Consider the following 72,089-nt stretch of genomic DNA (forward strand, 5'->3'; position numbering starts at 1 on the left):
TCTCTTCGGTAGACTACGAGACCGACGCTGCTGCTGCCCAGTTCGACTACGGAGTTGACGACCCCTCTCTCTTGCCAGAGCAACCAGGCAAGCCCCCCCCCTTGATCACCAGATATCGCCTATTCTACTCTATACTACTTGCATTAGAGTAGTGTAGCATGTTACTGCTTTCGTTAATCCTATTCTGATGCATAGCCTGACATTGTCGCTACATCTGTTGATACCTTACCTGCAATCCTATATGCTTAGTATAGGATGCTAGTTTATCATCATTGGCCCTACATTCTTGTCAGTCTGCCTTGCTATACTATCGGGCCGTGATCACTTGGGAGGTGATCACGGGTATATACTATACATACATACATACTATACAGATGGTGACTAAAGTCGGGTCAGCTCATTGAGTACCCGCAAGTGATTCTGACAAGGGGGCTGAAAGGATAGGTGGCTCCATCCCGGTAGAGGTGGGCCTGGGTTCCCGACGGCCCTCGACTGTTACTTTGTGGCGGAGCGGCAGGGCAGGTTGAGACCACCTAGGAGACAGGTGGGCCTGGCCCTATTCGGCGTTCGCGGATACTTAACACGCTTAACGAGATCTTGGTATTTGATCTGAGTCGGCTACGAGCCTATACGCACTAACCATCTACGTGGGAGTAGTTATGGGTATCCCGACGTCGTGGTATCAGCCGAAGCACTTCAGACGTCAGCGACGGAGCGGCGCGCGCCGAATTGGACTGGAACGCCACTAGGCTAGGTCTGCTTTCGGCCGCCCACGCAACGTGCAGGTGTGCTCAGGGCGATGGGCCCAGACCCCTGCGCGCTTAGGTTTAGACCGGCGTGCTGGCCTCTCTGTTTTGCCTAGGTGGGGCTGCGACGTGTTGATCTTCCGAGGCCGGGCATGACCCAGGAAAGTGTGTCCGGCCAAATGGGATCAAGCGTGTTGGGCTATGTGGTGCACCCCTGCAGGGAAGTTAATCTATTCGAATAGCCGTGATCTTCGGTAACAGGACGACTTGGAGTTGTACCTTGACCTTATGACAACTAGAACCGGATACTTAATAAAACACACCCTTCCAAGTGCCAGATACAACCGGTGGTCGCTCTACCTCAGGGATATGAGGAGGGGATCGCCGGGTAGGATTATGCTATGAGATGCTATTTGGAGATGTTACTTGGAGATGCTACTTGGAGGACTTCAATCTACTCTCTTCTGCTTGATGCAAGACGGTGGTTGCGAGAAGCGTAGTCTTCGACAGGATTAGCTATCCCCCTCTTATTCTGGCATTCTGCAGTTCAGTCCACTGATATGGCCCTTTACACATATACCCATGCATATGTAGTGTAGTTCCTTGCTTGCGAGTACTTTGGATGAGTACTCACGGTTGCTTTCTCCCCCCTTTTTCCCCCTTTCCTTTCTTTCTGGTTGTCGCAACCAGATGCTGGAGTCCAGGAGCCAGACGCCACCGTCGACGATGACCCCTACTACATCGGAGGTGCCTACTACTACGTGCTGCCCGCTGACGACGACCTGGAGTAGTTTAGGAGGATCCCAGGCAGGAGGCCTGCGCCTCTTTCGATCTGTATCCCAGTTTGTGCTAGCCTTCTTAAGGCAGACTTGTTTAACTTATGTCTGTACTCAGATATTGTTACTTCTGCTGACTCGTCTATGATCGAGCACTTGTATTCGAGCCCTCGAGGCCCCTGGCTTGTATTATGATGCTTGTATGACTTATTTTATTTGTAGAGTTGTGTTGTGATATCTTCCCGTGAGTCCCTGATCTTGATCGTACACATTTGCGTGCATGATTAGTGTACGATTGAAACGGGGGCGTCACAGAAATCCACTTACTGGGTATCCTTATCTTTTCCAGGGGTCAACAGTTCTTACAGGGTACTGCCACCCTTAAAATGTTCCAGTATTCCATAGACCATATTTCTCATATCCTCGGAATTGGTCAACATCTTTCCTCATAGGGTAACTCATAAAATCCAAAGTAGTACCAACACTTCTAGCTTTATTCATTCTCAAATGATTACAATCTCTTGCCCTTCCGTTACATGTCTCAACTCAACACCTTAATATAAAAGAAAGTGTTCTCACTTCTACTACTACATTACTTCTGTTGCAAACTCAACTATCTAGCACAAGTTTCCTTCTCCTTGGGACATTCTCTGGCAAAGTGCCCTGCTCCATTACAACTAAAACATATTACTTCGGACAAGTATCGAGGTTTCCTTTTTGGGCAACTATTGAGGTAGTGCCCTGACTTTTTGCACCTGAAACATGTGATATGACTTAGGTTTTTCTTTGTGGAAATTGGGTTGTTCCTGGAATCCAACCTACTTCTCTTTCTGGACTTTTCCATTCCAATCAGGGCTTCTATTTCCAGTGGATCATACTCTACTTCCTCTGTCGGGAATTCTACTAGATCTCCATTCAGACAATCTTGGGAGATGTGTCCTTCTTCTCCACATGAATGCATGACTTGGTGCAGGCTTTGATTTTGTTTCCTTTGTGTGTGTCCTCAACATCTTCCTTCGTCACAGGTTCTTCTAACATCTTCATGAGGGCTCCTTTCATTTCTGCTTCTTTCTTCTGCTGGATGGTTCTCTATACCATAGTGTAAATGTGACACTGAGCAGGGTAGTGGGTAGTTCCTTCACACAAGAAACAAGTAATCTGTCTAGTTGGGCATTCTTCAGTTGGGTGACTTCCTTCACAATTAGGGCATTCATCCTTGTGTTCCTTATGGGTGTGTCCGATTTCTCCACAAATCTTGCATGCACAAGGTTTCTTCATATCCTTTCCATAAGGCTTCAACTTCTGGGACACAAACTGAGACTTTAGCTAAGTCAAATTAAATTCTTTCCAAGTGGTTACTCCTTGCCATCCATTGATGGTTTGATACATCCTCCACCAAGTAGCAGCACCTCTTTCAAAGCATTGAAGAGCATGCTGGGCCATATCCTTTCCGACTATACGGTTGTTCTTCATATGATCCTCCATGTTCCGAATCCATCGGTCTGTCTCCAACTAACCCATCAGTCCAGAAAATACAAGCTCATCTCCATTCATCCGCTATTGGGTCCATGTGGGTTTGGGGTAAGATAAGAGAGAGGGAGAGGAATACACACAATACAAACAAAAATTTTGAAAAGACAGATTTTTGTTGTGGCTGTCGAAAAACATCAAACAAATGACAGCTCACAATCGTCGCATCTAACGTAGGTGTATAACAGGGGTTTTGTCTTCTAAGGTCAACGTCGCCAAACTCTTCAAGTCTTGTTCATGCCTCCAATGGCTTCTTCAAATCATGCTTGTCCTTCTCAAGTTCTTTTGCCAGATCATCTCTGTTGACGTGAAATCTCTCGTGACATCCTTTAATATTCCGGAGTTGCATTTCAAACTTCTGGTTTCAACATTGGCATGAACCATGATCATATTGTCCTTCAGTTCCTGACAAATCTCCGGTATCTCGAGGTTGTAGCTCCTCCATCTTGGCTACTTTCAGCTTTTGGTTCATGAGTTCCTCATGAAATACTTCCTTGTCTAATACGACTTCCTGGAGCTCCATCTTAAACTTCTTGATGTACTACTCCAGATCTTGGTGATACACCAGCTAAGTTTAAAACTGCATCCTTTGCTGATAGATGCTCCATCAGCCTTCTACCATCCAATCCTTTTGAAGGAATGCATGCTTAGCTCAGCTCGGTGACCACAATATCAATGGTGATGACATCACGGATAACCGTGTTTCTGCCCTTGTCATTTCCATGCGCTATCATTCCATAGTTGATATCTCCTGCCTCAAAACTTCAAGTTCTCATGCTCCTTGTGTTAGTCTTTCTCCGATACACCGTGATCTCGGGTATTGACAACTTCCATAATCTGTCAAGTTCCATAAGGGTAGCCTTCCTAGGTCATACAAATCTGGGATACTTCAGAGCCTTCAAATTCTCCTAGTCTTCAGAGTCTTCAACAGCTGTAGTTTTCCATTATCATAATGTATGGTAAAATCCTCTTCATTCCGAATGGTCTTACTGGTCTGATATCCTGTACTTCTTGGAGTGGTCTCATCAGTCGAATCTTCGAGTGGTCAAAAGGGGAAAGGGGTATGGTCTCACTAAAGGGAATTTTTGAATAAGCTCAGAAGAGAGGAGAGAGGTAAAAGATCTTTTTGAAAGGGAAAGTTGTAGAGAAAAAATCTTTGCTATGGGCTTGTCAGTTTCTAGGGTCACGTCCTACAGTCAACATGTGCTCTGATACCATCTTGTAGCGACCCGACCCGAATGGATCAAGTCTCTGTGCTTATGTGTCATCCCGGGATCAGTATGCTGACACACATAGTACTCAAAGGATTTATAACAGAGGTAAATCACATGTATAAAGTAACGTAAGTACTATTACCTCAATCCTTATAGCAGAAGCAATAAGGTTGTGGATTCCCATCAACACCAACGGCAAAGTTGAGTGTAGAAATCGTAACCCTAACGTATCACTTACTCGTCGTAAGACATCCTGCAACATGAGACGTTGCAGCCCGAAACGGGTCAGTACATTGAATGTACTGGCAAATTCACACCATAGAGAAAATGATGAACAATGGCTATCACTATATGCATATATGGCTGGTGGAAAAGCTCTATGGTTATAAGGTTTTTGCGTAAAGCCAATTTTTCCCTACTGCAAAGGAATAAATTTATTTAACTATCATGGTGGTTGTGAAACATTGAGAATGGTTGACAGCATTCTCAATCCTAATTAAAAGTACTCATTAAAACCCAACAACATTAATTAGAAGTAACATGTTGAGATTCACATGATATTCAAGTACTAGATACTCAAGTTGTCCATAATCGGGGACACGGCTAATCATGATTAGTTTGTACACTCTGCAGAGGTTTGCGCACTTTTCCCCACAAGACTCGATCGCCTCCGTTTGGTTTCTCGCACTACATGGTGTTTGAGAAACGGATGACCGAGACACATTCTTTCAGAAGCGCTAGCACCTTACATGTGGGTAGACCTGTACACCTACATCCCCTACATCTGCTAGCCTACCCGTAAGAGTTCGCACAACTTACTCCACTATGCCAGAGCCCATAATGGCTTGTGGCTGCACACGTAAGTTACTAGTATAAATTATCTTATGATCCCTTTGAGTCTGGGTGGCGGTCCAAAATAAAACAGGCAAGTCCTGATAGACATCAGGTGCCTCAGTCCACCCAGATGTGTGTTTAAGTTGCCACCTTAGATAAACCATTAAAATTATCAACTCACATCTGTCATGGATATTCACTCACCCAATCCACGTCTACTAGCATAGCATGGCATAATAAGCAAACGTAGAAGTAACTCCCAAAGGTTTCATAAGTAATACAGGTAATAGGTACTACCTCATCTACTTCCCATCCCACAATTTAATTAGATCCTAATCATGCAATGTGTGAGGATTGATCTAATGCAATAAAACTGGGTTGTAGAAAAGGTATGATCAAAGTGTTACTTGCCTGCAAATTTGATGAAGATGATTCACACTCAAAACTCTTGATAGTTCTACTCGTCACACTCCGGTAAATCTATCGTAAGCAATCAACAGTAACCACACAATAAGTACTCATCTAAAACACAAGTAAAACTCGAATAAGAGAACGAACCAGATAGTTCAACTTAAGAACTCCGGTTGCAAAGAAAGAACGAACCGAACAAAGAAACAGAAAACAAACGGCGGAAGAAAACAACTCGGTTCTAGCAAGTGGAACTAGGACAAATTTTACCGGGGCAAAAGCTTGTTTAAGTTGATTAGACGGAACGGCGGTTTCGAAACGAAACTCCAGGCGCTTGAATCACCTGATTCCGATAAACGAGCGAGAAGATAAACTAGAACGAAGATCGGATCTGAGATCGCGATCGCGGAATAAATCCGACGAAAAAGAAAAAGAAGAACGGTTAAACGAACGGGCGTTCGTGAACCTAGAAGAATCCGGTGATCACGTTCGTTGGGACGAACGGTCCGGCGAACGGTCCAAAGGCAACTAAATCGGAAAAGAAAACGAATCCGATCTAGGGTTTCGGAGAAGAAAACCGAAACGAAAAACCGATCTAGAAAACGAATTAGAAGAGAAGAAAAGAATCGGAACGATTAGAAGAAAACGATCCGAGGAAAAGAGACGCGGGGCAACCTTGGCGAGGGGCTCCGGCGACGGCGGCGTTGGGCGGCGGCGGCGGTGCTAAGGCGGCGGCGAACGGTGGCGACGGCGGCGGCGGCGCGGGTGAGGCGGCAGCGCTAGGGCACAAGGGCGGCGGTGCGGGTGTGGGGTGGCGGCGCAGGGTGGGGCGGCGGCGCGGTGTGGTGCGGAGGAGAGGAGAGGAGAGGTGTTGGTTTGATGTGTTAGAGGGGGATGCTTGTGTATTTATATTGGGGAGGAGAGCATTTTGCTTGGGGTAGGGGACAAGAAATAGATTAGGATTAGGAAACAAGAGGAAAAGATCTAGAAATAGATACGGAATAAATGAATATAGGACAAGAGTCCTACTAGGACTAGAAAAGAAAGGAAGCGGCGGCTCCCTGGTGCGCGCGCGCTACGGCGATGGCCTAGGCCTTGGCTGGCCGGCTGGCGGCTTGGGCCTTTGGCCCAAGGCGCTGAGGGTTTTTTTTTAAATGGTCTCGCGCGCAGAAAAATAAATAAAAAGAGATCTAAACGAACTTTTCTTCGGACCTAAAAATGAGCCGTACAAAATCTAAAGTAAATTTTTCTCCGGACCTAAAAATGAGCCGTACAAAAGAGATCTAAAAACCTAAAGTAAAATTTTCCCGACTCCTAAAAATGAGCCGTACAAAATGAACTTTTCTCCGGACCTAAAAAGCAATTTTTGAAAACACGCATTTTTTTTTCTATCCAAATAAAATGCGAATAAAATTCCGGCAAACAAAATTTGATCTATTTATTAAATCTTCATTTTCCTAAATTTGGGAAAGTCATATTATTCCCTCTCTTATATTTTTGATAACGGAAAAATAATTGAAGACGAAATAAATAAATCAAATGATCCTCTTTTCAATTCGAGAAAACTCTCAAATATAAAAATAACGAAATCTCCAACTCTCTCCAAGGGTCCTTGAGTTGCGTGAAATTTCTAGGATCGACCAAAATGCAAGATAATAAAATATGCATGATGATCTATTCCAAATTGAAAATAAATTCAAAGGGGGCTTTGAATTTAATTCTTTGAAACTCCCAACTCATATTTCATATAATTTGAAGAAGTCATTTTATCTTCTCCGGACCTAAAAATGAGCCGTACAAAAGAGATCTAAAAACCTAAAGTAAATTTTTCCCGACTCCTAAAAATGAGCCGTACAAATGAACTTTTCTCCGGACCTAAAAAGCAATTTTTGAAAACACGCATTTTTTTTCTATCCAAATAAAATGCGAATAAAATTCCGGCAAACAAAATTTGATCTATTTATTAAATCTTCATTTTCCTAAATTTGGGAAAGTCATATTATTCCCTCTCTTATATTTTTGATAACGGAAAAATAATTGAAGACGAAATAAATAAATCAAATGATCCTCTTTTCAATTCGAGAAAACTCTCAAATATAAAAATAACGAAATCTCCAACTCTCTCCAAGGGTCCTTGAGTTGCGTGAAATTTCTAGGATCGACCAAAATGCAAGATAATAAAATATGCATGATGATCTATTCCAAATTGAAAATAAATTCAAAGGGGGCTTTGAATTTAATTCTTTGAAACTCCCAACTCATATTTCATATAATTTGAAGAAGTCATTTTATCTTCTCTCGTGAAAATCATTGAGTTGCATAAAGTTTTAGAATTGGAATATTTTCCAAATGAAATTTAAATATTTTTCAAACACCCTTTTCATTTTAAATGGAAGAAGTCATGTCATCTTCTCTCTAGGGTTTTGTGTTTGAAAAGCATTTAAATTCACGGAGAGCATAAAATGCAAAAATGAAAGTTTGGGAAAGTCCTTTTATTCCCTCTCATTTAACTTTCAAAAAGGTTTCGAATTCACTCACTTTCAGACAATCAATCAAACAATCAGTCAAATCTATCTATTTATTATAACATTCCAAAATTTAGAATTTTGGGACGTTACATAATATCTGTAAACAACATGGTAACATATGTAGCTCAGGCGTGATACCTTACTTAGCCCAGAAGTAGTAACTTTTGATCCGAAATAAAAATTATCTGAACAAATCAACATAATATCTAGTTTTGATGCTTTCTTCATGAATCTTTTCGATCGGACCAACGGTTTGAGCTACAAAACATTTTGAAGTTTTGAAATAAAGGGGAATCAAGGATGACATCAACTTTTTGGTATTCTAATTCATTTGCATGTGGGGAGAATTTGAGGACCACTTTTATGCCCCGGTGATTTCTATATAAATAAGATGGTAACTTACGTATCATGCATAGACGTGATAACTTACTTAGCCTGGGCCTGATAACTTTTGACCCCGAAAAAAAATCGTCGAAACATACCAACATGGGATCTAGATTCGAAGATCTCGTCGAGACGAATCTTTTATGTGAAAACAGTTTTTCAATCATAGCTATGATTTGTGCTACAAAATGTTTTAAAGTTTGCATTTCAAAGAAATCTTTGATGACATCAGCAGTTTTGTTTTTATATGCATGCATATTTAACAATGCAGCTGCAAGCTATGGCGCGCATGCAAAGTCGTCATCGCTCATCCTGCATGCATGCATATTTGCGGCGATTGTTCGTGCCTGTAGCTAAAATCCTGCCGTCCGGTCGTTAGCACAGTCTATTATAGATACCACTTTTTGAAACCACTGATTTTCTTGAAATTAGTGAAATCCGTTTCCTAAAATGAGTGATTTTTTTTCATGAGTGAATTTTATTTTTGAAATGACTGAAGTATGTTTTTTATATAATGAGTGAAATTTGCATTTTATAAGTGAATGCTTCGCCGTTAGGTAAAAGCAACGGTGGATGCTTCGCCGTTAGGTAGCAGCACGGCAAGATTTACTATTTTGTGGAGTCTTTGGATGCTTTGGATCGAAGGATCCTTCCCGCAGCCGAGTTCCTTGCCCAGCTGTATTAGCTCTTCCAAGTTCCAAGTCCAACCCCACTTCTCCCCTTTCCCTCCCCGCTTCTTCTTAAAGCTTCGAGTCAGAATCAATCTCCTCCCCCAACGCAAGGCAGACTTCTTCTTCCCTCATTCGTCGTCCTCCCAATCACCGGATACCGGAATCAACCAGGACGAGGACCCCTCGGTACGTGAGCTCGGTTGTTCTCCCCTTGTCAACTCGTAATCTGCTATAATCCAGCGGAAGGTATGCGCATGCTTCCAGGAGTTTTTCGAAATCGTGAAAAAGGCGTTAGGTTTTGAAGTTAGGCTGATGAACCTGTGGGGATCGACGGGGGAGTATAATTTGGTGGGATTAGGGTTCTGAAGGCACTCTGAATATTTCGATGGTGTTGTAGAAGGATTGCGATTTTCTTTTGGGTCTGCATTTAAGGGGCACTTTAAGTTCGTCTCTTTCTTTTTCCTTTTTTACTTTAGAGAACCTGCATTTTACAAGTGAATTGTTCCAGATAATACTTTGTGTGCTGTATGAATATATTCGTGCTTCAGTGCACAACTAAGATGTTGATTTTGTTTCTGTCTTTCTTGTTGTTCTGACTCTTTTTCTGGCATAGTACATCATGTCAGCGAGCAATCTGAGGCGGCGGCTCCATCACGCAGATGTTGATGGAAGGAAGAATGAACATGTTGACATATCCCATGTAGATTCCCTGGATGAACCTCTACTAGGGAAATCTAGTTATGACGGTGGCGGATCGGAAGTTAGTAATTTTCTAGACATAATTTCGTAAGTTCTTCCAACCTTGAGGTCAATGCAGACTATTGACAAATTTCCTTACCTCCTGAAGGTATATGACCCCAGAAGGCAAGACTTGTGGGATGATGATGATAGGAAAAAGGAACAATTACACTGGTCATTTCTTTTCTCAAATTTGATTGCGCAGTGGGCACAGTGGTTAGGTACTGCTCCACGCATTTGTCTATACACTTTGTAATGCTTGACATTAACGGACTGTTATATCATCTTCTAGTTTGATGATTTTCTAGCACTTGGTATGCGAATTTAACTATTATTCATCTTTGCCAAATATAGATTCACTGATTACTTTGTGTAAATGGGCAGGCCGGTAGCTATCATGAAAATTAGAAGTAATATTTCTGATTTTCAAATCCATGACATATCTTTGATTGTATCAAGTCATGTAAACAATATACTGATATAGCAATGCTCTATCTTGGAAGTCGTTGAGCTTTTGTTCTAGATGAATTTCTCGTGGCTATTGATGTACTGCCTTCCTAGCCATGATCTTAATTCTGTGATAATATTGATATTCTTCTGTCCTTTTTGCTATTTGTTGCAGCAAATATTATTGTAAGCTCCGGGTCAATTTTTGGTAGGTTGTTTCCCTTTTCTTCGGATAACGAAACCAGCAATCCAGTATATCTTAGTCCTTTGCAGGTAACATGTGGACGAAAGTTGGATAAAACAGGCCCTTAGAATTATTTAAGTTCTGAACTTCTGTTTTACAGGAAGAAAGATTGGACAATTTAAGACGCAGATTGAAAATCCCTTTTGATGGTTCCCGTATTGAGCACCAAGTACGTACAATCCGTTTGGAAAGCTCGGACATGCCTCTCTATTATTATTATTATTGTTTTCCCACTGGGCATGCTCTCATGGAAGCAAAGCAACTGATCGGCATTATTCTTTTTAGGACGCCTTGAAACAACTGTGGAAGTTAGCTTACCCAAGTCGCGAGATTCCTCCTCTAAAATCAGAATCGTGGAAGGAGATGGGTTGGCAAGGCACTGATCCATCAACAGATTTCAGGTCTCCTTTGAATAGTCTTGACTCTTATGTACCAGGCTGCGCTTCTGGTGTTGTTTACTCAATTGATAAAGCCATCTAATACAAATAGTCTCCATGCAGGGGTGGTGGATACATATCATTGGAGAACCTCATCTTTTTCGCTAGGAACTACCCAGTAAAGACCTAGTTAAAACTGCTGGTCATATCTCTGTTATTAGAGTAAATTACATCTATGGTACCTGTACTTGATCCTAGGGTTCACTTTTGTCACTGTATTCAGGAAAGGTCAAAATACGGTCACTGAGGTTGCCAGGACGTGCCACTCTACGGTCACCAGTACCGTATCCACTGTATCTCACTGAGTGGCAAATACACCTCTCTCTACTAGCACTCCTCTCTGAAATTACGTCGAACATCTTATCCGCATTCGCTGTTGCACCTCAAGCCCAGCTCCCACCCCTGCCATAGCTCCCCAGCGCCGCGTTCTAGAGCTCCCGAAGCCTCATGTTGTCCATGAACGATACTAAGCTGGTTTCCTAGACCATTACACACGGAATCCCACCCTCCTGTGCCACACCCAACTTGAAGTTCATCAGCATCGTTGGCCGACTGTCGGCGCCATGTTTGCAAGTGCACGGGACGGGTGCGTGCGTGGCCAATCGGCCGAAGAAGGCGGCAGCGGCGGCGAAGCAAGCCCTGGTGGCGGACGTGCCTGTGTGGACCGTGTGTGTGCGTGAGTCAGCCGTGTGCGCGCGCGCGTGTGGGTTCAGGGGAGTGGACCGCGTCGGGCGCGCGGAGTGGCCGCGGCGATCGCGTGTGTGCGCGATGGGCGTACGCGAGCCGAAGCGCGCGGGACGTGGCGAGTGGGAGAGTGGGTACCTTTGGGCGCGGCCTGGCGTGTCAGAGCCCGCGGGTATAAGACCCTCTCCCCCCTGTGTAATCGCTGCCCAGATCGAGTCCGTGCTCGATGTGAAAAATAGAAAAGCCGTTCGTGCGGCGGGGGTGTTTGAGCGGCCGGAAAACTTTTGTGTCCTTCTTCCTCCTCTCCGGCCGTGTCTACGGTGATCGCCGTCGTGCACTAGGGCTAGCTGCGCCAACACACGCGAGGGGAACCGGGCTTTCCAGGAGGCGGCTGAGGTGCGATCCGACCTCGTAGTCATCTCGGAGCATGTCGAAGAAAGCGAGCTCGTCCGGGTGCAGCGCGCCACCGTATTGTTCGACGAAGAGCGGGGCGTCGCACGAGAGGAGCTCAAGTAGGGCAGTCTTCTGCCTTCACAGGGACGGCGCGGCACGAAGAAAGGCGGTCTCGAAGTAGAGGTTGTTGACAGAAGAGAGCCAAGCAGCCATGTGGTACATCTCGCGGTAGCCAGTGCTCAGGTTCATTCATCGGATGCGAAAAAGGCATGAGAAGGATGAGCTTGCCACGTAAGCAAGTCAACCGTTAGGACAGTTCAACATATACCACATCAGTGAAATACGTTGCATACGGTAGCGGTGACCGTAGAGTGACACATTTACGCAATCTCAGTGACCGTATTCTGGCACTTCGTGAATACAGTGATGAAAGTGAACCCTAGTGTCAAGTTTGAGTACTATAGATGCAATTTACTTCGTGAATACAGTGATGAAAGTGAACCCTAGTGTCAAGTTTGAACCATTACATACTCCTAGTTTTGTCTGATCATTACATCTGTTCTGTATCAGGCATCCTTTCAAATGCTTCTGAACAAAGTGCAAGGTCAAAGAGCAGATTGGGAGTACCCTTTTGCAGTTGCTGGTATCAACATTTCATTCATGCTGATCCAGATGTTGGATCTGCAATCAAGTAAGAGCATGTGCAATTTCATTGGTTCTAAGAAAATTGCTAGAACTCGGTCCAAAGAAAACTAAAATTTCTCTGGTGTTAACTTTTTCGTAGCACCTACTTTTGGGCCCACATGTCAGATATTATATTCTTTTATCATCTACCATCCTCTCAATATTGAGCCAACTTGGGCCCCACATAGTCAACTCACTTAGAACCTGATTCTAGTACTAGAGTCGATGCTAAGATTTCCTAGAACCAGTGAAATTGCCAACATTGGCAATGCTCTGTAATGGTATTGTTCCTAATCCCTGGTTTTTGCGCTTCTCACTTTTTCTCAGCTGTTCCATCTTCAAAGTCAGGAATTCGTTTCCTGGAACTACTCGGACGAGATGAACATGCGTTTGATCACCTCTATTGTGTAGCCTTTCGGATGCTTGATGCCCAGTGGCTCGTGAAACGTGCTTCATATATGGAGTTCAATGTAAGCTTTTTTTGCATTCCATGTAGGCTAATCCTGATTTTAATTGTACCATTAAATCTGTAATCAGCTGCATTACTGTTTGGTTGCGCCAGGAGGTGATGAAATCCACGAGAACTCAGTTGGAGCGTGAACTGGTTTTAGAGGATGTATTGGCGGTCAAGGACCTACCGTCTTACACAATGCTGGACAAATAATAGAGCTTTTGCATTTGATTTGCCGTGAGATATAACTGACTCTGCTATGGGGGAATGGGGGCTCAGACTGAAGGGTTACTTACTTATGATGTGTCAGTGTCTGATGATAGATGATAAATTGTGTATGGCCCCTTGTTGTGGCTATATATTGTTGCATGCAGTACATATTGAACTTGATCATGGCTAGGAAGACAGTACATCACACAGACATCCAAAAATTTGAGGAGTTGTAAATGTCTGTACCTAATAATAAAGGGACTATTGCTTTTGGCGGTACATCACGAAAATTACCTTTTAAAGGTCCACAAATTACCCATTATGCCACTTATAAGTGAGTGAAAAACGATTCGTAAGTTTATGGACTGTACTTTAGTTTATTACCAGGCGACCCGCTTATTTAGCACAAGCATGTAAATAGTCCATTGGCTTGAGCCGCACGCCTCCACTTGAGAGATCCAGGTTTGATCCCAGCTCGGCCTATTTTTCTTTTCTTTTTATTTAATTTTTTATTGGGTATATTCAAATACTTTTTAGAACATTCATATCTTTCAAGTCCAACTTAAAATATAACATACTATATATGAAAATTCCTTAGAGAAACGTGTAGATTTCAAATATGCTATTATCGTGCATGCTAATGATTTCTAAAATTAGGGTATTTTAAAAATGCCTATTATATATGTCCTACACCATTTAAATTATGTGTAGATTTTAAATATACTATTATCATGCATGTTAATCATTTATAAAATTAGGTTTACAATGCAACCTTAATTAATACCTTTTTAATTTTGAAAATACCTATTATATATGTTTCGACACCATTTAAATTGAGTACATATGATAGTTACAGACAAAAATAATGCTCTTATGCACAAGTTATCGTTGTGTACTAAAACGTACTTCGCTATTTTCATCATAATGCAATATTTGTTGAGCATCACTAAAGAGGAACGACAACAAAAGTGTAAACAGATACCAATAACTAGGTAGATATTTTTGTTTAATAAATTAGAAACACCTTGAGTGCACTTCAAAAATCATCCCACCTTTATGGTTTTGCGCAACACTACTTATCATGTTGCTTGTCGCTTGTCGTGCAGAATCATGAAAGATTTTAAGGGATTTGCTCATGTCGTCGGATGTGTGTATGAGGGATGTTTTTTTTCCCGGTGCAACGTACGGGCATATTTGCTAGTATATATGTAAGCATGTTATGCATGAGTCTCTGCAGCTTTCAGACTCACCATGACAACAAAATAAAGGAGGTAAATAAATTGGGAGTACCTAAACTTGTACTCGATGGTCACTTTGGTAGCTTACGTTACAGAATGCTAGTTTCTGTTGCTTGAACTTGCCTCAACGTGCAAATATGATGCCTCCTCCGGTATGCGCTGCCTACACTGTTTGGGAGGACATGCAGGCCCTGCTTGTCAACATAATAGAAATAAACCTCTCTACGAGGTGTGGGTCCTCATAAGTGAGGTATGCACTAGCAGCCTTGGTTAAAGGTGGGATGGGCTTCAAAGATTTACGGTTGCCGGCCTTGGTTAGAGGTCGGATGGGTTGTTTGGGAGGACATGTAGGCCCTGCTTGTCAGCATATTAGAGAAATAAACCTCTCTATGAGGTGTGGGTCCTGATAAGTGAGGTATGCACTGGCAGCCTTGGTTAGAGGTGGGATGGACTTCAAAGATTTACGGTTGGCAGCCTTGGTTAGAGGTTGGAGTTTGGGAGGACATGTAGGCCTTGCTTGTCAGCATAATAGAGAAATAAACCTTTCTATGAGGTGTGGGCCCTGATAAGTGAGGTATGCACTAGCAACCTTGGTTAGAGCTGGGATGGGTTTCAAAGATTTACGGTTGGCAGCCTTGGTTAGAGGTCGGATGGGTTTCAAAGATTTATAGTTGTTCAATGACGCTATGTTAGCAAAGCGGGCTTGGAGATTGGACAAGCCAGAGAGTTTATGTGCTAGAGGCCTTCGAGGACAATACTTTTCGGCTGGGAACAATTTACAGGCTCGCTGCCCTGCGGGTGCTTTGACGACGTGGAGAGACATTTTGTTAGGGGAGGAAAGTTTTGAAGTAGGACACATTATTAATTTTTTAAATGGAGGCAAAAGATTTGACTCGCCCATTAATTAAGCAGAAGAGAGTTGCCTAGTTAATTAACGAAAAACCGGGCGAAAACCATCACAAACTGCTGAGCGGCACACACATAATACTCCACACACACCTCACATAGAGGGTCTCGTTAAGATCGCACACCGGCTTCATCGTCATCGCTTCTCCCCAACATGCATCATCACCTTCCCTAATCTCCGAGAAAGCGACTCCGACTTCGTTGAAGATGAACATCGACCCTCACCGTAGAGTTTATGCAGCAATAAAAGAAGGCTCGTGCCAAACTCAGCCACCCACGCTGAGGGTAGCGCAACTCCGACTCTGGACACTAGCTCTAAAGGAGAACTATGCAAGGTTGGCGTCATGAAAGACCACCGAACAGACCAGCTGCAGCATGTCATCGTTGCCAACGAGGCCCCGCCATCGCAGCCCAGACTTCACCGCAACAAAACAACTCGAGGTAATCCCACGAACACGCCGGAGAAGAGCCGACTATCGCAACCATTGCCGTGTCTCCGACATCGCGCACTCCCATCATCGTTGCCACAGAAGCCATGATGCCAACACCGCCATCTTCCATCGGCCCCGCTTGCCGATGCCTAGGTCCAAAGATGAAGCCCCCGAGAAGGGATATGATGCCAAAGCATTGTCACCATCCAGTCACATGGGTCTAGGGTTTCACGTGAAGCTGCAAAGGTTGGGGCGATGAGTACCTCGGCAATGCCACCAAGATGGAAACGGTGCTCGAAAACGTCGACATTGCTAGCTCCGGACAAGCCGAGACAAGCTTTCGCCCGGGTCAACCTCACGAGCCCCGCGTAGCATGCATCAGCAAGTCCTCTGCCGAGCCACCACGGCCAAATCCGGATGGATCTGAGCACCTTCTCTCTAGGTCGCTGCACTGGCCACCTCAACCAGTCCTTAGCAGAGCCCACAAGCCACAGAAGCTTGCCCACGACCGTTGCCTCCCGCTGCCGCTGGCAGACATCAAAGACGAAACATTCAACGTTCGCCGATGAGCGCCAACACAACTGGGCTAGTCCGTGCGTCATCCTTCTTGGCGACTTCACCTTCGCACCAGCGCTCGCCCTCTCGTTGCACACCTAACCACCGACCACCACCACATCGCACACTTCCCCTCCAGATCCACGGCACACCTGCACACCAAGGCCATAGAGCGCACCACCAACTTCCAAAGGGACATCACTGATCACGCCCGCGAGCAATCGAGTCCCCCCTAGTCTGCGTCGAGGCCCAAGCAGTAGACCCGCGTGGCGGCGGTGAACGCGCACATCCGCACCAGATTCGTGCACCACCCAGCTCGCCAGCTGAGTCATAGGAAAGCCGTACTATTAAGAGGGGGTCTGCTTCGGAAAGGTTAGGGTGGAATCATCACGTACACGTCTGTTCCTTTGCACCACCTTTCCCTTGCCGCTTTGGAGCACCGATCTATTATCTGTGTATTTGCAAAACAAACGACTCCAAGTGGTAGTGTGATGTGGCGTGCGGTAGTACTGCTCAAGGGAGCAGTAGTACCACAGAGCCTCACGGTAGTACCACACCACCTTGCGGTAGTATCGCTCCTAGGACGCGGTAGTACCGTGACTTCTGGTCCAGCATTGCTACTCGCACGGAAGTAGGGGCAGATGTAATTTTTTACATCCGCGCCCTATGCGGTAGTACCGCTCCCTGGATGCGGTAGTACCGTGTCGGATTTTTGCACCGATCTAAACTTAGCGGAAGTAGTCACCGATGTAATTTTATTCATCCGTGCCTTCCCAGCCCAGTTGAACCCTGCCTTGCGATAGTACCGCAAGGGCGCACGGTAGTACCGCTCCGGCGGTTCTACCGCTCGTAGCGTCAACACAAAAGGGCTTCTTCTGGTATCTGCCATGGGTGCGGTAGTACCACACCTCCTAGCGGTAATACCGCTTGTCTGTTGCGGTAGTACCGCATGTCGTGGGCTGGTTAAGTGGATAATGGTTGGATTTGTCCCTTCACTATAAAAGGGGAGTTTTCTTCTCCGAGTTGACTACCTCTTCCATCCCCAAGCTCCATTGATCCTCTAAGATCCATTTTCGCCCAATCTCTCTCCCTAGCCAATCAAACTTGTTGATTCTCTAGGGATTGGTTGAGAAGGCCTCGATCTACACTTCCACCAAGAGAAATTTGATTCCCCCACTAATCCCTTGCGAATCTTGTTACTCTTGGGTGTTTGAGCATCCTAGACGGTTGAGGTCACCGCGGAGCCATAGTCCATTGTGGTGAAGCTTCGTGGGGTCGTTGGGAGCCTCCAATTAAGCTGTGGAGAATGCCCCAACCTTGTTTGTAAAGGTTCGGTCGCCGCCTCCAACGGCACCAATAGTGGAATCACGACATCTTGCATTGTGTGAGGGAGTGAGGAGAATACTGTGGCCCTAGTGGCTTCTTGGGGGGCATTGTGCCTCCACACCGCTCCAATGGAGATGTACTTCCCCTCAAAGGGAAGGAACTTCGGTAACACATCCTCGTCTCCATCGGTCCACTTTTGGTTATCTCTCACCTTTGCTTGTGCAAGCTATATTGTGTTATATCCTTTGCTTGCTTGTGTGCTTGTTGTTGTTGCATCATATTGGTTGCTCACCTAGTTGCATATCTAGACAACCTACTTTGATGCAAAGTTTTAATTTGGTAAACTAAAAATTGTTAGCTGCCTATTCTCTCCCCCTCTAGTCAACTATATCAGTCCTTTCAATTGGTATCAGAGCCTCGTCTCTTTATTAAGGACTTTACCGTCCAAAGAGTATGGTTGACACCATATACGGTGAGGAGGAGCACCCTGGTGTGATTCCATCTTCGTCTACGGCCGATGGGGGATCCCCGGTCTCATGTGAGGAATTCAATGTGGCTTTGGACACATTGAAAACCTCCATGAGGATCGAGGTCAAAGGCATGTTCAAGGAGTTTCTTGATGGTCTTAAGTTATCCACCGCACCGTTGGAAGTGGTCGCTCCCACTAACAAGGTGGCGGATACTAAGTCCGATAAGGGGGAAGCTTCTTGTGATAAAGTTCCTTTATCTAGTGGTAGAAATGGTAGCAGCATCTTTTCCCATGTTGAACCTCCACCTACTTATGGAGGACCGGTTCCCTCCACTCATTTGAATCATGTTGGTCCTCCTCCTAAGATTGTGAAAAATGAGGATTTTGACTCTTGGGTCTATCGCTTTAAACGTCATTTAAATCATGTTAATACTAATCTTTGGAGAATCATTGAGCAAGGTTTCTATCCGCATGACCCAAGCAACTTCACCCCTAGAGAAGTCGCGGACCATCAATTCAACGAGAATGCTCTCTTCATCATCCAAGATGCAATTCCATCCGAAGATATTGCGCATCTCCGACCATTCACCGTGGCCAAGGAAGCATGGCACCATGTTGTTTCCATTTACAAGGGAAGCGCAAGCATTCAACGCTCCAACAATGAAGTGGTGCAAGATGAAACCGATGAGTTTGCAATGAATGAAGATGAAGAACCTCACGAGCTTTACCGGAGATTAACCACTCTCGCGGTCTCACTCCAAGATCATGGGAGCAAGGATACATATGACAATTGGATCAAGCGCAAGTTTCTCAAGGCCATGATGCCTTACCACAAGGCCATGTCCTCCGTCCTCCGTCAAAGGCCAGACTTCCACACCTTGACCTCAAGTGAAGTGTTGGATGAGTTTGTGGCGATGAGGATCTTGGACAAGACCGCCGACAATGTGGTGTTGCATTCTCAAAGAGCAAAGAAGCCCAACCTTGCCTTGAAGGCCAAGGCTAGTGTCGAAGAAGAGTATGAAGAGGAAGATGAGGAGAGCAACCCCGAAGAAATGAAATATGATTATCATGAGCACATGGCTCTCACTTCAAGGCAATTTTGGAGCAAGAAGAATTCAAGGCCCAATTTCAACAAGAACAACTCTATTGGCATCAAGCGCAAGCAACATGTAAGGACATGTTACAATTGTGGCAATGTGAGCCACTTTGTTGCGGAGTGCCCTTGCGAGAAGCGGGAAGACAATGGGGCAAGCTCATCTGAAAAGACAAAGCCAAGTCCTTCCCCAACAAGAACAACTTTACCAAGAAGACTCCAACCAAAGGGTTGGTGGCATAAGAAGAGTACAATGAGGATGATGATGATGAAGATGGTGAAGCCATGGCCATGGCCTCGTTGCCATTGCCACAACTCCATGGGTGTCCCTCTTTGATTCACCCAACGAGAACATCACCGCCAAGTGCCTCATGGCCAAAGCCACCAACAAGGTAACCCCCAACATCAAAACTACCATCATTACTAATCCTTCCTTGATAGATTGCATTGATGAAAGTGAGGGGTCTAATGAGGAAGTAAGTGAATTTGAGTCTTTTATGAGTAAGCTCAAGGGCAAATCCAAGAAGCATTTTGTTGCTCTCTTGGAACAACTTGGTGAAGCTAATGACATGATCGAGGCTCATGAAGAAACCATCTCTAAGATGGAAGGTCATAGTCATGACTATGCCGATGAGATATCGGATCTCTCTAATGCGCTTGAGGAAGAGTGTGTTCATCGTTTGGCTATTGAAGAGTCACACAACGATAACCATGTTAAATTAAAGAAAGATCTTGATCATGCTCTTGTCGTATCTCGTGTGCTCAATTCCGAGAAGGCGAAACTTGGGGTTGACCATGCTAGACTCAAGGATCTTTGCAAAGTCTTCTCAAGGGGGACCATGTCCGTGGACTAACAAATGTTAGTTTTGCCAAAGATCGTGCTTGCAGTGCTTGTATCGAAGGAAAGTTACATGAGAAGGCTCACCCTCCCATGACTATCATCTACTCGAAGAGACCCTTGGAGCTCCTTCAGATGGATCTCTTTGGGCCTCCATCCTTTGATAGTCTTGGGGGTAGAAAGTATTGCTTGGTGATTGTCGATGATTATTCAAGATACACTTGGGTATATTTCTTCAAGAGGAAGAGCGAAACTTAACAAACCGTCATCGACTTTGCAAATGAAGCTCAACGTCAACACAATGCAAAGATCTTGACAATAAGAAGTGACAATGGCATCGAGTTCAAGAACTATACCTTGGATGAGTTCCTTGGTGATGAGGGGATCAAGCATCAATATTCAACACCTTACACCCCTCAACAAAATGGTGTAGCAGAGAGGAAGAACCAGACGTTGATGGACGCGACAAGGACCATGATGGTGGAGTTCAAATCTCCCTACAACTTTTGGGCCGAAGCCGTCAATACCGCTTGCCATGCATCCAATTGGCTCTATCTCCGCAAGGGCTTGAACAAGACTCCATATGAGATACTTACTGGTAACAAGCCCAATGATACGTCTCCGTCGTATCTATAGTTTTTGATTGTTCCATGCCAATATTATTCAACTTTTATATACTTTTGACAACTTTTTATACTATTTTTTGGGACTAACATATTGATCCAGTGCCCAGTGCCAGTTCCTGTCTGTTGCATGTTTTTTGTTCCGCAGAAACCCAATATCAAACGGAGTCCAAACGGGATAAAAATGGACGGAGATTTTTTTTGGAATATTTATGATTTTTGGGAAGTGAAATCAACGCGAAACGGTGTCCGGGGTGGCCACGAGACAGGGGGCGCGCCCTCCACCCTAGGCGCAGCCTGGGCTCTCGTGGGCCACTCGTAAGGCGGTTGACGCTCCTCTTTTGGTGCAAGAAAGCTAATTTTATGAGAAAGATCTAGGCAAAAGATTCACCCCAATCGGAGTTACGGATCTTCGGATATTTAAGAAACGGTGAAGGGGTAAAATCTGAGAACGCAGAAACAGAGAGATAGATCCGATCTCGGAGGGGCTCTCGCCCCTCCCAAGCCATGGGAGCCAAGGACCAGAGGGTAAACCCTTCTCCCATCTAGGGAGGAGGTCAAGGAAAAATAAGAAGAAGGGGGGCTCTCTCCCCCTTGCTTCCGGTGGCGCCGGAGCACTGCCGGGGGCCATCATCATCACCACGATCTTCACCAACAACTTCACCGCCTTCATCACCAACTCTTCCCCCCTCTATGCAGCAGTGTAACCTCTCTCTTACCCACTGTAATCTCTACTTAAACATGGTGCTCAAAGCTATATATTATTCCCCAATGATGTATGTCTATCTTATGATGTTTGAGTAGATCCGTTTTGTCCTATGGGTTAATTGATGATCGTGATTGGTTTGAGTTGCATGTTTTATTATTGGTGCTGTCCTATTGTGCCCTCCATGTCGTGCAAGCGTGAGGGATTCCCGCTGTACGGTTTGCAATATGTTTATGATTTGCTTATGGTGGGTTGCGTGAGTGACTGAAACACAAATCCGAGTAAGTAGGTTGTTTGCGTATGGGATAAAAGGGGACTTGATACTTTAATGCTATGGTTGGGTTTTACCTTAATGAATCTTTAGTAGTTGCGGACGCTTGCTAGAGTTCCAATCATAAGTGCATATAATCCAAGTAGAGAAAGTATGTTAGCTTATGCCTCTCCCTCAAATAGAATTGCGATGATGATTACCGGTCTAGTTATCGATTGCCTTGGACAAAGAACTTTCTCGTATCAAAAAGCTCTCTACTAATATTTACTTTATTGCATCTTTATCTAAACAGCCCCTAGTTTATGTTTACGTGCTTTTTATTATCTTGCAAACCTATCCTATCACACCTACAAAGTACTTCTTGTTTCATACTTGTTCTAGGTAAAGCGAATGTCAACCGTGCGTAGAGTCGTATCAGTGGCCGATAGGACTTGAGAGAGTATTTGTTCTACCTTTAGCTCCTCGTTGGGTTCGACACTCTTACTTATCGAAAGAGGCTACAACTATCCCGTATACTTGCGGGTCATCAAGACCTTTTTCTGGCGCCGTTGCCGGGGAGTCATAGCGTGGGGTGAATATTCTCGTGTGTGCTTGTTTGCTTTATCACTAAGTAATTTTTATTTGTTGTTCTAAGTTGTTCTCTATCTTTAGTTATGGATATGGAACGCGAAATACCAAAAAAAATTAGGTGTACTTGCTACTCATGGAGATGGGGAACCTCCTAAAACCCTCGATGCTCGTTATGTTCAAGATATTATGTACTACTTTGATAATCCTGAGAAAACCCAACTCAATTATGTTATGGGAGTAACGTTGGATCAACGTGAATACTTTAGGGATTATCGCTTGACACAAAAAGGGAAACTATTATGGGATCAAATTCAACTATTGAAGTGGTATGCTAGGCAACTATGCTTGATGCATGATAATACTTGCTGCTCTAGGATGAAGTCTCCACACCTTCCCTTTTCATGCAAATTTAATGATAATTAAACCTTAGCTTCTTATGCTAATGGTATCTTTGATTACTATGATGTGGAACAAATAGAAGAATTTGTTGCTTTTATGGGTGCTTATGAGGTTGAATCTATGTTTAAAGCGTTTGATGATTTTGATGATTCAATTTCTAGACCAGAAAATCTTGCTATACTTAGATATTGCTATGAAAATTATGAATACAATTACAATATTAATGCATTTATTGAGAAATTCTCTGCTGTCCAAGAAGAGACTAATATTTTGCAGGAAGCTATGGAAGAAGAAATTGATGAAACTGTGAGCTCATTGGATGAAAAAGATGATGAGGAGAGCGAAGAACAAAAGGAGGAAGAGCGGATTAGCTACCCGTGCCCACCTTCTAATGAGAGTAACCCTCCAATTCATACATTATTTAATTCCCCTTCGTGCTTACCGAAGGATGATTGCTATGATCCCTTGAATTTGTTTGAAATACCCCTTTTTGATGATGCTTGCTATGCTTGTGGCCAAGATGCCAATATGAATTATGCTTATGGAGATGAACTTGCTATAGTTCCTTATGTTAAACATGAAATTGTTGCTATTGCACCCACGCATAATAGTCCTATTATCTTTTTGAATTCTCCCGACTACACTATATCGGAGAAGTTTGTGCTTAGTAAGGATTATATTGTTGGGTTGCCTTTTACCGTTGCACATGATGATTTTGATATTTATAATATGCATGTGCTTGCTGCTCCTACTTGCAATTATTATGAGAGAGGAACTATTTCTCCGCCTCTTTATGTTTCCAACACGATAGAATTGCAAGAAACTGCTTATACTATGCATTGGCCTTTACTATGTGTGCATGAATTGTTCTTTATGACATGCCGATGCATAGGGAGAGAGTTAGACTTCGTTGTTGCATGATTTATGTTACTTTGTGCTCACTACTAAATTACAAATCATTGTTAATTAAAATTGGCTTTGATATACCTTGGGATCTAGGTGGATCCATTACTTAAGCACTAAATGCCTAGCTTAATGGCTTTAAAGAAAGCGCTGCCAGGAGACAACCCGGAAGTTTTAGAGAGTCATTTATTTCTGTTGAGTGCTTTTATATAGTTTAAAAACAAAAAAATAAAGAGGGGAACCCAAAAACTTTTCAAAAAGGAAAGTGAAAGTGAGAAAGACAAGCATTGTTGAAGTGGGAGCTAGCCTTGAACTTTGTTCATGCTCACGAAAACTTTGTGAATCTTGACTACATAAACTTTTCAACAAAAGTAATTATACCCTTGTATAATTCCTTTGTTTTATAAAAATAATGTGCTAAGGTTTGCCTTTAGGATGTTTACGATGCTTGTTGGTTTGTACGGTGCAGGACAGAAACTTTGGCTGTAGTGAGCGATTTTACATTTTTATCTGGAACGTCAATTGGTTCTGATTCCTTTTGCACTGTCTTTATATACAACTTGTTTATTTTTCCTAATTTATGTAGAAATTTTGGGGTACCAGAAGTATGGTGGATGTTCAGATTGCTACAGACTGTTCTGTTTTTGTCAGATTCTGTTTTTGATGCATAGTTTGCTTGTTTTGATGAATCTATCAATTTATATTAGTGGATTAAGCCATGGAAAAGTTATATTACAGTAGACACAATGCAAAAACAAAATTTGAATTGGTTTTCAACAGTACTTATAGTGGTGATTTTCTTTATTATACTAACGGATCTTACCGAGTTTTTTGTTGAAGTTTTGTGTGGATGTAGTGTCTAATCGAGGATGTCTCGATATGAGGAAAAGGAAGAGAGGCAAGAGCTAAAGATTGGGGATGCCCGAGGCACTCCAAGTAAATATTCAAGGATACTCAAGCGTCTAATCTTGGGGATGCCCTGGAAGGCATCCTCTCTTTCTTCAACAAGTATCGGTATGTTTTCGAATTCGTTTCGTTCATGCATTATGTGCAAGTCTTGGAGCGTCTTTTGCATTTAGTTTTCACTTTTCTTTTATGCACCATGATGGTATGAGATAGTCCTTGGTTGATTTATAGAATGCTCATTGCACTTCACTTATATCTTTTGAGTATGGCTTTATAGAATGCTTCATGTGCTTCACTTATATCTTTTGAAGTTTGGATTGCCTGTTTCTCTTTGCATAGAAAACCGCCATTTGTAGAATACTCTTTTGCTTCACTTATACTTGTTAGAGCGTGGGCATATCTTTTGTAGAAAGAATTAAACTCTCTTGCTTCACTTATATCTTTTTAGAGAGATGACAAGAATTGGTCATTCACAAGGTTAGTCATAAAATCCTACATAAACTTGTAGATCGCTGAATATGATATGTTTGATTCCTTGCAATAGTTTTGCGATATAAAGATGGTGATGTTAGAGTCATGCTAGTGGGTGATTGTGGATTGTAGAGACACTTGTGTTGAGGTTTGTGGTTCCTGTAGCATGCACGTATGGTGAACCGCTTTGTGATGAAGTTGGATCACAATTTTATTTATTGATTGTCTTCCTTATGAGTGGCGGTCGGGGACGAGCGATGGTCTTTTCCTACCAATCTATCCCCCTAGGAGCATGCGCGTAGTACTTTGTTTTCAATGGCTTGTAGATTTTTGCAATAAGTATATGAGTTCTTTATGACTAATGTTGAGTCCATGGATTATACGCACTCTCACCCTTCCATCATTGCTAGCCTCTTCGGTACCGTGCATTGCCCTTTCTCACCTTGAGAGTTGGTGCAAACTTCGCCGGTGCATCCAAACCCCGTGATACGATACGCTCTATCACACATAAGCCTCATTATATCTTCCTCAAAACAGCCACCATACATACCTATCATGGCATTTCCATAGCCATTCCGAGATATATTGCCATGCAACTTCCATCATCATCATATACATGACTTGAGCATTCATTGTCATATTGCTTTGCATGATCGTAAGATAGCTAGCATGATGTTTTCATGGCTTGTCCGTTTTTTGATGTCACTGCTATGCTAGATCATTGCACATCCCGGTACACCGCCGGAAGCATTCATATAGAGTCATACCTTTGTTCTAGATATTGAGTTGTAAGTAAATAAAAGTGTGATGATCATCATTATTAGAGCATTGCCCTAGTGAGGAAAGGATGATGGAGACTATGATTCCCCCACAAGTCGGGATGAGACTCCGGACTTTATGAAAATAAAAGAGGCCAAAGAAGCCCAGATAAAAAAAAAAGAGGCCAAAGAAGCCCACCAAAAAGAAAAAAAATAAAAAGAAAAAATGAGAGAAAAAGAGAGAAGGGGCAATGTTACTATCCTTTTACCACACTTGTGCTTCAAAGTAGCACCATGTTCTTCATAGAGAGAGCCTCCTATGCTTTCACTTTCATATACTAGTGGGAATTTTCATTATAGAACTTGGCTTGTATATTCAGATGATGGGCTTCCTCAAATGCCCGAGGTCTTCATGAGCAAGCAAGTTGGATGCACACCCACTTAGTTTCAGTTTGAGATTTCATACACTTATAGCTCTAGTGCATCCGTTGCATGGCAATCCCTACTCACTCACATTGATATCTATTGATGGGCATCTCCATAGCCTGTTGATACGCCTAGTTGATGTGAGACTTTCTCCCTTTTTGTCTTCTCCACATAACCTCCACCATCATATTCTATTCCACCTATAGTGCTATATCCATGGCTCACGCTCATGTATTGCGTGAAAGTTGAAAAAGTTTGAGATTATTAAAGCATGAAACAATTGCTTGGCTTGTCATTGGGGTTGTGCATGATTAAATACTTTGTGTGATGAAGATAGAGCAACAGCCAGACTATATGATTTTGTAGGGATAACTTTCTTTGGTCATGTTGTTTTCAAAAGACATGATTGCTTTATTGGTACGCTCGAAGTATTATTATTTTTATGTCAAATGATAGACTATTGCTTTGAATCACTCGTGTCTTAATATTCATGCCATGATTAGACATATGATCAAGATTATGCTAGGTAGCATTCCACATCAAAAATTATCTTTTTATCATTTACCTACTCGAGGACGAGCAGGAATTAAGCTTGGGGATGATGATACGTCTCCGTCGTATCTATAATTTTTGATTGTTCCATGCCAATATTATTCAACTTTTATATACTTTTGGCAACTTTTTATACTATTTTTTGGGACTAACATATTGATCCAGTGCCTAGTGCCAGTTCCTGTCTGTTGCATGTTTTTTGTTTCGCAGAAACCCAATATCAAACGGAGTCCAAACGGGATAAAAACGGACAGAGATTTTTTTTGGAATATTTATGATTTTTGGGAAGTGAAATCAACGCGAAACGGTGTCCGGGGTGGCCACGAGACAGGGGGGCGCACCCTCCCCCCGGGAGCGGCCTGGGCTCTCGTAGGCCACCCGTAAGGCGGTTGACGCTCTTCTTTTGGCGCAAGAAAGCTAATTTTATGAGAAAGATCTGGGCGAAAGATTCACCCCAATCGGAGTTACGGATCTCCGGATATTTAAGAAACGGTGAAGGGGTAGAATCCGAGAACGCAGAGACAGAGAGATAGATCCAATCTCGGAGGGGCTCTCGCCCCTCCCAAGCCATGGGAGCCAAGGACCAGAGGGGAAATCCTTCTCCCATCTAGGGAGGAGGTCAAGGAAGAAGAAGAAGAAGGGGGGCTCTCTCCCCTTTGCTTCTGGTGGCGCCGGAGCGCTGCGGGGGGCCATCATCATCACCGCGATCTTCACCAACAACTTCACCGCCTTCATCACCAACTCTTCCCCCCTCTATGCAGCGGTGTAACCTCTCTCTTACCCACTGTAATCTCTACTTAAACATGGTGCTCAACGCTATATATTATTCCCCAATGATGTATGGCTATCTTATGATGTTTGAGTAGATCCGTTTTGTCCTATGGGTTAATTGATGATCGTGATTGGTTTGAGTTGCATGTTTTATTATTGGTGCTGTCCTATTATGCCCTCCGTGTCGCGCAAGCGTGAGGGATTTCTGCTGTAGGGTTTGCAATATGTTTATGATTTGCTTATGGTGGGTTGCGTGAGTGACTGAAACACAAACCCGAGTAAGTAGGTTGTTTGCGTATGGGATAAAAGGGGACTTGATACTTTAATTCTATGGTTGGGTTTTTACCTTAATGAATCTTTAGTAGTTGCGGACGCTTGCTAGAGTTCCAATCATAAGTGCATAGGATCCAAGTAGAGAAAGTATGTTAGCTTATGCCTCTCCCTCAAATAGAATTGCGACGATGATTACCGGTCTAGTTATCGATTGCCTTGGACAAATAACTTTCTCGTAACAAAAAGCTCTCTACTAATATTTACTTTATTGCATATTTATCTAAACATCCCCTAGTTTATGTTTACGTGCTCTTTATTATCTTGCAAACCTATCCGATCACACCTACAAAGTACTTCTAGTTTCATACTTGTTCTAGGTAAAGCGAACGTCAAGCATGCGTAGAGTCGTATCAGTGGCCGATAGGACTTGAGAGAGTATTTGTTCTACCTTTAGCTCCTCGTTGGGTTCGACACTCTTACTTATCGAAAGAGGCTACAACTATCCCGTATACTTGCGGGTCATCACCCAACCTCAAGTACTTCTGGGTGTTCGGTTGTAAGTGTTTCATTCTCAATAAAGGTGTTCGTTTGTCTAAATTTGAGGCTAGAGCTCATGAGGGCATATTTGTTGGTTATGCTACAAACTCTCATGCTTACCATGTCCTCAACAAGTCCACGGGACTCATTGAGGAGACGTGTAATGTGGAGTTTGACGAGAATAACGGCTCCCAAGTGGAGCAAAGTGGTACTTGTAATGTAGGTGATGAAATTCCTCCCCAAGCCATAAGAAGAATGGGTGTTGGTCATATCCTACCCATTGAGGAACCCCTTGTGGCCGAAGGAGAAGGACAATGCTCCACTCAAGTGGGGCCATCACCAACCCAAGACCCACACGCTTCCAAAGAACAAAGTGAAGGCCCTCAACCAAGTGAATGAGATTAAGGGCAAGATCAACCTCAAGATGGTGGTGAGCCCCCAAGTGATGCCCAAGGTCAAGTTCTCCCTTCCGAGCAAGTTCAAGATCAAGAGCAAGCTCAAGATCAAGAACAAGCTCAAGACTACGCTCAAGATGATCAAGTTTCCACTCCTCATCTCACACCCGGAGAGGAATTGGAGCGTCGTGCCACTAAGATTGCATCCAAGCTCACAACCAAAGATCATCTCATGACGAATGTGCTTGGAAGCCTAAGAAAGTGGGTAAGCACTCATAGAAAATTAGCAAACTATTGTGAACATCACGCGTTTGTTTCTTGTGTCGAACCCCAAAAGGTCTATGAGGCGCTCGAGGATCTGGATTGGCTCAATGCCATGCATGAAGAACTCAACAACTTCGAGCACAACAAGGTGTGGAGATTGGTGCCAAGGCCAACGGGGAACCATAATGTCATTGGAACCAAGTGGATATTCAAGAACAAGCAAAATGCTCACGGGATTATTGTTCGCAACAAGGCTCATTTGGTAGCACAAGGCTACTCCCAAGTCGAGGGTATCGGCTACGGTGAAACCTTTGCTCCCGTTGCTTGCCTTGAATCTATTCGTTTGTTGATTGCTTATGCTTCTCATCATAACTTCAACTTGCAACAAATGGATGTGGAGAGTGCTTTTCTTAATGGTCCTATTAATGAGTTGGTGTATGTCAAACAATCCCCGGGGTTCGAGGATCCCTATTTCCCCGATCATGTGTACCAACTCGACAATGCACTCCATGGCCTTAAACAAGCCCCACGTGCGTGGTATGAGCATCTTACCGAGTTGTTGCAAGATCGTGGGTTTGAAATTGGGAAAATCGACCCCACTCTTTTTACTAAGAAGGTCAAAGGGGAGTTGTTTGTATGCCAACTATATGTTGATGATATTATCTTTGGTTCCCCTAACAAAGCTTTCAATGAGGAATTTGCTGCTCTCATGACCTCAAAGTTCAAGATCTCCATGATGGGAGAGTTGAAGCTCTTTCTCGGGTTCGAAATAAAGCAAGGAAGAGAAGGCACCTTCATCAACCAAGCCAAATACACCGAAGACATGCTCAAGATTGATAACCCACAAGTATAGGGGATTGCAACAGCTTTCGAGGGTAGAGTATTCAACCCAAATTTATTGATTTGACACAAGGGGAGCCAAAGAATATTCTTGAGTATTAGCAGTTGAGTTGTCAATTCAACCACACCTGGATAACTTAGTATCTGCAGCAAAGTGTTTAGTAGCAAAAGTGGTATGATAATAATAGTAGCGGTAGCAAAAGTAAAGATAGACGTTTTTGGGTTTTTGTAGTAGTTGTAACATTAGCAACGGAAAAGTAAATAAGCGAAGAACAATATATGAAAAGCTCATAGGCAATGGATCAGTGATGGATAATTATGCCGGATGCGATTCCTCATGCAATAGTTATAACATAGGGTGATATAGAACTAGCTCCAATTCATCAATGTAATGTAGGCATGTATTCCGTAAATAGTCATACGTGCTTATGGAAAAGAACTTGTATGACATCTTTTATCCTACCCTCCCGTGTCCAGCGGGGTACTTATGGAAACTAAGGGATATTAAGGCCTCCTTTTAATAGAGAACCGGAACAAAGCATTAGCACATAGTGAATACATGAACTCCTCAAACTACGGTCATCACCAAGAAGTATCCCGATTATTGTCACTTCGTGGTTGTCGGATCATAACACATAATAGGTGACTATAGACTTGCAAGATAGGATCAAGAACACACATATATTCATGAAAACATAATAGGTTCAGATCTGAAATCATGGCACTCGGGCCCTAGTGACAAGCATTAAGCATAGCAAAGTCATAGCAACATCAATCTCAGAACATAGTGGATACTAGGAATCAAATCCTAACAAAACTAACTTGATTACATGGTAAATCTCATCCAACCCATCACCGTCCAGCAAGCCTACGATGGAATTACTCACGCACGGCGGTGATCATCATGAAATTGATGATGGAGGATGGTTGATGATGACGACGGCGATGAATCCCCCTCTCCAAAGCCCCGAACGGACTCTAGACCAGCCCTCCCGAGAGAGATTAGGGCTTGGCGGCGGCTCCGTGTCGTGAAACGCGATGAAACTTTCTCCTCGATTTTTTTCTCCCCGAGGCGGTATATATGGAGTTGGAGTTGAGGTCGGAGGAGGTCCAGGGGGGCCACGAGATAGGAGGGCGCACCCTAGGGGGGGGGCGTGCTACGTCTTGAGCTTGCGTTGGTTTTCCTCGAAGAGGAGAGGGTGATGCAGCAAAGTGTAGCGTAAGTATTTCCCTCAGTTTTGAGAACCAAGGTATCAATCCAGTAGGAGGCTCCTCAAAAGTTCCACGCACCTACACAAACAAACTGAGAACTCAAAACCAACGCAATAAAGGGGTTGTCAATCCCTTCACGGCCACTTGCGAAAGTGAGATCTAATAAAGATAGTATGATAAGATAAATATATTTTTGGTATTTTATAATATAGATGAAAAAAGTAAAGATACAAATAAAGGTAGATTGAAAGGAAATATGATAGGAGATACACCCGGGGGGCCATAGGTTTCACTAGAGGTTTCTCTCAAGATAGCATGAATATTACGGTGGGTGAACAAATTACTGTCAAGCAATTGATAGAAAAGCGCATAGTTATGAGATTATCTAGGCATGATCATGTATATAGGCATCACGACCATAACAAGTAGACCGACTCCTACCTGCATCTACTACTATTACTCCACACATCCACCGACTCCTGCCTGCATCTAGAGTATTAAGTTCATAAGAACAGAGTAACACATTAAGCAAGATGGCATGATGTAGAGAGATAAACACATGCAATATGATATAAACCCCATATTGTTATCCTCGATGGCAACAATACAATACGTGTCTTGCAACCCTTTCTGTCACTGGGTAAGAACACCGCAAGATTGAACCCAAAGCTAAGCACTTCTCCCATGGCAAGAAAGATCAATCTAGTAGGCCAAACCAAACCGATAATTCGAAGAGACTTGCAAAGATAACTCAATCATACATTAAAGAATTCAGAGAAGATTCAAATATTATTCATAGATAAACTTGATCATAAACCCACAATTCATCGGATCTCAACAAACACACCGCAAAAAGAGTTTACATCGAATAGATCTCCACAAGAGAGGGGGAGAACATTGTATTGAGATCCAAAAAGAGAGAAGAAGCCATCTAGCTAATAACTATGGACCCGTAGGTCTGTGATAAACTACTCCCAACTCATCGGAGGGGCAAGGATGTTGATGTAGAAGCCCTCCATGGTTGATTCCCCCTCCGACAGAGTGCCGGCGAAGGCTCCAAGATGAGATCTCACGGATACAGAAGGTTACGGCGGTGGAAATTGTGTTTCGTGGTGCTCCTGGATGTTTTCGGGGTACGTAGGTATATATAGGAGGAAGAAGTACGTCGGTGGCCGCCCGAGGGGCCCACGAGACAGGGGGCGCGCCCTACAAGGGGGGGGGGCGCGGCCCCCTATCTCGTGGGGCCCTCGGGAGCTTCTTGACTTGCACTCCAAGCTCTCCGGATCAGATTTGTTCCAAAAATCACGCTTCCAAAGGTTTCATTCCGTTTGGACTCCGTTTGATATTCCTTTTCTTCGAAATACTGAAATAGGCAAAAAAAACATCAATATGGGCTGGGCCTCCAGTTAGTAGGTTAGTCCCAAAAATGATATAAATGTGTAAAATAAAGCCCATAAACATCCAAAAGGGGTAATATAATAGCATGGAACAATCAAAAATTATAGATACGTTGGAGACGTATCAAGCATCCCAAAGCTTAATTCCTGCTCGTCCTCGAGTAGGTAAATGATAAAAAAGAATTTTATGATGTGGAATGCTACCTAGCATATTTCTCAATGTAATTTTCTTTATTGTGGCATGAATGTTCAGACCCAAATGAATACAAAATAAAAGTTCATATTGACATAAGAAATAGTAATACTTCAAGCATACTAATCAAAGTAATCATGTCTTCTCAAAATAACATGGCTAAAGAAAGTTATCCCTACAAAATCATATAGTCTGGCTATGCTCTATCTTCATCACACAAAGTATTTAATCATGCACAACCCCGATGACAAGCCAAGCAATTGTTTCATACTTTAATAATCTCAAACTTTTTCAACTTTCACGCAATACATGAGCGTGAGCCATGGACATAACACTATATTTGGAATAGAATGGTGGTTGTGGAGAAGACAAAAAGGAGAAGGTAGTCTCACATCAACTAGGCGTATCAACGCGCTATGGATATGCCCATTAATAGATATCAATGTGAGTGAGTAGGGATTGCCATGCAACGGATGCACTAGAGCTATAAATATATGAAAGCTCAATAAAAGAAACTAAGTGGGCTGCATCCAACTTGCTTGCTCACGAAGACCTAGGGCACTTTGAGGAAGCCCATCATTGCAATATACAAGCCAAGTTCTATAATGAAAAATTCCCACTAGTATATGAAAGTGACAACATATGAGACTCTTTATCATGAAGATCATGGTGCTATTTTGAAGCACAAGTGTGGAAAAAGAGATAGTAGCATTGTCCCTTCTCTCTTTTTCTCTCATTTTTATTTTTTTCTTTCTTTTTCTTTGGCCTTTCTCTCTTTCTTCCTTTTTTTGTAAAGTCCGAAGTCTCATCCCGACTTGTGGGGGAATAGTCTTCATCATCCTTTCCTCACTAGGACAATGCTCTAATAATGAAGATCATCACACTTTTATGGATTTACAACTCAAAGCTAGAACAAGATATGACTCTATATGAATGCCTCCAACGGTGTACCGGGATATGCAATGAATCAAGAGCGACATGTATGAAAATTATGAAGGTGGCCTTGCCACAAATACAATGTCAACTACATGATCATGCAAAAAGCAATATGACAAAAGTAATGCGTGTCATATGAACGGAACGGTGGAAAGTTGCATGGCAATATATCTCGGAATGGCTATGGAAATGCCATAATAGGTAGGTATGGTGGCTGTTTTGAGGAAGGTAAATGGTGGGTGTATGGTACCGGCGAAAATTGCACGATACTTGTTGCAAAAATTTAGAAGAACTCATATACTTGTTGCACAGTAGCAATGGTGGAAGGGTGAAAGAGTGCATATAATCCATGGACTCAACATTAATCAAAAGAACTCATATACTTGTTGCAAAAATTTAGAAGTCATCAAAAACCAAAGTAATACGTGCATGCTCCTAGAGGGATAGATTGGTAGGAAAAGACCATCGCTCGTCCTCGACCGCCACTCATAAGGAAGACAATCAATAAATAAAATTGTGCTCCAACTTCATCACAAAGCGGTTCACCATACGCGCATGCTATGGGAATCATAAAATTCAACACAAGCATTCTTTAAATTCATAATCACCCAACTATCATGACTTTAATATCACTACCTCCATATCTCAAAACAATTATCAAGCATCAAATTGATCATAGCATCCAATTCACTTTCTATGATAGTTTTTATTATACCCAACTTGGATGCTCATCATTCTAGGACCAACTTTATGATCATAGCAAATACCATGCTGTTCTAAAAGACTCTCAAAAAGATATAAGTGAAGCATGAGAGACTAGTAATTTCTTCAAAATTAAGACACCACCGTGCTCTAAAAGATGTAAGTGAAGCACTAGAGCAAAACTATCAAGCTCAAAAGATATAAGTGAAGCACATAGAGTATTCTAGCAAGTTCTAATCAAATAGGCTTCTCCCAAAAGGTGTGTACAGAAAGGATGATTGTGGTAAACTAAAAATCAAAGACTAATATAATATACGACGCTCCAAGCAAAACACATATCATGTAGCGAATAAAAATATAGCTCCAAGTAAAGTTACCAATGAACAAAGACGAAAGAGGGGATGCCTTCCCGGGGCATCCCCAAGCTTAGGCTTTTGGCTATTCTTGAATATCTTGTGGTGCCATAAGCATCCCCAATGTTAGGCTCTTGCCACCCTTTATTCCATAGTCCATAAAAGCTTTACCCAAAACTTGAAAACTTCACAACACAAAACTCAACAGGAAATCTTATAAGCTCCGTTAGTGAAAGAAAACAAAACCACCACATAAGGTACTGTAATGAACTCATTCTTTATTTAATTTGGTGCTAAACCTACTGTATTCCAACTTCTTTATGGTTCATAGACTAATTTACTAGCCATAGATGTATTGAAATAAGCAAACAACACACGAAAAACAGAATCTGTCATAAACAGAATAGTCTGTAGCAATCTATAACTAACGCAAACTTCTGGAACTCTAAAAATCCTACCGAAATATGAAGTCCTGGAAAATTTTTCTATTGAACAGCAGAAAAAAGAATCAACGCAAAATCACGTACTGTGATTTAACAAAATTATATTCGTGCGCGCAAAGTTTCTGTTTTTCAGTAGAATCAAATCAACTATCATCGTAGGTTATCCTATAGGTTCTACTTGGCACAAACACTAATTAAAAGATAAAAACACATCTAAACAGAAGGTAGATGCAAGATTTATTACTAACAGGAGCAAAAACAAAAAACAAAAAGAAAATTGGGTTGCCTCCCAACTAGCGCTATCGTTTAACGCCCCTAGCTAGGCATAAAAGCAAAGATAGATCTAACGAGTGCCATCTTTGGCACTAAATTCATAAGTAGCACGCATGATAGATTCATAAGGTAATTTGACTTTCTTTCTTGGAAAGTGCTCCATGCCTTTCTTTAATGGAAATTGGAATCTAATATTCCCTTCCTTCATATCAATAATCGCACCAATCGTTCTAAGGAAAGGTCTACCAAGAATAATAGGGCAAGAAAGACTGTAATCTATATCAAGAACGATAAAATCTACGGGCACCAAATTTCTATTTGCAACAATAAGAACATCATTGATCCTTCCCATAGGCTTTTTAATGGTGGAATCCGCAAGGTGCAAATTTAAAGAGCAATCATCAAGATCATGGAAACCTAGAATATCACATAAAGTTTTCGGAATCGTGGAAACACTAGCACCCAAATCACACAAAGAAAAACACTCATAATCTTTAATTCTAATCTTTATAGTAGGTTCCCACTCATCATTAAGTTTTCTAGGTATAGAAACTTCCAAATTAAGTTTTTCATCATAAGATTGCATCAAGGCATCAACAATATGTTTGGTAAAGGCTTTATTTTGACTATAAGCATGAGGAGAATTAACAACGGATTGCAACAAGGAAATACAACCTTTTAAAGAGCAATTCTCATAATCAAATTCCTTGAAATCCAAGATAGTAGGTTCAATATTGTTATAAGTTGAGGGTTCTCCAATCTCACTTTTACCAAATTTAGCATCAAGATCTAAAGACTCTGAATTTTTGGGACGCCTTCTAGGCAAAGTGGATTCATCATCACCCCCATAAGCATCAAAATTCATATTGCAAAACATAGATCTAATCGGAGATGCATCAATAACTTTAAGATCCTCATCATTATTTTCATGGAAACTAGAAGAACACGCTTTTATAAAGCTTTCTTTTTTAGCACGCAATCTAGCGGTTCTTTCCTTGCACTCTTCAATGGAAATTCTCATTACTTTGAGAGACTCATTGATATCATGCTTAGGAGAAGAAGATCCAAGTTTAAGAGAATTAACATCAAGCGAAAGTCTATCAACGTTCCTAGCCAAATCATCAACTTTGAGCAATTTTTCTTCAAGCAAGGCATTAAAATTCTTTTGAGAAATCATAAATTCTTTCACACCATTCTCAAAATCAGAGGGCATCTTATTAAAATTACCATAAGAATTATTGTAGGAATTTCCATAATTATTAGAGGGATTACTAGGGAACGGTCTAGCATTAAAATTTCCTCTATAAGCATTGTTTCCAAAACTATTCCTACCAACAAAATTCACATCCATAGATTCATTATTATTCTCAATCAAGGAAGACAAAGGCATATCATTGGGATCAAGAGAAGTATTTTTAGTAGCAAACATCTTCATAAGTTCATCCATCTTCCCACTCAAAACATTAATTTCTCCTATAGCATGCACTTTTTTACTAGAAGATCTTTCGGTGTGCCATTGAGAATAATTAGCCATAATATTATCAAGAAATTTTGTAGCATCTCCTAACGTGATTTCCATAAAGGTGCCTCCCGCGGCCGAATCTAAGAGATTTCTAGAAGCAAAGTTCAAACCGACATAAATTTTTTGTATGATCATCCATAAATTCAAACCATGAGTAGGGCAATTGCGAAGCATCAATTTCATTCTTTCCCAAGATTGGGCAACATGCTCATGATCAAGTTGTTTAAAATTCATAATATCGTTCCTAAGAGTGCTGATCTTAGCGGGAGGAAAATACTTAGAGATAAAAGCATCTTTGCACTTGTTCCAAGAATCAATACTATTTTTAGGCAAAGATGAAAACCAAACTTTAGCACGATCTCTAAGCGAAGACGGAAATAACTTCAATTTGACAATATTGTTATCCGTATCTTTCTTCTTTTGCATATCACACAAATCAACAAAATTGTTTAGATGAGTAGCAGCATCTTCACTAGGAAGGCCGGCAAATTGATCTTTCATAACAAGATTCAGCAAAGCGGTGTTGATTTCACAAGACTCAACATCATTAAGAGGAGCAATCGGAGTACTAAAGAAATCATTATTATTGGTATTCGAGAAGTCACACAATTTGGTATTATCTTGCACCATGGCAACAAGTAATCCAACACACAAGCAAACAAAAAAACGGCAAGCGAAAAGAGAGGAGGAGAAGATTGGGAAAGAGAGGGCGAATAAAACGGCAAGGGTGAAGTGGGGGAGAGGAAAACGAGAGGCAAATGGCAAATAATGTAAATGCGAGGGAGATGGGTTTGTGATGGGTACTTGGTATGTCTTGACTTGAGCGAAGACCTCCCCGACAATGGCGCCAGAAATCCTTCTTGCTACGTCTTGAGCTTGCGTTGGTTATCCTCGAATAGGAGAGGGTGATGCAGCAAAGTGTAGCGTAAGTATTTCCCTCAGTTTTGAGAACCAAGGTATCAATCCAGTAGGAGGCTCCTCAAAAGTCCCACGCACCTACACAAACAAACTGAGAACTCGCAACCAACACAATAAAGGGGTTGTCAATCCCTTCACGGCCACTTGCGAAAGTGAGATCTAATAAAGATAGTATGATAAGATAAATATATTTTTGGTATTTTATAATATAGATGGAAAAAGTAAAGATGCAAATAAAGGTAGATTGAAAGCAAATATGATAGGAGATAGACCCGGAGGCCATAGGTTTCACTAGAGGCTTCTCTCAAGATAGCATGAATATTACGGTGGGTGAACAAATTATTGTCGAGCAATTGATAGAAAAGCGCATAGTTATGAGATTATCTAGGCATGATCATGTATATAGGCATCACGTCCATAACAAGTAGACCGACTCCTGCCTGCATCTACTACTATTACTCCACACATCGACCGACTCCTGCCTGCATCTAGAGTATTAAGTTCATAAGAACAGAGTAACGCATTAAGCAAGATGACATGATGTAGAGGGATAAACACATGTGAAAGATCGTGGATGCCGCCTAGAGGGGGGGCGAATAGGCGTTTTAAAATAATAACGGTAGAGGCTTGAACAAATGCGGAATAAACCTAGCGGTTAATTTGTCAAGCACAAAACCTACAACAACTAGGCTCACCTATGTGCACCAACAACTTATGCTAAGCAAGATAAGGAACTATGTGATAGCAAGATATATGACAAAGAACAATATGGCTATCACAAAGTAAAGTGCATAAGTAAAGGGCTTGGGTAAGAGATAACCGAGGCACGTGGAGACGACGATGTATCCCGAAGTTCACACCCTTGCGGATGCTAATCTCCATTTGGAGCGGTGTGGAGGCACAATGCTCCCTAAGAAGCCACTAGGGCCACCGTAATCTCCTCATGCCCTCGCACAATGCAAGATGCCGTGATTCCACTAAGGGACCCTTGAGGGCGGTCACCGAACCCGTACAAATGGTGACCCTTGAGGGCGGTCACCGAACCCGTACACTTTGGCAACCCTTGGGGGCGGTCACCGGTACCCGTCAAATTGCTCGGGACGATCTCCACAACCTAATTGGAGAGCCCGACGCTTGCCCGGAGCTTTACACCGTCTAGGGCGCCAAGGCACCCAAGAGGAACAAGCTCTAGGGTGTCCAAGCACCCAAGAGTAACAAGCACCCAAGAGTAATAAGCTTCTCAACTTGTAACTTCCACGTATCACGTGGAGAACTCAAACCGATGCACCAAATGCAATGGCAAGGGAACACGGAGTGCCCAAGTCCTTCTTTCTCAAATCCCACTGAAGCAACTAATGCTAGGGAGGAAGATGAGAGGAAGAACAAGAAGGAGAACACCAAGAACTCCAAGATCTAGATCCAAGGGGTTCCCCTCACATAGAGGAGAAAGTGATTGGTGGAAATGTGGATCTAGATCTCCTCTCTCTTTTCCCTCAAAAACTAGCAAGAATCCATGGAGGGATTGAGAGTTAGCAAGCTCGAAGAAGGTCAACAATGGGGGAAGAACACGAGCTCAAGGGATGAGGTTCAATGGGGAAGAAGACCCCCTTTTATAGGTGGGGGAAAATCCAACCGTTATGCTCACAGCCCGCACTGAGCGGTACTACTGCTAGGGCGGTAGTACCCCTTCGAAACACAACAGCGAGGAGGCAAAAAGGCCAGAAGAACCGTCGGAGCGGTAGTACCGCTTGACCTCACGGTACTACCGCTAGGGGTAGCGGTACTACTGCTTGCGAGCGGTACTAAAAAATTACATCCGGGCCTACCACCGCAGGACTTGGGACGAGTTTTTGGTCCGGAGCGGTACTACCGCTATAGGAGCCGGAGCAGTGGTAGTACCGCTCTGGAGCGGTAGTTAAAAATTACATCCGCTCCAATTCGCGGTAGTACTGCTGCAGCCTTTTCAGAACACCAAAACTGCCACAACTTTTGCAAACGGACTCCGAATTCGATGAAACCAAGTTTGTTGGAAAGCTAGCGACAAGGGCTAACACAATATTGAAATAAATATCAATAAGAAGCAAATTAGAAAAGGCCCATAAGAAAATGGTGAGAACCCTTCCTCGGATAAGACCAGTAAAACCTCCAACACCGAAAACATCATAGTAGACGCATGCGAACTCCGTTTTCGATGAATTCAAGCTTGTCATCAAGATGACCATAAGCTCTAAGACTCACGAAGAGAACCAAACAATAACCAAGAAACATGATGCAAGGATGCAATGGTTTGAGCTCTCTACTAACGATACAATCAAGCTACCAACTTGAGAGCCCCCCTTCATAGTACGGCAAATGATCCTATAACCCGGTCTCCCAACTACCACCACGATACCGGTAAAATAGAAAACCTATCAAGGGCAAACCTTTCCCTTGCACATGGTCCACTTGAGCTAGATGATGACGATCTTGACTCCCTCAAGTTGGACCACCTTTCTTGATTGCGTTGGTTCGATGAAGACTAGATGATTGCTCCCCCATAGTCCACTATGGGTGAGCCACTCTTTGGCTCATCTTCACAAGTCCATTGTCACCACAATGGGCGGCAAGCTTCAAGCACTTGATCTCTTTGTGATGCATCACTTGAACTTGCACACCGCATCCTAACCCCACAAAGAACTCTCACGGAGACCATGGGTTAGTACATAGAGCATAATTGACAATGCTTATCATACCATGGGATCACTTGATCCCTCTCGGTAAATCTTCTACGCTTTGTGAGTTGATCAACTTGATTCACTCTTGACTTAGTCTTGATCAACCTTGAATCTTTCCAACTCTCTTCATTTGGATGATGTCTTGAAGGTAAACATGAATGATCACACAATCTTCTTCTTCAAAATATGCTTGCAATAAGCTCAACACTTACATGACCAATCTTTGGATAATTCCTTAATAGCACCTTGGTCAACTCATAAAATCCTTGAAACCAACACATGGACTTCAAGAAAAGCCTGTGGACAAAACCTTCAAATATAACTCAAGGCAACCATTAGTCCATAGAGATTGTCATCAATTACCAAAACCAAATATGGGGGCACCGCGTGTTCTTTCAATCTCCCCCATTTTGGTAATTTATGACAATCACTTTCAAGAGAGTTTATACAAGGAGTTATGCATCACCATGCAATGCAACAATCAATGATGCATGATAATGGGATGCAAATGCTTAGGAACAAAAACCAAAGCAAGGAGAAAACTCTGAAGACTTCTCCACAAAACTCTCTGAAACTCCTCCCCCATTGGCATCGATTGCCAAAATGGGTGAAAAGCTTAGAAGGCCAATATAAAGTGTGTTCCTCCATAAATTGTGTATCTCCCAAAAAGAGAGTGGAATGCAATACACATATCCAATTGTAAATACTTGGAGGAAGACAAACTATATTGAGGCCCAAAGATTGCAAAAGAATGATATGCCACAAAGACATAAAAAAGAGAGAAACAAGAAATCGAGCAATCAAAAGATACCAATTGAAGCAAGCAATCAAAGGATATCAATTGAACCAACTAGACCAAAGATCCTATGATCCACATGAATGAAGGATATTATGATATGAGCAAAGGAGTATTCTAAATAAGCTAGAGAAGCTCCCCATGATTTGTGCACACATAATAATTTTTTTATTTGGATACAAAGTGCACAAGATAGGATCATAGCTCCCTCCAAAATCAATAGAAACAAACAACAAGTGCAAGTGAGCATAAAGGAAACTAAGCCTAGCACTTGCAACAAACACATGGTTGAGCAACATGTAAAAGAGGCAACTTAAGAATAGGCTCAACCAAAATGATGTGTGTGAGTCATGGCAAAACACATGAGAAGACTAATATACGGATGAGCATAAGCATCAACATAGCCTCGAATGAATGAGATACACGGTGCAAAGTCTTTCATTCTCACACACAACTAAGCAAATGGGTTCACAAGAACACTAAATATGCAAAATGAATAACCAACACTTGTGACAACCCAAGGTGAAGATAGAAAGCATAAGCATCATCAAGACAGGGGATACCAATTAAGATGGCAAAAGCCTCATCAAGACAAGCATGAGGAAAATAATCTTCACCACACAAGAGTGCATCAAGATGCAACGAGATAAGACACGCACTCAAGGAAAAAGCTTTCATAGAGCCACCAAAGAAATAACATAAGAAAGACAAGGTGGACGTGAAAGAAAGGATATCATCTAGAGATGTAATTTCTCTCAAGTGTATAAGGGTCTAGGTAGACGAAATCATGACGATATATATCTACAAAGAAGGATGTACACCCGAAATAGTTACAACACGAAGGTACAAGACATCCAAAAGGAAGTCATACATATACCAATAAGATATGTGCTTGGAAGCATAGCCCAAGGCTAGATATGGTCTTATTGTATATAAATGAATTCCTACCACACAACCATCAAAGACATCACAACTAGCAACAAGAGATCATTGTTGGGATGCTTTTCAAAAGGAAACAAGTATCACAAGAAAGAAAGAATAACATGCCATGATACAATCTACACACGATTGATGCAATAATGTGTGTGTGTAGTAGATGATGATACTTGTTACCGAGATAGCATTGGAAGGATGTAGTAGATACCAATTGAAGGTAGAAAGTAGTTCATTGATCATCCTAGCTTGAATCCAATAAGCACATGGTGAAAACACCTTCCTTTTGAATGAGCTGAGTATCCAATGCATCTCCAATTGTTCCTAGAACAACAATACAAACAAAATGGTACCCAAACTCATTGGGACCAAAGAGTTAGAGAACCAAGAATACATAGGACAAACTCCACATAGATGTGTGCATATATATATATGAAAATGAATCTCATGCACATCTCATCCAATTTGAGACTTGGTGGAGTTTCCCCTATATATTAGGTCAAAGAAAGAAAACATGCCAAAGGAACTACATGAAGTTAAAATGCATGCTCAAGACTTTCAAGAACTGATACCAAAATAAAAGGAAAAACCAAGTGAAAAGGATACCAAATGGAGAAATCATCACTTGGAAGATATCATTAAAAGATACATCAAGGCATGAGATATCCATTGGAACACACAAAAAAAGATGTGAAACTCCCAAAGGAGAGGATGGTTCCAAACAAACCAAGCTCTATACAAAGTTTCATGTTGGCACAAAGTACCAAAAGAAACGACTTGTCATCCACCAACACACACTTAATATGGATCACAAGATGAGTGTTTTATAGAAAATAGGATAGCTCCCCCAAGACTAGTGCATTATAGAGAATTTGCATTTGAATACAAAATGCACAAGGTGGGATCACCACTTTCACTATATCTAGAAAACACTAAACAAGATCAAGAAAATAACAAGATCCACAAGTGATATGGGAAACAATGGGAGTTGACACAATCCTAGGCACGAGATAAGGCAAATAAAAGCAAAAGCCAATGTAAAGATGATCAATAATTTCTACCACACATAAGTGAGTACCAATTGTCATAAGACAAAAAGTATTTGGAAATAATTCCCGTTGGTAGATAGAAAGGATATCCAACATCGTCTTCACACCAAACACAAGTAAATTGCAACTTGTAGAGCTAACCTGCCACCTAGGAACAAGATAATCTACAATATCAACACTAGGTGACAAAATCTCAAATGTACACATTTTCTAGGCTAGTAATATACATAGCATATTACTCCCCCATAATGTGATACCAATGAAGAAAACTTAACAAGAGGCAATAAGAGGATCCAACAAGAGATAATTAATGGACAATTTAGAATTTGAATTTCTCATGAGAAGACATACCACATAGCAACTAGATAATCTTGAAATATCAATACTAGATTGTATTACTCATGTACACACATTTATAGGATTGTGAGGTGCACAAAGCACATCACTCCCCCATAATGGGATATTCCATTAATCTCTCACAAGAGCCAACTAAGAAATAAACAAGATGCAAAAGGCTCAATGCATGACACACACATACATGATGTGCAAACCAACACACACATACTTGACTGGTCAAGATAATCAAGTTAGAAGCACAACATATACAAACACATGCAAGGAACAAAACCAAAACATGCAAGTGGGCAAGTAACTTTCAATGTAAACAATTTAAGTACAAGTTACCGCAAGGAGGCACATTGGATATAAGATATAAGCTTGATGATTAAATTGACTTGGCTTGAGGCAATAAGAGTGATGAAGTCCCCTTAATTCTTCATAATGTAGCCAAGTGTCCAATGCCCTCCAACAACACCTATTGATCAAGTTTGAGCTAGTTGGTCCACAACCAAGTTGGGTCCTAAGAGGTTAGTCACAATAGGCTTGGCTACCCAAATGGTTCTTTGCTTCAAACCACTTTGAGTACCAACAAACTTGGCAAACACATTGCCAACCTTATCCTTCCCAAGATAATAGACATCATCAAAGATAATTGGGTTGGATAAGGTACCATTTGTGCATGAAGAAGCGACATGACCTTTTTCACGACATAGGTAGCAATGTCTACTCTTTACTTTCTTCTCACTTGATTTCTCAACTTGAGATTGAGAATGAGAGTGAACTTGTGGCCGCTTCCCTTGTTGCTTGTCACTAGTGGCCTTCTTCTTCAATGGGCAAGATCTAACATGATGCCCTTCAATTTTGCACTTGAAGCAAATGATCTTGGCCGAATTCTTGACTTGTTTTTGGCCCTTCTTCTTGTTGCTCTTGGACTTCTTCTTCTTATTGGAGTTGAATCCAAGTCCACCTTTGTCATTGGGGGATTTTTGCACACTCAAGATATTGTTGAGTGTGGCCTTCCCTTCATGACACTTTTCTAAGTCTTTCTTCAAAGAAGTGACTTGGGCCTTGAGTTCTTTGATTTCCTCTACATGGTTAGTCTCAACACAAGTACTAGAGAAAGTATAAGCTTCATCTTTGAGCAACAAGGCAAGGAAAGTAATTCATCACAAGATGTACCAACATTGTGAGTAGATGAATTACAAGGACTAGCACATGGCAATATAGCACTTTGACTAGATGTAGTGCTAGTATCCACATGAGGCTCACTAGATGTTACCTTAGCAAGCATGGCCTCATGAGCTATCTTTAGCACATTATGGGATACTAGAAGATCATCATGAGAGTTTGAGAGCTTTTCATGACTTTCTTCCAATTTCCCATATTTGCTAGATAGCAACTCAAGTTGAGCCCGTAGCTCAACATTCTCCTTCAACATGGATGCTTCACAAGAGATAGAGTTAGTAGCACAAGCATCATCATTAGCAACAAGAGGAGAAGACAACTTGGCAAGCTCTTTTGAATATGAAGCTTTAAGTTGAGCATGAGACTCGGTGAGTTTGATGAGCTCACTCTTAATGACCCTTGATCCATTTTCGAGGTGCTCAAAGTCCTCAAGGAGTTTAGCATGCGCAACTTCAAGCTCCTCATTTTTAGTTTCAAAATCATTGGCCACCTCAAGAGATCTATCACGAGATTCCCTTACTCTAGATAATTCTAGAGCAAAAGTCTCCTCAAGAGATTCCTTGGTGGTTTGTTCAAGTTCAAGAGCTTGAGAGAGGTCCGCAATCTCATTAGCGTAATCACGCTCATGACCTTCCATTTTCTCAATGGTGACCTCATGCTCCTCAAGATGAGATTCCAACTCCTTAATATATTTCTTGCCCTCAATGGCAATGGACATAATTTCCATGAAGTTGGAACGAGCAATTTTATTTTTATGAAGAGCTTTAAAAACCATTTCCCCCTTAATTTTTAAGGAGGCAACATTATCATTCCCTTCATCATATTCAACATCATAATCATGCTTGCCATCATCAATATCATCACAAGATATATTGGGATTCAAAGTGGGAGATACCTTTGAGGCCTTGGCCATAAGGCAAAATGCAATAGATGATGATGTAGGATCCCTTGAAGCACCATTCAAGACCACATCTTGTTCCATGGAGTGTTGAGTTTCCTCTACATTGTTAGCAAAACAACTCGAGGAAATAGATACATTTTTATCATGGCAACAAGACATAGCAAGCATATCATCATGAGATTTGAGCAAGCAATTTCTACATGATATGCAAGGACTACCAACACGAGCATGTGAAACATGTAAGGTGCTCGAAGTGTTAAAGTCCAAAGAAGGACCATTGCAATAAGATAATGATGAAGAATCACCAAGAACAAGCACACTATCATCATTGCAATGACCACCACTACTCACCCAAGCATTACCTTGTGGCAATCCACATGTAGCTGAAGTAGAAGAAGTTGAAAAGGCAACACGGTCGGAGGAGGAGGGAGAACAATCATCCCCACAAATCTTGGACACACCATATTTATCTTGAAGCTTTGTCCATAACTCATGAGCATCTCGGAACGGCATGAGTTGAAATATAACTACTTTGCTCAAAGCATCGAAAAGCACATTATAAGCTTGAGCATTGAGATAAGAGTTTTTCTCATCCTCTAAAGATAATCTTTGGGGATCCTTTGGAGGAGAAAAACCCATATCTACAATTCACTCTAAATTTGGGTCCATGACCCTAAAGAGGTTAAGCATGCGAATTACCCAAACATCAAAATTTGTGCCATCGAAACTAAGAGTGTCAGAGAATCCTAATCCCCTAGTCGACATCTTTACTCTCTAGGAGGTTAAGCCTAACAAAGAGAGACGAGGCTCTGATACCAATTAAAATATCGTGGATGTCGCCTAGAGGGGGGGGGGTGAATAGGCGTTTTAAAATAATTATGGCAGAGGCTTGAACAAATGCGGAATAAACCTAGCGGTTAATTTGTCAAGCACAAAACCTACAACAACTAGGCTCACCTATATGCACCAACAACTTATGCTAAGTAAGATAAGCAACTATGTGATAACAAGATATATGACAAAGAACAATATGGCTATCACAAAGTAAAGTGCATAAGTAAAGGGCTCGGGTAAGAGATAACCGAGGCACGCGGAGACGATGATGTATCCCGAAGTTCACACCCTTGCGGATGCTAATCTCCGTTTGGAACGGTGTGGAGGCACAATGCTCCCCAAGGAGCCACTAGGGCCACCGTAATCTCCTCACCCCCTTGCACAATGCAAGATGTTGTGATTCCACTAAGGGACCCTTGAGGGCGGTCACCGAACCCGTACAAATGGCGACCCTTGAGGGCGGTCACCGAACCCGTACACTTTGGCAACCCTTGGGGGCGGTCACCGGTACCCGTCAAATTGCTCGGGGCGATCTCCACAACCTAATTGGAGACCCCAACGCTTGCCCGGAGCTTTACACCATAATGATTGAGCTCCGAACAACACCAACCGTCTAGGGCACCAAGGCACCCAAGAGGAACAAGCTCTAGGGTGTCCAAGCACCCAAGAGTAACAAGCACCCAAGAGTAATAAGCTTCTCAACTTGTAACTTCCACGTATCACGTGGAGAACTCAAACCGATGCACCAAATGCAATGGCAAGGGCACACGGAGTGCCCAAGTCCTTCTTTCTCAAATCCCACTGAAGCAACTAATGCTAGGGAGGAAGATGAGAGGAAGAACAAGAAGGAGAACACCAAGAACTCCGAGATCTAGATCCAAGGGGTTCCCCTCACATAGAGGAGAAAGTGATTGGTGGAAATGTGGATCTAGATCTCCTATCTCTTTTCCCTCAAAAACTAGCAAGAATCCATGGAGGGATTGAGAGTTAGCAAGCTCGAAGAAGGTCAACAATGGGGGAAGAACACGAGCTCAAGGGATGAGGTTCAATGGGGAAGAAGACCCCCTTTTATAGGTGGGGAAAAATCCAACCGTTATGCTCACAGACCGCACAAAGCGGTACTACCGCTCCAAGGAGCGGTACTACCGCTAGGGCGGTAGTACCCCTTCGAAACACAACAGCGAGGAGGCAAAAAGGCTAGAAGAACCGTCGGAGCGGTAGTACCGCTTGACCTCAAGGTACTACCGCTAGGGGTAGCGGTACTACTGCTTGCGAGCAGTACTAAAAAATTACATCCGGGCCTACCACCGTAGGTCTTGGGACGAGTTTTTGGTCCGGAGCGGTACTACCGCTGTAGGAGCCGGAGCAGCGGTTGTACCGCTCTGGAGCGGTAGTAAAAAATTACATCCGCTCCAATTCGCGGTAGTACCGTTGCAGCCTTTTTAGAACACCAAAACTGCCACAACTTTTGCAAACGGACTCCGAATTTGATGAAACCAAGTTTGTTGGAAAGCTAGCAACAAGGGCTAACACAATCTTGAAATAAATATCAATAAGAAGTAAATTAGAAAAGGCCCATAAGAAAATGGTGAGAACCCTTCCTCGGATAAGACCAGTAAAACCTCCAACACCGAAAACATCATAGAAGACGCATGCGAACTCCGTTTTCGATGAACTCAAGCTTGTCATCAAGATGACCATAAGCTCTAAGACTCACAAAGAGAACCAAACAAGAACCAATAAACATGATGCAAGGATGCAATGGCTTGAGCTCTCTACTAACGATACGATCAAGCTACCAACTTGAGAGCCCCCCTTGATAGTACGACAAACGATCCTATAACCCGGTCTCCCAAGTACCACCACGATACCGGTAAAATAGAAAATCTATCAAGGGCAAACCGTTTCCTTGCACATGGTCCACTTGAGCTAGATGATGACGATCTTGACTCCCTCAAGTTGGACCACCTTTCTTGATTGCGTTGGCTCGATGAAGACTAGATGATTGCTCCCCCATAGTCCATTATGGGTGAGCCACTCTTCGGCTCATCTTCACAAGTCCATTGTCACCACAATGGGCAGCAAGATTTAAGCACTTGATCTCTTTGTGATGCATCACTTGAACTTGCACACCGCATCCTAACCCCACAAAGAACTCTCACGAAGACCATGGGTTAGTACATAGAGCGTAATTGACAATGCTTACCATACCATGGGATCACTTGATCCCTCTCGGTACATCTTCTATGCTTTGTGAGTTGATCAACTTGATTCACTCTTGATTTAGTCTTGATCAACCTTGAATCTTTCCAACTCTCTTCATTTGGATGATGTCTTGAAGGTAAACATGAATGATCACACAATCTTCTTCTTCAAAATATGCTTGCAATAAGCTCAACACTCACATGACCAATCTTTGGATAATTCCTTAATAGCACCTTGGTCAACTCGTAAACTCCTTGAAACCAACACATGGACTTCAAGAAAAGCCTATGGACAAAACCTTCAAATATAACTCAAGGCAACCATTAGTCCATAGAGATTGTCATCAATTACCAAAACCAAACATGGGGGCACCGCATGTTCTTTCAACATGCAATATGATATAAACCCCATCTTGTTATCCTTGATGGCAACAATACAATACGTGTCTTGCAACCCTTTCTGTCACTAGGTAAGAACACCGCAAGATTGAACCCAAAGCTAAGCACTTCTCCCATGGCAAGAAGGATCAATCTAGTAGGCCAAACCAAACTGATAATTCGAAGAGACTTGCAAAGATAACTCAATCCTACATAAAAGAATTCAAAGAAGATTCAAATATTATTCATAGATAAACTTGATCATAAACCCACAATTCATCGGATCTCGACAAACACACCGCAAAAAGAGTTTACATCGAATAGATCTCTACAAGAGAGGGGGAGAACATTGTATTGAGATCCAAAAAGAGAGAAGAAGCCATCTAGCTAATAACTATTGACCCGTAGGTCTGTGATAAACTACTCACAACTCATCGGAGGGGCAAGGATGTTGATGTAGAAGCCCTCTGTGGTTGATTCCCCCTCCGGCAGAGTGCCGACGAAGGCTCCAAGATGAGATCTCGCGGATACAGAAGGTTACGGCGGTGGAAATTGTGTTTCGTGGTGCTCCTGGATGTTTTCGGGGTACGTAGGTATATATAGGAGAAATAAGTACGTCGGTGGCCGCCCGAGGGGCCCACGAGACAGGGGGCGCGCCCTACAAGGGGGGCTATCTTGTGGGGCCCTCGGGAGCTTCTTGACTTGCACTCCAAGCTCTACGGATCAGATTTGTTCCAAAAATCATGCTCCCGAAGGTTTCATTCCATTTGGACTCCGTTTGATATTCCTTTTCTTCGAAATACTGAAATAGGCAAAAAACAACAATATGGGCTGGGCCTCCGGTTAGTAGGTTAGTCCTAAAAATGATATAAATGTGTAAAATAAAGCCCATAAACATCCAAAAGGGGTAATATAATAACATGGAACAATCAAAAATTATAGATACGTTGGAGACGTATCAGGGCGCGCCCCCTGTCTCGTGGACAGCCCGTGGGCCCCCTGGCCTTGATTCTTTCGCCAAAAATTCTTATTAATTCTGAAAAGTGCCTCCGTGGATTTCCAGGACATTCCGAGAACTTTTCTTTTCTACACATAAAACAACATCATGGCAGTTCTGCTGAAAACAGCGCCAGTCCGGGTTAGTTTCATTCAAATCATGCAAGTTAGAGTCCAAAACAAGGGCAAAAGTGTTTGGAAAAGTAGATACGTTGGAGACGTATCAACTCCCCCAAGCTTAAACCTTATCTTGTCCTCAAGTAATTCAGTTGACAAACTGAAAGTGATAAAGAAAAACTTTTACAAACTCTGTTGCTCTTGTTGTTGTAAACATGAAAAGCCAGCATTCAAGTTTCAGCAAATATTATGAACTAACCATACTCACAATAACACATAGGTCTCACAATTACTCATATCAATAGCATAATCAGCTAGCGAGCCATAATAATAAAACTCAGATGACAACACTTTCTCAAAATAATCATAACATGATATGACAAAATGGTATCTCGCTAGCCCTTTCTGAGACCGCAAAACATAAATGCAGAGCACCTTTAAAGATCAAGGACTGACTAAACATTGTAATTCATGGTAAAAGAGATCCAGTCAAGTCATACCCAATATAAACCAATAATAATGAATGCAAATGACAGTGTGCTCTCCAGCGGGTGCTTTTAATAAGAAGGGTGATGACTCAACATAAAAGTAAATAGATAGGCCCTTCGCAGAGGGAAGCAGGGATTTGTTGAGGTGCCAGAGCTTGATTTTAAAATAGAGATTGAATAACATTTTGAGCGGCATACTTTTGCTGTCAACGCAACAACTATGAGATGGCTGTATCTTCCATACTACATGCATTATAGGCAGTCCCCAAACAGAATGGTAAATGTTTATACTCCCCCAACCACCAACAAGCATCAATCCATGGCTTGCTCGAAACAATGAGTGCCTCCAACATACAACAGCCCTGGCAGAGTTTTGTTTAATTATATTGATTTGTTTGATCTTTTTGGATCATGGGACTGGGCATCCCGGTTACCGGCCCTTTCTCGTGAATGAGGAGCGGAGTCCACTCCTCTTGAGAATAATCCACCTAGCATGGAAGATATAGGCAGCCCTAGTTGAAACATGAGCTGCTCGAGCATACAAAACAAAATTTCATTTGAAGGTTTGGAGTTTGGCACATACAGATTTACTTGGAACGGCAGGTAAATACCGCATAAAGGTAGGTATAGTGGACTCATATGGAACAGCTTTGGGGTTTAAGGAGTTTGGATGCACAAGCAGTATTCCCGCTTAGTACACGTGAAGGCTAGCAAAAGACTAGGAAGCGACCAACTGAGAGAGCGACAACAGTCGTAAACATGCATTAAAACTAATTCACACCGAATACAAGCATGAGTAGGATATAATCCACCATGAACATAAATATCATGAAGGCTATGTTGATTTGATTCAACTACATGTGTGAACATGTGCCAAGTCGAGTCACTTAATACATTCAAAGGAGGATACCATCCCATCATACCACATCATAATCATTCTAATAGCATGTTGGCACGCAAGGTAAACCATTATAACTCATAGCTAATCAAGCATGGCACAAGTAACTATAATCTCTAAATGTCATTGCAAATATGTTTACTTCATAATAGCTGACTCAGGGAATCATCATATTTACAAAAACAAGAGAGGTCGAGTTCATACCAGCTTTTCTCATCCAAATAAGTCCATCATATATCATCATTATTGCCTTTCACTTGCACGACCGAACGATGTGTATAATAATAAGAGTGCACGTGCATTGGACTGAGCTGGAATCTGCAAGCATTCAACTCAAGAGAGAAGACAAGTAATATGAGCTCTAAATTAAATAAACAATCATGCGTAAGAGCCACTAAGCATTTTCAATAAGGTCTTCTCAACCCCCAAAAGAAAGAAAAGAAAATAAAACTATTTACACGGGAAAGCTCCCAACAAGCAAAAGAAGAACGAGAAATCTTTTTGGGTTTTCATTTTAATTTCTATTATAAGCAAAGGAAATTAAACTAACTATTTTTTTTGTTTTTCTTAAGGTTTATCAAACACACAAGAAGAAAACTAGAAAAAGAAATTTAAACTAGCATGGATAATACAATGAAAGAGTATGAGCACCGATGACTAGTGTGTGAACATGAATGTAAAGTCGGTGAGAAATACGTACTCCCCCAAGCTTAGGCGTTTGGCCTAAGTTGGTCTAATACCAGTGACCGTCTGGCTGATATCCATAAGTGAAACTGGGGTAGTACTGAGATGAAGAGGCAACCGCCTCCTGAGCAGCAACGTGTTGGCGAGCTGCCTCCATTCCCCTCTCATATTCAGTGGCTTCTTCCCTGGTGACAACATATCTTCCTTTTGTTTGATAATCAAAAAGGTAGGGAGCAGGAAGAGTAACAGGGACGACGTTGCGTCTGTTATAGGTTAGTCGATAATGGAGGAATTATTCATTCCTCTCAAGAAATTGATGATCAAACATAGCTTCTTTATCCAAATAAACAGGAGGTACAATCATATCCCCCTCTTGTGGAGCTATATTAAGAAAATTAGCTACACGGGTTGCATATACTCCTCCAAAGAAATCTCCCCTTCTATTATTATTATGCAACCTACGTGCAACTATTGCTCCCAAGTTATAACCTCTATAACCTGACACAACACTCTTGAGGACACAAAGATCAGGGGCACACATGTGACATACTTCGTCCTTACCGTTAATGCATCTACCAATAAAGAGAGCAAAGTAATGTATAGCAGGAAAATGAATGCTCCCTATGGTAGCTTGTGTTACGTCCCTAGATTCTCCCACAGTAATACTAGCAAGAAAATCTCTAACTTCAGATTCGGGAGGATCATTAATATTACCCCACTGCGGGAGTTTGCAAGCAGTTGTGAAATCCTCTAAATCCATGGTACAAGATGTATCATAAATATCAAACATAACACTAGTAGAATTACACGAAGAAATATATTCGAACCTCCGCACAAAGGAATCAGTCAATTGATAATATTGAGTACACTTATATTGTAAGAAGTCCTCAAGCTCAGCATTACGCACATACGCGTCAAATTCCCCCTTGAAGCCTGCTTCAACCATAAAATCATCGGATGGCCACTCGCAAGCCCGTACATTTGCGTCCCTTGGCAAATTAACATCTTGATCACGTATAGCAATTCTTGGCCCTTTCTTTGCCGAGGAACCACCTTGGTACATTCTTCTAAGCATATTTCTTTTTCTGAAAATTTCTAAAATTTTAGTAACTTCAAAATAAAAGTGAATAAAACTAAACAAGATTGATAGCAACTACTCCTACAAGTGCCTAGAGCCTATATCATGCATTGGAATTGCTTGGGACCTCAAAAATTTAACATGCAAGCCCAAGAACATGGTCATCTATGCAGCACAAATTTTCAATGAATAAAGCACTAGAACAAAAACTATTTGGACCAATGGAGGAGTCACATACCAAGCAACAATCTCCCAAAGCAGTTTTGCGACTGGAGCTTTGAGCTAAGAGATCGAAAATCGCAGCAAAACGAGCTAGAACTCGGGCTTGAGCTGGATGGGGATTTTTTGGGTAGAAGATGAAGTGTGTGGGTGCTGGCATAAGTGGAGGGGGGCCACTAGGGGCCCACGAGACAGGGGGCGCGCCCTACAGGGAGGGGGCGCCCTCCTCTCTCGTGGCCTGGTGCTTGGTCCTTCTGCAGTGTTTTCAGTGCCTAAAATCCTCAAATATTTCAGAAAAAATCATACTAAATTTGCAGGGAATTTGGAGCACTTTTATTTTCGGACTATTTTTTAATGCACGGATAATTCAGAAAACAGACAGATAATACTATTTTTGCTTTACTTATTCTAAATAACAGAAAGTAAAAAGAGGGTACAGAAGGTTGTGCCTTCTAGTTTCATCCATCTCGTGATCATCAAAATGAACCCACTAACAAGGTTGATCAAGTCTTGTTAACAAAATCATTCCGAATAACACGGAACCGGAGAAATTTCGAATAGCACTAAGTTACCTCAACGGGGATATGAAAATCCCCAACAATAAGAATATCATACTTTTTCTTGACAGTAGGGAGAGGAAATTCAAAACCTCCAAAAATGATAGTTGGAACTTTTTCAATAGAATTGATGCTATGAACTTGAGATTGTTTCCTCGGAAAGTGTACCGTATGCTCATTACCATTAACATGAAAAGTGACATTGCCTTTGTTGCAATCAATAACAACCCCTGTAGTATTAAGAAAAGGTCTACCAAGGATAATAGACATACTATCGTCCTCGGGAATATCAAGAATAACAAAGTCCGTTAAGATAGTGACATTTGCAACCACAACAGGCACATCCTCACAAATACCGACAGGTATAGCAGTTGATTTATCAGCCACTTGCAAAGATATTTTAGTAGGTGTCAACTTATTCAATTCAAGTCTACGATATAAAGAGAGAGGCATAACAGTAACACTGGCTCCAAGATCACATAAAGCAGTTCTAACATAATTTCTTTTAATAGAGCATGGTATAGTTGGTACACCCGGATCTCCAAGTTTCTTTGGTATTCCACCCTTAAAAGTGTAATTAGCAAGCATGATGGAAATTTCAGCTTCCGGTATCTTTCTTTTATTTGTGATGATATCCTTCATATACTTAGCATAAGGATTTACTTTAAGCATATCAGTCAAGCGCATACGTAAGAAAATAGGTCTAATCATTTCAGCAAAGCGCTCAAAATCCTCATCATCCTTTGACTTTGATGGTTTAGGAGGAAAGGGCATGGGTTTCTGAACCCATGGTTCTCTTTCTTTACCGTGCTTCCTAGCAACAAAATCTCTCTTATCATAACGTTGATTCTTTGATTGTGGGTTATCAAGATCAACAGCAGGTTCAATCTCTACATCATTATCTTTGCTAGGTTGAGCATCAACATGAACATTATCATTAGCATTATCACTAGGTTCATGTTCATCACCTGATTGTGTTTCAGCATCAGAAATAGAAATATCATTGGGATTCTCAGGTGTGTCTACAGTAGGTTCACTAGAAGCATGCAAAGTTCTACCATTTTTCTTCTTCTTCTTTTTAGAAGAACTAGGTGCCTCTAAATTATTTCTTTGAGAATCTTGCTTGATTCTCTTAGGGTGGCCTTCAGGATACAAAGGTTCCCGAGTCATTCTACCAGTTCTAGTAGCCGCTCTAACATCAAAGTCAATTTTTTTATTCAATTCATCAAGAAAATCATTTTGAGCTTTGAGTACTTGCTCAGCTTGAGTAGCAACCATAGAAGCATATTCGCTAATGCGGTGAAGTTCATCTTTAACTCTAGCCAGATTATCACCTACGCGTCCTATCTCGAAAGCATTATTCTTTAACTCTCTACCAACATAGCATTAAAACTTTCTTGTCTAGCCATAAAGTCATCAAATTCATCTAAGCACGGGCTATGAAATTTAGTAGAGGGTATTTCAATTTTATCATATCTATAGAGAGAATTTACCTTTACTACCTGTGTCGGGTTATCAAGACAATGTGGTTTTTCAGGCGGTAAATTAAGACCATGTATTTCTTCAATAGGAGGTAAATTCTTAACATCTTCAGCTTTAATACGTTTTTCTTTCATTGAATTCTTTACCTCTTGCATATCTTCAGGACTGAGAAATAAAACACCTCTCTTCTTTGGAGTGGGTTTAGGAATAGGCTCAGGAGTTGGCTCAATTGGTTCAGGAATTGCTTCAGGAACTGGCTCGGGAAGAGTCCAATTATTTTCATTAGCCAACATATTATTCAATAGTATTTCAGCTTCGTCGACTGTTCTTTCCCTAAAAACACAACCAGCACAACTATCCAAGTAGTCCTTGGAAGCATCGGTTAGTCCATTATAAAAGATATCAAGTATTTCATTTTTCTTAAGGGGATGATCAGGCAAAGCATTAAGTAACCGGAGAAGCCTCCCCCAAGCTTGTGGGAGACTCTCTTCTTTGATTTGCACAAAATTATATATTTCCCGCAAGGCAGCTTGTTTCTTATGAGCAGGAAAATATTTAGCAGAGAAGTAATAAATCATATCCTGGGGACTACGCACACAACCAGGAGCAAGATAATTATACCAAGTCTTAGCATCACCCTTTAATGAGAACGGAAATATCTTAAGGATATATAAATAGTGAGACTTCTCATCATTAGTAAATAGGGTGGCTATATCATTCAGCTTGGTAAGATGTGCCACAACAGTTTCAGATTCAAGGCCATAAAAAGGATCTGATTCAACTAAAGTAATAATATCAGGATCAACATAGAATTCATAATCCTTATCAGTAACACAAATAGGTGAAGTAGCAAAAGCAGGGTCGGGTTTCATTCTAGCATTAAGAGACTGCTGCTTCCATTTAGCTAATAATTTCTTAAGATCATTTCTATCATTGCAAGCAAGAATTTCCGTAGCAGTTGTTTCATTCATAACATAACACTTAGGAACAACAGGTAAAACATAATCATTGGGGGGACCTTCATCATCACTATCATCAATAATAGGTTCTTCAATATTTTCATTCCCCCTAACTCTAGCAAGTTGTTCATCTAGAAATTCACCTAATGGCAAAGTAGTATGAAGCACAGAAGTAGTTTCATCATGCATAGCAGAAGTGGCGTCATCAATAACATGCGACATATCATAATTCATAGCAGTAGTAGGTTTAGGTGTCGCAAGCCTACTAATAACGGAAGGAGAATCTAGTGCAGAGCTAGATGGCAGTTCCTTACCTCCCCTCGTAGTTGAGGGCAAAATAGTAGTTCGATCGTCTTTCAAGTTCTTCATAGTGATCAACAGATATAAATCCCAAGTGACTTAGAGAATAGAGTTATGCTCCCCGACAAGGGCGCCAGAAATTAGTCTTGATAACCCACAAGTATAGGGGATCGCAACAGCTTTCGAGGGTAGAGTATTCAACCCAAATTTATTGATTTGACACAAGGGGAGCCAAAGAATATTCTTGAGTATTAGCAGTTGAGTTGTCAATTCAACCACACCTGGATAACTTAGTATCTGCAACAAAGTGTTTAGTAGCAAAAGTGGTATGATAATAATAGCAGCAGTAGCAAAAGTAAAGATAAATGTTTTTGGGTTCTTGTAGTAGTTGTAACAGTAGCAACGGAAAAGTAAATAAGCGAAGAACAATATATGAAAAGCTCATAGGCAATGGATCAGTGATGGATAATTATGCCGGATGTGATTCCTCATGCAATAGTTATAACATAGGGTGATATAGAACTAGCTCCAATTCATCAATGTAATGTAGGCATGTATTATGTAAATAGTCATACGTGCTTATGGAAAAGAACTTGTATGACATCTTTTATCCTACCCTCCCGTGTTCAGCGGGGTCCTTACGGAAACTAAGGGATATTAAGGCCTCCTTTTAATAGAGAACCGGAACAAAGCATTAGCACATAGTGAATACATGAACTCCTCAAACTACGGTCATCACCGAGAAGTATCCCGATTATTGTCACTTCGGGGTTGTCGGATCATAACACATAATAGGTGACTATAGACTTGCAAGATAGGATCAAGAACACACATATATTCATGAAAACATAATAGGTTCAGATCTGAAATCATGACACTCAGGCCCTAGTGACAAGCATTAAGCATAGCAAAGTCATAACAACATTAATCTCAGAACATAGTGGATACTAGGAATCAAACCCTAACAAAACTAACTTGATTACGTGGTAAATCTCATCCAACCCATCACCATCCAGCAAGCCTATGATGGAATTACTCACGCACGGCGGTGAGCGTCATGAAATTGGTGATGGAGGATGGTTGATGATGACGACGGCGACGAATCCCCCTCTCCGGAGCCCCGAACGGACTCCAGATCAGCCCTCCCGAGAGAGATTAGGGCTTGGCGGCGGCTCCGTGTCGTGAAACGCGATGAAACTTTCTCCTCGATTTTTTTCTCCCCGAGACGGTATATATGGAGTTGGAGTTGAGGTCGGAGGAGGTCCAGGGGGCCCACGAGATAGGAGGGCGCGCCCTGGGGGGGGCCCCTGTCTCATGGACAGCCCGTGGGCCCCCTGACCTTGATTCTTTCGCCAAAAATTCTTATTAATTCTGAAAAGTGGCCCCGTGGATTTCTAGGACATTCCGAGAACTTTTCTTTTCTACACATAAAACAACATCATGGCAGTTCTGCTGAAAACAGCGGCAGTCCGGGTTAGTTTCATTCAAATCATGCAAGTTAGAGTCCAAAACAAGGGCAAAAGTGTTTGGAAAAGTAGATACGTTGGAGACGTATCAAAGAGATTCAAGCTAAGTGATGTCAAGCCGGCCTCCACTCTAATGCCCGTCAAATGCCAACTTGACATAGATCCCAATGGTAAAGCGGTGGATTAAAAGGTATATTGCTCCATGATTGGCTCCTTGCTTTACCTTTGTGCATCTAGACCAGATATCATGTTGAGTGTGGGAATTTGTGCACAGTTTCAAGCTGCACCTAAGGAAATCCACTATGTGGCGGTCAAGCAAATCTTTTGATATTTGTCTCGTACCCCAAACTTTGGCTTATGGTACCGAAGAGGAGCCAACTTCAACCTTTTGGGCTATTCAGACTCAGATTGGGCGGGAGACAGAGTGGATAGAAAGTCCACCTCCGGAGGGTGCCAATTTCTTGGTTGCTCTTTGGTGAGTTGGTCTTCTAAGAAGCAAAGTTGTGTGTCTCTCTCGTCCACCGAAGCAGACTATGTGTCTGCCGATAGTTGTTGTGCTCAACTTCTATGGATGAGGAAAACTTTGAAGGATTACGGTGTCATTTGTGACAAAGTGCCTCTTTGGTATTATAATGAAAGTGCCATCAAGATCTCTCTCAACCCGATGCAACACTTCAAGACGAAGCATATTGAGATTCGGTATCACTTCATCCGGGATCACATTAGGCGAGGGGAGATCAAGCTCAAGTATGTCAACACTCATGATAACCTTGCAGATATTTTCACGAAGCCCTTGGATGAAGCAAGATTTCGCGAGTTAAGGCATGAGCAATAAATGTAGCTTGAACCCTTGCACACCCACCATACTCAACTTGATATCTTGTTTAGGTGTAGGCATGGACATAGGGGGAGTGTTGTTCTCTCAACGAACTCTCCCTTCCCCCATTATGCATAAATTGATCAACTCTTTCACATTAGCCATTCTTGATGGTACTTGTGCTTCAAAGACGAGTTTTGGTCATGGGCCCAAGGATAATTCTTTGTGGTGCCATACCAATTGACTCAAACATAGGTTGCTTCGGCCACCGCCCTCTCCTCTAGAGAGGTTTTGGTTGTGCTTGTTCCTTGTTGCCTTTTGGCTTCTTGGTGTGCTGTGTTTGTGTTTGCGTTGCCCCATGTGTGTGTGAGGTTGCGTGTCCGGTCGCCTGAAGGTTTTTGTGCAAAGACCGTGTTTCTCTGTTTTGTCGAAACGAGCACTTTCTTGGGTCTACGGTACTACCGCGGCAAGCTACGATACTAGCACAGAAGAAGAGCACGGTACTACCACTTCCATTGCGGTAGTATTTTTTTACTGCCGCTGGAAGAGCGGTACTACCGCCCTATGTGCGGTACTTCCGCCCAGGCGGTACTACCGCGAGGGGGAATTTCAACTCCCCATACCCATTCAACCCTGTTTCCCCACCCCGTCTCTCTCTCTCCTGCCCAAGAACGGCGCCAGAGGACCTCGCCGGATCTCCGTCTCCGGCCGCTCTCCTCGCATTCCGACTGGTGGGATCGTTCCCCACCTTGCCCTCTTGCCATGGAACAAGGTTTCTCCCTGAATCCCTCTCTCTTTGCCTCGTAGTTTTTCTTCTAGGTTTTCGAGGAGATGCATGTTGTTCTTGAGATTTTAGGCCAAATCTTTGGAAGAGAAGGATGTAGGAGAGTAGTAGTGTAGTAGATATGCTATTTGGAATATTGCCACACAATATTTTTGATCAACCGTAGTACCATACAATGTTGCGGATGTGCCTAGATCCGCTTTGTGCCGGATTGGATTCCGAGCGGTACTACCGCACCTCCCGTGCGGTACTACCGCTCCGGCCGCATCCGCCTCGCGCGGTACTACCGCTCCTCTGGAGTGGCAGTACTGCTCGGGGCACGGAAGTAAAATTTTACTTCCGCTCCGAGCGCGGTACTACCGTGCCATCCCGACGTGGTACTACCGCGGCCGGAGCAGAAGTAAATGTTTACTTCTGCTTAGTGGTGAGGTACCCCCGTTGACTTCGAAGCTACCTTGTTGCAACTTCCCAATCTTATGTCTACGTGTTTCATTTGTTTTGGTTGTGGTCTTTGCATTAATCCTTCTCATTTCTCTCATGTGTTCTTGTGTTGTGTGTCATAGGTGGTGGCTCCAATGTCCGTCGCTCGAACCCAAGCCGTGACACGAGCTCGAAGCATCTGCGCAATCAAGAAGCTCCGGAGGGCTCCAATACCCAACACCGCAATGTCAAGAAGACCGCCAACAGGTACAAGGAGCCAGTTCTTGGCATGGATGAGATCCCTCTGTCTGAGTTCATCATTCGAAGGAGAATCAACCCCTATGTGAACCCTCGTGAGAATGTCAGAGGGAATGAGTTGTTCTGGACCAAGAAGCAGAATCTCATATACATCGATGTGATCAAGTCCAAGCACAACCTCTATGTCCCAATGCAGTGGATTGATATGACTCATCTGAGGAAGAACCAGGACTACTTTGGTGAGACACTGGACTTGGTGGAGCAGTTTGGCATTGAAGACTTCATCACATTCCATATGGACTTTGACCCGGAGCTTGTGGCACAGTTCTTTGCCTCTGTTCACTTCCACACAGATGGGGAGCGGACTATGTCTTGGATGACCAACGGGAAGAAGCTGTCTGCCACCTAGAAGGAATTCATGACACTGCTCAATGTCCGTGATGAGGGGCCTAATGTGCCCGTTGGCGCCCGCCCTCACGGTAGCCCCGAGTCAGCCAACAAGGACATGCTTATGCCATTTATGGTGGAGAAGAATCTCCCCAATGGCTCTCAGTCTTGGGTGCTCAACCCCTTCCTCAATGTCATGCACCAAATCTTCCACAACACCCTCTTTCCTCGCGTCGGTGACAAAGATAAGGTGCATGCTTATCTCGTGGATATGATGCTTCTGTGTGAGGAGGTGCGTCAGCATGCTGCCCAGCCTCTGGATATCTCTCATATCATGTGGAATGAGCTCAGGTTTGCGGTCATAAAGTTCCCATCTATGGTCCTTATATGCACCATCTGATCGCGAAGACTTGGGACAAGTTGTTTTCGGAGGAAGACTTCTCTGCACCAAATTGGATTCGCCACGAGGCTATCAAGCTGCATCTGAAGAACAAGTGGGCCAATACCACTACCAGGGCTGAGGCTGAGGCTGCTAGGATGAATGTGGATGAGGACGCGATTGAGGAGGAGGAGAAGGCTAAGGACAGTTCTGATGGCTATGCTCCTCCATCTACTGAGCCCTCATGGGCTAAGAAGCTGAAGGCCAAGATGAAGACCCTGTTCTGTATGCAAGCCAAGGGGCAGTACATGACCCACGTTGCTTCCAAGGAGAGTCTCCAGTGCGACAAGAGGATCTTGAGGACTTTTGGCGAGATTGTGGAGAGCGGGTCAGAGGTAAACATCACTCCAGAGGCTTACTGGATCGCCAAGCAGGGCTATCAGTGGACCGAGTCAGAGGAGGAGACCATCCTAGCTGCCGAGTCCGATGAGGAGCGTGCTAAGTGATCATTGCAGAGGGTGCTACCACCTATCTCGTAGGTGTCCTCTCTGCCCTTTTGGTGTCTCGATGCCAAAGGGGGAGAGAGTGTAGGATGGATTTGCTTTCATTCGTGTCTTTGCTTTCGTTTTGTTGGAACTTCGTTTGTGTTGCTTTGGTTTGGTTTGTGCTTGTGAGACCTGCTATCCTATCATATGGTGTAAGACATATGCACTCAATCTTACCTTTTGTCTTTTATGCTTAGTGTTATTTACATTGTTGCAAGGAATGCCTCGTCTATAAAATATAGAGGGAGTGTGCCGTGCAGTCCAAAGCATTCATATAGAGTGCACACATCTAGGGGGAGCCTGTCTATATTTTGTAGAAGTTGGGATCGCTTATATTCGTTTGTGTACTCTTATGAGCAAATCCCTTATTGTCATCAATCCACCAAAAAGGGGGAGATTGTAAGGGCATATTTCACCCTAAGTGGTTTTGGTGACTGATGACAATGCTTTTGTGAACTAATTGTGTGCATTGAGCATTTCAGATATCTCATGTTTTGGCACAAGACGATTCGATGCCCCTCGGAGCCTAGTGAAATCGGCATTTCTTTACGCTTCCTTTTGGTGGATTTGAGTCGTAGGAAAGTCGTACTATCAAGAGGGGGTCTGCTTCGGAAAGGTTAGGGTGGAATCATCACTTACATGTCCGTTCCTTTGCACCACCTTTCCCTTGCCTCTTTGGAGCACCGATCTGTTATCCGTGTCTTTACAAAATGAATGACTTCAAGTGGTAGTATGCTGTGGCTTGCGGTAGTACTGCTCAAGGGAGCATTAGTACCGCAGAGGCTCACGGTAGTATCGCCGGAGGATGCGGTAGTACCGCACCACCTTGCGGTAGTACCGCTCCAAGGACGCGGTAGTACTGTGACTTCTGGTCCAGCACTGCTACTCGCGTGGAAGTAGGGGCGGATGTAATTTTTTAAATTCACGCCCTATGCGGCAATGCGGTAGTACCGCTCCCTGGATGCGGTAGTACCCTGTCGGATTTTTGCACCGATCTAAACTTAGCGGAAGTAGTCACAGATGTAATTTTATTCATCCGTGCCTTCCCAGGCCAGTCGAACCCTGCCTTGCGGTAGTACCGCAAGGGCGCACGGTAGTACCGCTCCGGTGGTTCTACCGCTCGTAGAATCAACGCAAAAGGGCTTCTTCTGGTATCTGTCGTGGGTGTGGTAGTACCACACCTCCTAGCGGTAGTACCGCAACGCCTTGCAGTAGTACCGTTTGTCTGTTGCAGCAGTACCGCATGTCGCGGGCTGGTTAAGTGGATAATGGTTGGATTTGTCTCTTCATTATAAAAGGGGAGTCTTCTTCTCTGAGTTGACTACCTCTTTCATCCCCAAGCTCCATTGATGCTCTAAGCTCCATTTTCGCCCGATCTCTCTCCCCAGCCAATCAAACTTGTTGATTCTTTAGGGATTTGTTGAGAAGACCTCGATCTACACTTCCACCAAGAGAAATTTGATTCCCCCCACTAATCCCTTGCAGATCTTGTTACTCTTGGGTGTTTGAGCACCCTAGACGGTTGAGTTCACCGTGGAGCCATAGTCCATTGTGGTGAAGCTTCGTGGTGTCGTTGGGAGCCTCCAATTAAGTTGTGTAGATTGCCCAACCTTGTTTGTAAAGGTTCGGTCGCCGCCTCCAAGGGCACCAATAGTGGAATCACGGCATCTCGCATTGTGTGATGGCGTGAGGAGAATACGGTGGCCCTAGTGTCTTCTTGGGGAGCATTGTGCCTCCACATCGCTCCAGCGGAGACGTACTTTCCTTCAAAGGGAAGGAACTTCGTTAACACATCCTCGTCTCCATCGGGTCCACTTTTGGTTATCTCTCACATTTACTTGTGCAAGCTATATTGTGTTACATCCTTTGTTTGCTTGTGTGCTTGTTGTTGTTGCATCATATAGGTTGCTCACCTAGTTGCATATCTAGACAACCTACTTTGATGCAAAGTTTAATTTGGTAAGAAAAGGTAAAAATTGTTAGTTGCCTATTCACCCCTCCCCCCCTCTAGTCAACTATATCGATCCTTTAACCAGCTCCAGTGCCGAGCCCACGCGCGCCTCCGTCACCCCCAGGCGCGACAACACCGATAGTTGTCGCCGTGAGTCCGAAGACACCTCGCCGCTCCACCCTCCTCTGCAGAGCCGTGCTGCCTGTGCCTGGCGCACCAAGTGATGGAGCGAAATACCATTAGATCCCTCGGTAGGGGTCCAAGCGCGGCTGGAAGTAATGGATCGAAGGTCACAGGGAGGGCTTATTCAGGTTCAGGCATCTGGAGAGTAATACCTTATGTCCTGTTGGTTTTGATGATTCATAACGGAGTCGTACCTCGTGCGAGGGATTAGAACAGTGCATGAGATTACTACCGAGAGTTTCCTATCTGTGAATAAATGATCAATGAGAACCCTAGACCTCCCTTTATAGAGGCAGGAGAGGTCTAGGGTTTACATGGCAGATGCGATATGGTGCGCCACCGCCCTCTAGCCTTGGGGACCACGAAGGTCGTCTTCGCCTCCTAGGGTTTGCTCCTTGCAGCAGGCCTAGTAGGCCCCCTTGCAGTTGACGAGGGCAGGCTCCTTGGCGTTAGCCACCCCCGATACAGGACCCTGTCAGGGGCATCCCCAGGCAAGGAGGGCAAGAAGGCCAAGGATGCCCGAGCACCGCGCCGTCTACCAACCAGTTGCCACGGGCCCGCTGCCGGAGAGGGCTTGACGGGGAGCGATGCGAGCGAGAGGAGAGGAGAGTGGAGCGCGGAGCGGAGAGCGAAGAGCAGTTGAGAGCCATCAAACTACTTACAATTCATCCTTATTTTCTCATACATAAGTTATCACTTGTGCTATTATAAAATATACAATCTAATTTTACATGAGACAATATATGTATTAAGTGCGTGATAGTTATCTTTTTCCCTCCCCCTATATTCGAATCATTTCTCCGTTCCTGTCGGCTGGGTCAGCTTTCTTTAACCAGTTAAATACCTTTCTTTAACCAGTTAAATACCGATTCGCTCATTTAGGCCTTTGAGCCGAGTTAAAAGACGCCTAGTTGTAGTTTTTTTTTACTTCTGAGAAAGAAGGTTAAACCTCCAACCTCTCCATCAATCAATGCATGCAGCTATCTAGATGCTTTCACAACAGGTTCCTAATCTTCCAGCATCCGTCCGGCCGTGTGCAGGCGTGACAAATCGGGTGCAGGCGGCCACGGGATGCACGCAACACCGGTCGATGTGATCGATTGCATGGCAGAAGAACCGCAGATGGGCAAAGCCACAATGTCACATGGGTTGATCAATCATGGGCTAATTAAGTTAATTACTCCCGGCCATTAGCACAAGAACAACAGTATATTTCTGTAAATAAAAAGAGTAGCAGTATGCATAGAAATGAATAAAAATAAATACACTTAAAAATAAAATACATTTAGATATTGTTACAAACAATACATAATTTGTCATCAATTTAATTCCTTTACTTAGTAGTTAGTACGCCCGGTTTTCTTCAGAAGCATGCAACCCAGATTCAGAAATAAGCAGAGTGATAGCACCCAGCCATCACTACCATATCTAAGCTCCCTTGAATGTAAGGGCTGTGAGCGCTTCAGGGCTGAGAGAGTCATGTGAGCATGTTGCTTATTCTTTTTAAAGAATCACTTAGATTTTAACCGCGGTCTTTTATTAAATAAATAGGTATTATTTTTACTGATCACAATACAATCGAACTCGCTCACATACACGAGCATACACTCACCCCTATGAATGCACGCATGCACACCTTACCCTTATGAGCATTTCTGAGAGACTGGGACGACACATCATCTTAAGATTGATGCAGTCGCTACGGACGCCTTCGTAGTTGATGGGATGTCTCCTCCCACTGATGCACACCGCCGAAAGGCCTGGAATAAATCCAGAAAAATGCGAGCACCAATGTAAAGACTGAGACTCTGGTGGCAGGGAATAGCAATGTCCACCTAACCATCCAACAATACGTATTGTTTATAGTCTGGGCCAACCATCCAACTACATGTGTCCAACACTTGATGTGTTACGTGTCACTTACTCCTTGAACTAAAACCATGACATTTATTGTAGATCAGAGGGACTACTTTTTTTGCGAGAAGAAAAAGGTTTATATGTTGCTCATGTACATCAAAGTGATGTATCATCGCATAGCGGCACGGTCACCGCCAGCTTGTCCTATCACCACCTCCTCTATGTCACATGGCTGCATGGGCGCCGTCAGTCCATCACCACATCGCATGCCCCGCCCATCTCTCTATCTTTCTCCCCTTCTGTCATGGCAGTATGCCTGAGCCATCACCGCCTCTTCCGCACCACACGGTTGCATAGGCACCCGGCCCATCACCTGCTCCTCCGCATCATATGGTTGCACAGCACCGCCAGTCCATCACCGTCTCATCCGCACCACACGGTTGCACAGGCGCCCGTCCCACACCGCCTCCTCCGCACCACAAGACTGCACGGGCTTTGCCTGTCCACCACCATGCCGCACACCCCGCCCATCACTCCATCTTTCTCCCTTTCTTTTGTGCGGTAGTTAACTTCCAACGACAACGACGCTCGGGGCCTGGAGACGACTGTCGTCTTTGGAACTTGGTCACCTTCATCAACATGCCATGTCCCACAAGGTCTGCAGTACAACTCCTAATACCTCCTTCCTCTCCCTCTGTCATCCTTTCTTTGGCAGCCTGATTCAAATTCAATCTCGCTCGCTTCGGCGCTAAACAAGTAGCAGATTATACCGGGATTTTATCTCATTGTGTAAGGCTTCAATTTAAAAACTTCATGCTTCACTGCTTGAGTACATCTCTGTGTTTGTGGATTAACAACCTCACACAGTTTATACATGGCATGTTTTATGTGGCCTCTATTCCACAATGTAGTGCATATTAGTTTTTCAAAAGTCAAAGATGTCCATTTGACCAAGTTTCTAGAATAAATTATCAATATTTGAAGTACTAAATAAATAAACTATAACAGTACATGTGGATGTTGATTTTTTTAAACTTGGTCAAACATTGGTACGTTTGACTTTTCAAAACAAAGTATGGACTATATTTTAGAACAGAGGGAGTATTAATTAGCATATCGTTCCACGCCTAAGGAGCATGGTCTTGGGCCGGTTATGTACACAAGTGATGATAACTAGGTTTTTCTGTGAAGATAATTTGCTTAATTGTCACTGGGTCACTTATGTACACAGCTGATCAGGCCTTATTAATGCATCAATAATATTGCATTCAAATGAAAACTGAGATCAATCACTTGTACTATTATCTCTCTATCCTCCATTTCCATCTCTTCCTATTAGAAGCCGCTATAAACATGCTTCATTCCCTTTCCTGTCGTTAGTCTATGCAAATCATTGCTTTTATTTCAAATATGTTCTTTCTATTTCGATTCTAACTACGCATATGAATGATCAATATTGAAAACCAAAAGCCATATACTTTGGTGTTGTGTTGCAACTTTCAAGTATTTCTCACTTTCACTTCCCTTTTACCATTATTGCAGACCTTTAATGTTGGTGTTTTGTATTATTTGTCTGTGACCAAGGTAAGTTATGAAATATCGGTTGGTCAAATCATAGAGTTGTATGATTGTTGTAGATGATTTTACAATCACAAGCCTCAGTTATGCCTTATCATCATTTTGAATTAGTTTTGCAGATTTACATTATCATGTCTATCCAGCACTATGGTTTAACCCTGCAGGTCCGTGACATGTTTGACGCCAACCACTACTTTGGATATGTTTTTGGCAGTGCTGCTAATATACCATTTTTGCGAAGAACGATAATTGTAAAAAAACTGAGTAATATCCTACCAAGTAAATGATGATGTGTCCTAGCAACTAGACATACTCTGCAATACAATAAAGAGTGTTCTGACCCCAAAATTATGGAAGCCAAAACACAAAAGGCCCATGAAATAAACAATAGCCTCTGACCCGCAAACAGAGCAGCAAGAAATCTATTTATGAATTAACAATCAAACAATAAATGGTAGAAAGGTAAAACGGCGCAGCAAGGTGCGCGGATGCTTCTAGTGTATTCTAAGCATGCAAATAAAAACATTTCGTGAAGTGCTAGGACGGTCTACCATACTAGTGGCAACAAAGTAGTAGTACAAGCAGATTAACATGAAGATATATAATCTACCGTACAGACAGGGCATAGTTGAATCCACTAGCAGCAGGAACAGAGAACAGTCTATAAACACTAGATCAACCTGATATAGAATACCTTCGAAAAAAACCTGATATAGAATCAGCTAGAGCATGCACAAATTTATCTAGTACTAGTAATGACCAGATGCAACTTACAGTCTAGACGTCGGTGCACTGGTGTTCGTGGATGGAGTTTGCCGGAGACGATCTCGTAGAGGAAGCAGCGGTCGCGGAGACGATGTCGACGAGGATGTTGAGGAAGCAGCGATCGCCGGAGACGATGATGTTGTTGGCACCAAAACCCTAAACCCTAGACTGCCCTAGCTCTACACCCCCCCCTCTCTCTCCCTGAGCTCCCTCTCTCTGTGGCACGAACCGACGAAGAAGGAGGAAGAAGGAGGAAACAGAGGGCACGGGTGGTATTTCCGGCGCACGAACAACCTTTGCTTCCTCGAGCTCGAACTCGATCCAGCGAGCTACAACACGAAGGGGGAGCAGGCTTTATATGGGCGCGCACAGATGCGTCGCCCCGCGCTCCCACGCACCCCACTCACGCACCCCCACGTCCCGCGCTCCCAGGCTTGTGCACCCGACGCGCACACACGCCCTCGTCACGGCCCGAGTCCAGCGCCCCGACGCGGTCACTCCTCCGCGCATCTAGCCTACACACAACGGCCCATGCGCTCGTACGCGGGGACACACACGCACACACCCTTGGTCACGCACGCACCCGACCAAGCCTGCCACGGGCCGAGTCCGACGCGTCCACCGCGCGCACACAGGTGCACCGCGTCGCCGCTCGCCGTGGCTTATTGCCCTACATTTCACCCCCTAAGCCATGGCCTAGAGGAGGCCGCCGTCCTCGACGTCGACGCCCGCCAGCATCACGCGCTCTGCCGCTGGCTCCCTCCGCAGCTGGGGGCAGTCCCTCTTGAAGTGGCCGCGCTCACCACACTTATAGCAGCGATTGCGCCTGTTGCCGCCGTTACCCGACGCCACACTCCGCCCGTCGTCTTCGTCGCGAGCTCTCCCTGCTGCTGCTCCCGCGCCTGCCACTACGCCATGGTCAGCAGCAGCTGATCACTGCCACGCTCGCCGCCGTCTTGTGCATGGCACCGGACCCGCTCGTTGGACGCGCGCAGCCGCCCGAGCGCCTCGTCGAACATCATCTCGTCGAGGTTGCAGAACTACTCGATGCCGGCGTCGACTGGGAACAACCGATCGGGGACAGGGTCCAGGAGCTTTTTCACTAGCGCCGCGTCGCCCAGCGTCTCCCCGAGGTTCGCGAACCGCGCTGTCATTCCCGCCAGCCTCCCGGCATACGCATCCAGCGCCTCGCCGTCCGCCATCTTCAGGCGATCGAGCTCCCCGCGCAGTGTCGCCCACCTCGCCGCGCGCACCCGATCGGCGCCGACGAACCTCACCTTTAGGGAGTCCCATACCTCCCTGGCGGTGAGCTTCGTCGTCACCTGTAGTAGCACGTCCTCCGGCAACCCGCCGAGGATCATCGCGCGCGCCGTCTTGCATTTTTTTCTGTTCACCGCCGCGTCGCCCGGCGCCACCGCCTCCCATAGAGTGTGGGCATCAGCGATCGCCCAAACCGTGTAGTTGTTCGGTGTGAGCATCGACATCGCCATCGACACCGATCCACCCGCGCCTCCGCCGTGTGGCACGATCGCCATTGCAGCTGGCGAGCTCCCTCACCAAGCTCTGATGCCAATTGTTGGCGCCAAAACCCTAAACCCTAGACTGCCCTAGCTCTACCAATCTCTCTCTCTCTCTCTGAGCTCTCTCTCTGTGTGTGTGTGGCACGAACCGGCGAAGGAGGAGGAAGAAGGAGGAAACAGAGGGCGCGGGTGGTTTTTCCGGCGCAAGAACGCCCCGACGCACGAACGACCTTTTCTTCCTCAAGTTCGAACTCGATCCAGCGAGCTACAACACGGAGGGGGAGAAGGCTTTATACGGGCGTGCACAGACATGCCGCGCCGCGCTCCCACGTACCCCCACTCACGCACCCCCACGTCCCGCGCTCCCAGGCTCGTGCACCCGACGCGCACGCACGCAGTCGCCACGGCCCGAGTCCAGCGCCCTGACGCGGTCACTCCTCCGCGCATCTCGCCTACACACAACGGCCCACACGCTCGTACGCGTGGACACACACACATACACCCTTGGTCACGCATGCACCCGACCAAGCCTGCCATGGGCCGAGCCCAACGCGTCCACCGCACGCACACGTGCACCGCGTCGCCGCTCGCCGTGGCTTATTGCCCTACAGTTGTCGAGGGCGTCGACGAAGCAGCCGTCGCCGAGGATGATGTCGTCGAGGAAGTCTAAGGAGCGGTCGCGCGGACGCTGCCCAGAAAACTCTAGACCGCCCTCGTGCAGGGTCGAAGGATGCGGCCGGAGTCACGGAGACACCACTTGCCGGGCTGCCGTTGCATGGAGGACAACACGGCCGGCTTCGTTCAGACGGCAGCTCAGCACTTGTGGTATGTGAGGAAGGAGGTGGAGATGTGTTCTGTTTATCTCCCGATGCTCTCTGCTCTTTATAGAGACTAGTACATATGCCCGTGCGTTGCAATGGACGAAATATTGACAAAACCTACTTTACGTGCCAGTTCGCTTCACTTATATTCAAGTCTCGAAAATGTCGAATTAGGTTACCATCTCGAAAATGTCGAATTAGGTTACCATCTCGAAAATGTTGAATTAGGTTACCCTTATCTCTATAAGGTCCATATGCAGGTGTGTTGCCACGGGTTGAATTATTCTTGTTTGGATCATGAAGTGTTCACGTGAGAAGCCACCCTAACGTCCTTCACTGGTGCATACTTACGCTTCGCACTTCTATCAAATGAAAGAGTAGTGATACATAGAATATAATTCTTACATATGCATGGAATAGTCTTTTAAGGGAAGAAACATACAATGTGATTCTTAGGGCATCTCGGGGGCAGTCCACGGACATTGGTGTGGGAGACGACCATCCAATACTTTCCGCATATGTCTATCTGCATTTCGGAAGAAATTTAATGAAAGTGAACAAATTTGATGGATGTTTAAACAAACCGATTTTTAGACAAAATCGGGTGCTTTTCATATAGACCGGAGCAAATTAATTACATTTCGACATATTTGAACTAAGTCATACTATAAACCTACTCTATATGGCCCCAACGCCCCTTCGGCTGTTTTCGGTCGACCGTGAGCCCCGGGAATTGAAGCTCCAGCTCTGCCTTCATAGTCTCCGCCTCCATATCCTACAAGCGGCTAATCGATCGACGATTTTGAGCCCGCCAAGCTTGGCTTCAGCGTGAGCGAAAGGGTGGTGGCCTTCCTAGGGCCCGTGTGTCGACGAACCCCCATGCTCTACTCTTTGTCACTGTCGGCGGCGCCCTTGGGGACGTGTTGACTTGGTGGTTGTGGCGGCGAGGCGCGGGCGTGGCAGAGCTGGCAACGTCATCCTTGTCGTCTCTCTTATCGTAGACTTCGTCGGCCGCCTCGTTGTTCTCCTTGAAGGCCGCTTCTAACTCCGCCTGACGCTGGCGGTACCACCAGCAGTCACGGCAGATTTCGCAGGCGGTACGATAGGAGTCGACCAACGCCTCATGCTCCGCCCGGTCCATGTGCAAAGTGATCGCCGTGCCGGCGGCGAGTTGCTCCAGCATGCGTCGGTGCTCATTGAGGAGGAAGAGGTTCTACTCCTAGTTGGCTTGCGCCTGTCGGAACAAGGCCTCCCGCTCAGCCAACACCGTTTCGGTGAAGTGAGCATGGGCCTAGTCCATGGTGAAACCCACATAGACCGGAGAGGAGGGTGGCATTAACTCGTCATCGGTCGCATCCTCTATTGGGATGTTCGTAACATCGACCTCCGCCTGCCTGC

The 72,089-nt window shown here is 43.5% G+C and overlaps 1 protein-coding gene across 2 annotated transcripts; it reads left to right on the plus strand.

Moving 5' to 3' along the window:
• Positions 1-9,030: 9,030 nt before the first annotated feature.
• Positions 9,031-13,664, plus strand: LOC119290687 (ELMO domain-containing protein A-like). Of its 2 annotated transcripts, none has more exons than XM_037569322.1 (10): positions 9,031-9,277; positions 9,705-9,851; positions 9,939-10,050; positions 10,452-10,549; positions 10,621-10,689; positions 10,806-10,921; positions 11,021-11,075; positions 12,605-12,725; positions 13,046-13,188; positions 13,281-13,664. In XM_037569322.1, the coding sequence occupies exons 1-10, from the start codon at positions 9,050-9,052 to the stop codon at positions 13,380-13,382; spliced, it is 1,191 nt and encodes a 396-aa protein (XP_037425219.1). In that variant the 5' UTR covers positions 9,031-9,049; the 3' UTR covers positions 13,383-13,664. The 2 variants fall into 2 exon arrangements, with proteins under 2 accessions (XP_037425219.1, XP_037425220.1); XM_037569323.1 differs by having other exon boundaries at positions 9,111-9,277; positions 9,718-9,851.
• The last annotated feature ends 58,425 nt before the right edge of the window (positions 13,665-72,089 follow it).

Source organism: Triticum dicoccoides, chromosome 4B (assembly GCF_002162155.2).
Source record: "Triticum dicoccoides isolate Atlit2015 ecotype Zavitan chromosome 4B, WEW_v2.0, whole genome shotgun sequence".
Taxonomy (NCBI): Eukaryota; Viridiplantae; Streptophyta; class Magnoliopsida; order Poales; family Poaceae; genus Triticum; species Triticum dicoccoides.

Excerpts from the sequence above, each read along its gene's own strand:
- LOC119290687 (XM_037569322.1), top strand. The coding sequence starts at position 9,050 with ATGCTTTGGATCGAAGGATCCTTCCCGCAGCCGAGTTCCTTGCCCAGC. Across the intron at positions 9,852-9,938 it reads ATGACGGTGGCGGATCGGAA|GTATATGACCCCAGAAGGCA; the intron begins GTTAGTAATTTT and ends TACCTCCTGAAG. Across the intron at positions 12,726-13,045 it reads GATGTTGGATCTGCAATCAA|CTGTTCCATCTTCAAAGTCA; the intron begins GTAAGAGCATGT and ends ACTTTTTCTCAG.